At 34.7% G+C, this 66,082-nt stretch overlaps 4 protein-coding genes across 6 annotated transcripts in view; 3 read left to right on the top strand and 1 right to left on the bottom strand.

Annotated features, from left to right (window-relative positions):
• Window positions 1–16,046: 16,046 nt before the first annotated feature.
• Window positions 16,047–29,278, top strand: LOC130742797 (very-long-chain aldehyde decarbonylase CER1-like). Its single transcript, XM_057594893.1, has 9 exons — window positions 16,047–16,216; window positions 16,763–16,986; window positions 19,422–19,654; window positions 20,375–20,594; window positions 26,014–26,389; window positions 27,174–27,482; window positions 27,855–27,950; window positions 28,619–28,792; window positions 28,885–29,278. The coding sequence occupies exons 1-9, from the start codon at window positions 16,157–16,159 to the stop codon at window positions 29,065–29,067; spliced, it is 1,875 nt and encodes a 624-aa protein (XP_057450876.1). The 5' UTR covers window positions 16,047–16,156; the 3' UTR covers window positions 29,068–29,278.
• An 8,152-nt stretch (window positions 29,279–37,430) lies between these two features.
• LOC130749181 (very-long-chain aldehyde decarbonylase CER1-like) lies at window positions 37,431–45,762 on the top strand. 2 transcript variants are annotated; one of them, XM_057602494.1, is made up of 10 exons: window positions 37,431–37,608; window positions 37,760–37,983; window positions 38,374–38,606; window positions 39,996–40,215; window positions 43,259–43,634; window positions 43,735–43,846; window positions 44,100–44,296; window positions 44,577–44,675; window positions 44,921–45,094; window positions 45,321–45,762. In XM_057602494.1, exons 1-10 carry the CDS (start codon window positions 37,486–37,488, stop codon window positions 45,492–45,494), a joined length of 1,932 nt encoding a protein of 643 aa, XP_057458477.1. In that variant the 5' UTR covers window positions 37,431–37,485; the 3' UTR covers window positions 45,495–45,762. The 2 variants fall into 2 exon arrangements, with proteins under 2 accessions (XP_057458477.1, XP_057458476.1); XM_057602493.1 differs by having other exon boundaries at window positions 37,434–37,608; window positions 43,735–43,842; window positions 44,096–44,296; window positions 45,321–45,761.
• A 432-nt stretch (window positions 45,763–46,194) lies between these two features.
• On the bottom strand, window positions 46,195–57,933 carry LOC130748005 (uncharacterized). The gene is made up of 14 exons (XM_057601081.1): window positions 57,813–57,933; window positions 57,369–57,691; window positions 57,185–57,262; window positions 56,150–56,307; window positions 55,527–55,590; window positions 53,949–54,016; window positions 52,993–53,245; window positions 49,750–49,881; window positions 49,508–49,614; window positions 49,374–49,427; window positions 49,029–49,112; window positions 48,150–48,313; window positions 47,647–47,796; window positions 46,195–46,679 (listed from the first exon to the last, which is right to left on the bottom strand). Exons 2-13 carry the CDS (start codon window positions 57,649–57,651, stop codon window positions 47,649–47,651), a joined length of 1,593 nt encoding a protein of 530 aa, XP_057457064.1. The 5' UTR covers window positions 57,652–57,691; window positions 57,813–57,933; the 3' UTR covers window positions 46,195–46,679; window positions 47,647–47,648.
• A 2,955-nt stretch (window positions 57,934–60,888) lies between these two features.
• Window positions 60,889–66,082, top strand: part of LOC130749500 (UMP-CMP kinase 3-like) — a 5,832-nt gene continuing 638 nt past the window's right edge. Inside the window, exons 1-9 of one of the 2 annotated variants that reach the window (XR_009022938.1) lie at window positions 60,889–61,186; window positions 62,192–62,245; window positions 62,524–62,584; window positions 62,900–63,017; window positions 64,314–64,470; window positions 64,576–64,656; window positions 64,737–64,844; window positions 64,930–65,001; window positions 65,837–65,896. Coding sequence is in view for 1 of the 2 variants with exons in the window: in XM_057602866.1 (XP_057458849.1) it covers window positions 62,216–62,245; window positions 62,524–62,584; window positions 62,900–63,017; window positions 64,314–64,470; window positions 64,576–64,656; window positions 64,737–64,844; window positions 64,930–65,001; window positions 65,837–65,845 (636 nt within the window). In the remaining variant the exon portion in view is untranslated. The remainder of the gene's footprint in view (window positions 61,187–62,191; window positions 62,246–62,523; window positions 62,585–62,899; window positions 63,018–64,313; window positions 64,471–64,575; window positions 64,657–64,736; window positions 64,845–64,929; window positions 65,002–65,836; window positions 65,897–66,082) is intronic. The other variant, XM_057602866.1, reaches the window with a different exon arrangement.

Below are 66,082 nucleotides of genomic sequence, written 5' to 3'. Positions count from 1 at the left end.
GAATAGACTACAAATAACTCACTCTAATTTCTTTATCCCTCTCTTACGTTAATTTCAAACCAAACTGAGAGAAATGGGCTCCCTTGAAAGTTCAAACTTCAAACGTTCTCCTCTTTTTTGGGACAAAACCAGGTCTCGTCCCAATCGTTTGGGCTCAACTTGTACTTGGGCTTTGCCCCTATTATTATTTTTTCAAATCTTTTTATATGTGATATTTGAAAGTCGGCACGACAATAATATATGTAATTCCAAACGGCTTTTTTACACTATTATAGATGAGGTATGATAATTACGAAAGTTGTGCAATGTTTTTAAAGACTCGTATGTTAGGCATGATAATATAAGTTATATAATATATTATGGACTTATTCATAGTTTGGTGTTCACATTATATTTTCTATACTTATCCATTAATCAATTCTTATACATTAAAATGATGAATTATTTAATTTACCATATAGTGATGGATAAGACATGATAAGAGTATGATGTATAAACTACTTGAAAATATTTAATCAACTGTCGCCACCATCATCCTCCACCACCATCGTCACAGCCGCCGACACCACTTCCACCATCACTGCCGCTACAACCACCACTCACCGCTACCACCACTATGCTCCACCATCGTTGCTACCGTCACCGTTATTGCCACCACTACCACCGCCGTCACTATCACCCTCACCACATCTACAACCAACACCATCAGTGCTACTATCGTCACTTCATGTGAGTTAGACCCTATATAAATATTGATGAAGATAAGTGATAAACATAATATTGCACTTGGTATTAACATGTGACGACCATGTAATATATGAGGATCATTTTTTTTTTTTGATAGGCAAATGTTAGTAGTTAGTTGTTAGTAATTATAAATGCTCCTCCTCAGGGTTCAAACCCTGGACTTCCATCTCCAACACATATTTCTACCCTTAGCTCAACCAAGTGAGCTACCCCCCACCCAGTATATGAGGATCTTAATATTTAATCTTTTTAAAACCGTTGTTGTTTTATATTTTCAGTTATTCAAAATAATTGATGTTTTAAAAAATTAAGACTATTTATTATACTTTCTTTCATTTATATACTCATTTAATATGATATCTCACACCTTCTACTATATTTTCCAATGTTCTGAAAACCGGAACGGATCGTCCGGTTCAACCGGTTCGACCGGGAACCGGACCCCTCCCCGGTCTGGAACTCCTCTAAAACCGGCTGCACATCGAACCGTAATTGAACCGGTAAAACCGGACTTGAACAAGCCAAACCGGTAAAAACCGCGGGTTGGCCGGTTTTTTCCGGTCTGTTCATTCAAGCCAAAACGACGTCGTTTAGATGATGTTTAAAAAAAAAAACAAATCGTGAAACAGAGGAGAGAAACCACGTGAACGAGGTGATTGTTTTCCAATTTCCAGTTCTCCTTGAGCGCCGGCAAGCTCCTTCTCTGCGACGGTCGTAGCAGCGCCTCCACCCTGAGCCAGCAACCTTCAATCACACCAAATCTAGCACCACCAGAAACAGGGGACGGCGGCGGCCATGGAAGGAGCAACGAGCACAGAAGAGAAAAAAAAAGGGAACCTGAGTCACAGATCTGAAGAGGCAAGTATCACACGCAAAGAAAGGAAGAAGAAAGGAGCATGGAGGTAAAGAGAGGAAGAAGAAAAGAACATGGAGACAAAGAGAGGAAGAAGAAAGGAACAGTGGCTGTAGAAACGCAGAGAGAAGTTGAGACTTGAGAGGTTGTAGAGAGAGAAAATAACCCTAAACCCAATTTAAAGATATCATACTATCAAAAAAAAAATTAAAGATATCTTGTTATGATTGCTCTATTATGAATAAAGATATATATTTAAAATTAATAATTGAAATGTAAAATAATAAAAATATATTAGTTAGAAATATATGTTCTTGCGTTTTGTTTCTATAAAAAAATTATGGGAAAAAGTTTTTTGTGATTCCAAGGGCCAAAACTAATTCTAATGAAAAAGAAACTTGTCCACACTTGTTATAGACTGCCTTTATACTGATTAAATGCATGAAGAGATATAGATTTGCTTGAGTACCAAACAAATACAACTGAAATATATTGAAAAATAACATAGCAGTAGAATATTGAAAAATAACATAGAGATATCATACTTTTAAATAATTATTTTAAAGATGTATATTTAAAAAAATATTATTTAAATTAATACGGTTCGACCTCGGTTTAACCCCGGTTCGACCTTTAAACCTTAAACCAGTGCCTCGACCGGTTCGATGGCCGGTCCGGTTTTCAGAACATTGATATTTTCACTTATTACAATTTTACTAATTTCTTTCTTAAATATAACACAACTTTAAATAAATGTATTTTAGAAATTAAACTCATAAATTAATGAGTTATTGAACTATATACATAATCTTAAACAACAACATTTTAAGATGGAGGAGTATTAGAATACTCCGTTTCACATTAAAAACTACCAATACACTTTTTCAAAAACACACTCATTGCAATTGATTTATTTTTTTGAGAGGGGCAACACATTTTTCTCTTTTCCTAAAAAGTATGTTAATTTTTTGTTCCGTACTAGAACATAGAGAGGAAACGTAGTACCCAAAGTGTGAGGAAAGTGATGTGAATGCTTAGACCCAAGGTCATTGGGCATCCCCGCCCAATGTCAGGTCTCCTGGGCGTGGGACCCTGGGATCTCGCCCAGTCCATTTTTTTTAAAAAATAAATTGATAATAAATGTGTTTGAGTGTATCCATTTAAAAATGAGCATTGCTATATCGTCCTACACACTAAATAGAGAAAGAACAATTAAGTGTTTTTCACATTTTCAATATACCAAACTAACCAAAGACAATAACTTCTTAGTAATTCTTAGTAGGTGAATGAATAATTTTCCTTTAGAAATATCTTGCTAGCATTTGTGAATAATAATCAAATCAAATTAAAGTCTAGCACGCAATTGCATGTTAGTTCGCTTTCAATGTACAAGGTTTATGAAAAACAGGACGGTGGCTATTTAATTTTGGGTAAATAGTCACATTGGTCCCTGGATGTTCGCACCGACTTCAGAATCGTCCCTGGATGAATTTTATTAGGTTCGCGGTCCCCAGATGTGGCAAAAAATAATCATATTAGTCCCTGACGTTAAAATCCCCTAACGTCCGTTAACCCAATTAATAAAAGTCAACATTATCTTTCTAATTTTCTTTCACTTTGGTCCCTTTCTTCTTTCTTCTACCCTCTTCACCCCCTCCTTCCATCATTTTCACCAAAACCCACCCCCCATCAATGCATCATGCTTCAGAAACCCAAAACACCCACAATCTTCACCTCCTTCATCTTCATCTTGTTAAAATTAAAAACCTAAATTTCCTCAAATTAAAAACCTAAATTTCCTCAAATTAATCAATTAAAGATATTAATTAAAAATCAAATTAAAACTATTGATTTTAAAAAATCCTAAAACCCAGATATCTTCATCATCATCCATCATCGATTCTTTTCTGAGTATATCAGTGTTTTCTTTAACGGAAAAAACCCAGATATCTTCTCCATCTTCTCATCTTCCTCCCTCTCCCACCTTACCCACCCACTCCCCACCGCCACCCTTAACCTCAACCCCACCGCCACTGAAACCCAAACCACTCACAACCCACCGCCATCCTTAACCTCAACCCCACCGCCACCCTTTACCTCAAACCCGTCAATCTGAGTTTATGAGAGAAGAGGGTGAGAGAGAGAGAGGATCTGCGATTGGATCTGCAAACACCGTTTTCGCACCCCAGAACCCTAACCCCACCCCCACCTGCAACCGATTGCAAGAAAGGCACCGCCGTTTGCAAAGGATTTGGGTTCTAATCGCGATTTGGGTTCTCCTGCGATCTGGGTTATGGTTATCTTTCTCTCAAATCTCTATTTCTTTCTCTAGATTTTCGTTCTTTTGCTTGGGTTCCTCGGTGGGTTTTTTGTTTCGAAAGATAAAGAAGAAGATGGTGGGAGGGCGAGGTTATAGGTTGTATATCAGTGTTTTCTTTGACTGTTTGTATGGTATGTGGCTGCGTTTGTGGGTGTATCTGCAGCACTAGGGGGTGCTGGGTTTTGTTTGTTTTTATTCACTGGTTGTTGGGTTGGTGGTGCAAATTTCTGATTTAAGCACCTGTTCTATGTAATTTGTTTTAGGTTTTGTACTCTTGGGTGAAGCACCCATTGTGCTTTGATAATAATATCTTTTGGCTTTTCCAGAAAAAAAAAAATAGTGTCTCTCATTCCCCAAAGAGCAGTACCCAAATCCGGGTTTAGGGATTTGGACACAGATCTGAGATTTATCTTGGGTTTGTGTTAAATCTGGGAGAGAAGGTTTGAGCATGGTTGGTTGAAGAAGGAGAAGAAGAGTGTTGATGATGATGATATGAAAAAAAAGAAAAAAAAATGGGAATGGGTTGATGAAGAAGGGGAGGAGTTTTTGGTGAAGATGATGGAAGAAGGGGATGAAGATGAATAAAGAAAGAAGAAAGGGACCAAAGTGAAAGAAAATTAGAAAGATAATGTTGACTTTTATTAATTGGGTTAACGGACGTTAGGGGATTTTAACTTCAGGGACTAATATGACTATTTTTTGCCACATCTGGGGACCGCGAGCCTAATAAAATTCATCCAGGGACGATTCTGAAGTCGGTGCGAACATCCAGGGACCAATGTGACCATTTACCCATTTAATTTTGCTGTGGATACCAGATGTGTAGTACTTTTATTTACCTTCATGTCGAACGCTGCGCAGCACCAAGCATGCCAAGTCTTTTACGTGGCACAAGTGCAGTGGTACACCATTTTGTTTTTGTTTTTTGGTCAATGATGGAACATGATAGTTGAGTTGGCAACAACCTTTTCATGCAAATTTTCAATACAATGCTGGTTTTTAGATGTATAAGTACGAGGCCATGAGGCTTAGTTAGGTTGGGAAATAAATCTCTTGATTGATTTTGTTTTTTGGTTTATTAATTATGTAAAGTTTCTCAATTTAATAATTGATTTTTATGTTTCTAATAGTCTAAAAAATTAAAAATAGTGGTTAGATGATGATCACTTGACATTTTCAATTTCTTTTACAATTTAAAGGATCCATTTGCATTCGGTGATTGATTTTTCGTTCATTTTATTTTATTTTCAAGATGTGTTATATGTAATGCCTTAATTTTTGAGAGTCACAATGATAATTACCATATACATAACATAGACTCATATACATATAATAAAAAATCAGGTACAAATATCCAGAAAGAAACATTGATCAAAAGTAATAATAGTGCATATCAATTTCAAAGGAGGAGTATATCAAAATTATGAACCCTAAACAAAAGACTCATAATTCTGATAAACTCCTTGTGATCTCCACGCAGGGCATAACACACAACAGTATCAGGAACTACCTTATCCCTAACCCTGAAAGTATAGATGCATGCAGGTCAAACTAACATCCACTTCACCATAAGACGTTCTACCCTAAGAGACTCCACACCCCGCCAAATCCCCTTAATTAGCTGACCCTCATGCAGAAGCCACAACAACATCAATTGGAGCAACTCTCACATGATGGCGAAGAGCATCATGCACAACTGCCTCTCTACGAGCAAGTACATCATGGAAGAACTCCTCTGAAATCTCCTACGGATCCTCCTTTTCATAATCCCCCTCGTAGTCATCGCCATGCATGGTCGTAAAGTCCTCATCCATGTCCCTGAGGGTGCTCAACTCCGTAAGAATATCAACATAGGGGGAGATGATATCATAAAAAGTAACACAAGAAAGGGGGTTTGAATTGTGATCAAATAAAATTCGAGTTTTTCAAACGATTATAAGTTTATAGAACATTTTCGCAATCGTTTGATGCAGCGGATATAAAAGTAATATAATAAACGATAAACACACAACAATATATCCTAATTCACCCACAAATGATGAGGCTACGTCTAGTCCTTGGCTTAACAAAGATTTCCACTAAACAAGTATTAGATAGGACTTCTCCCAACTTCAAGTATTGTACAGGACTTCTCCTAAGATCTTTTTCAAGATCGTTTGGCACTATAAGTTTCTTTTCTCACAAGAGAGATAGTAGAAATTGCTAAGCACGAGAACTACAAAGCGTTTGAGAGAATTTTACTCTAGGATGGACTTTGTATTCTTGATCTAGAGAGAGTAGAAGATAAAGATTTGAATCTTTGGTGTCTCTCTTTGAAGCTGACGATATCTGAAAAGTTTGACTCTTAGGCTTTTATGGGAATTTCACTTCTTGCTTACTTTGACCGTTGAGATTGATTCAATAGAAGTTCGATCATTAGCTCTTGATCTTCTATGAGAAAGATCGTAGTCGTTGGAGCTTGTTCTTCACAAAGATTCTAGTTGTTGGATCAAATGGTGCTTTAGTGTACTTCTGTCAGGTGCATTAAATGCATGACACTGTATCATGAAGACTTTTTACCAAAAAGAGTAGTTTGATAGTTGGTAGGTAGCTTTGGTCTTGACTTCTCTCTGTTGAGGAGAAAATATGGCAGCTTGATTGTGACAATGTTGTACTTTGAGCTTTGGTCATTGAGCTTTGTTGAGCTTTGACCATTGAGCTTGGTCAGATCACGTGCTCTTCAACTCTTGAAACTTCTTCTCCAAGTCTGTCTGAAGACTTTTTGTGATAGAACGAAGACGCTCATTCTTCAGACGATCTTCTTCTGATAGACGATCTTGATTTTTCGTTTTGTATAAGATGTAGGGACTTGGACAACTCATCTTAAACATAGACGATAGATAAAAGTGTTCCCGAAATTTGAAAAAAATTAGAATACCACTTATGCCCTTAAAATTGTTATAGTACAAAACATGATTAACAATATGATTGAACGTTTGAACTTAACAGAGGAAGGGGAATAGAAAGGGGAAAATGGTGAATACTCTGGCTCGACCACGTGCAAGGGAGACACCGACACATATGTCGTGCTTGACGTGGAAGCTCTGAGGCTGTCCATGAATCTCTGGTGTGGTATGGGATAATGCAACACCCCTCTGTAGAAGGTTTGTTTGATCAGTTTTCATGCGCATGGGGTGCTCATACACTCACGCAGGCCCCTCCCCTCATCAAGAAACGTGAAGTCCTCCCCTAATTTGGAGCTCAATCCATAGAGATTTCCCACCATCTGGCAATTACTCACAAACAAAAACTCAATGTGTGGGTCAACTTCCAGAAGCAACACGGTCATAAGATATATAAAGGCATAAAAGCAATAGCTTAACATAACTTATCTCAATCATCTCATTTCAAATCACAAAACTTTCCTCATAACACAATATTCATGATTTTAGTCAAAATCATAAGTTAACCATAAGGTTAGTCTATTTGCTCGTGCACATGCAACTCTCTTTCTCATATCCAATATAGCGCCAACAAACCAATTGTTGGAGACGAGACTATCACCAAATCTCTAGTCGCACAACCTATGTTGTTACTAATGTTATGATAAAATTACATACTCTAGTTCGACACTCTTTGTAGTTGTGAACCCCGATGGTCGCTATGCATACATGTCATGCTATGTAGTCAGTCAAATAATCACACGTGAAAACGTCTTCATCACAAGTCTGAGTTCCTCCAAAAAGCAGGACCATCCACCTTTGAGTGTCTGCATTAAGTTGCGCTTTGCGCATGTATTCATCTCGTCAACCTTTTGCATTTTTTACAGTCGATATATTTAAAGCTCATAATATCATGTGAACAACAAAGATATATGATTAATCAACTCATCTCATGGCATCATCATGCTATTTAAGACAGTCATCATCATGTTATCTAATCATAACAAAACATGTATTCAATCTCGTCTCATCATATCATCAAGTCACAAAGCAAAATCCAAAAAATCAATCACATGCCATGAAAAACATATAATAAGGCAATCGAAGTGCCCTCATCGTCGTTGCTTTTCTCCCGCGCTCGTCTCGTCTCCGGTCTCAGGCCCGCTCGTCGTATCTTCACAAGTACACTTAACTTAATTACTATCTAAGTTAATTTACTAACTCATAGTCTTAGGCATACGCTAACAACTATGCACCACGCTCACGGAATAAAATACTTTCTTTGAAATACTGTTTTGGTCCCCTAAGGAAACACAATTCGCAACAGGTCCTAAAACTTTTAAGTAATACAGTTATGAGCCCTAGTAAAACACATATTTAAAACTAGATCCTTAAAATTTTAGTAAATCCTTCTTCAGTCCCCAAAAAATATCAAAATCATAAATAAATCCTCACATAGTTTGTATTCTCTGTTTGACCCTTCAATACTCAACCCTTCCATTTTCAAACCCCAAGTTTTCCCAAATTTAACTTTTTGTCCTCAAGCTTAATCTTACAATTTTGTCAACCAAAAACAAGTTTCAAATCAATTTTCCAATCCAAAATCACTTCCTACTCAGTTCTACTTTCTTTTTACCCAACCGATTTTTTTCTTACACAAACTCTTTTGCATACTCATATAATCACTTTTCTCACGCAACCACTTAAGCAAAAATTGAAAACCTCACTCCCAAAACCTAGGCATCAATTCGGCCATCACCCCATAAGACAAGTAATTTTTCTTTCTTCAAAATCAACCAGTACGTAAGCAAGAGATAGGCAAAACCATGAGGAAGAACTAGTTTTAAATTCAAAATCACTAATAGGCAAAACCCTTTTTTCCAAAACTCAACTTATTAGAAAACCAATTACATCAAGGGAAAGCTCAACTCACCCACAACAACTTTAACAAAAGCCTTATGCCAAAAACTAAAATCAAAATCACTTTTGAAACCCCAAAATAATAGTTTTTCAGGGCTTGAGGGTCGTGATTCTTGGCTTGATAGAGAAAGGAGATGGTGATGGCAGGTGTCGTTTACGTCTCTATTTTGTGGCCGCTCGGTTTCTATTTCTCTACTTCCTGTTGGTGGAGACAAGGGAGCCCATGGGCCGAGGAGCAAGACACCAAGAGATATCGACGCAACGTCTTAACCTAAAACCTTAAGGCATTAGGTTTATGGATCACATCTCTTATAAAGTCTCATCTCACCCAAACTTAACCAATGTGGGACTCCAACTCCGCACTTGAATTCTCAACAATCTCCCCCTCAAGTGCGAGTCACCTCCACATTATCATGGCCCCCCTCAGCGCGGAAGCATATCCACCCTTGTACCGCCGTTCGCTGCCTACGGAACTCGCCGCCTAGCCACACTGCTAGGAAGACTTTCGACACAAGGAGCTATTACCATGGCTACACCAACCATCGGATCTGATACCACTTGTTGGGGGAGACAGGGGAGCCCATGGCCGAGGAGCAAGACACCAAGAGATATCGATGCCACATCTTAACCCAAAACCTTAAGGCATTAGATTTATGGTTCACATCTCTTATAAAGTCTTCTCCTCACCCAAACTTAACCAATGTGGGACTCCAACTCCGCACTTGAATTTTCAACACTTCCAGATCCTCTCATTTTACCTTTCTAATGTGGTTGAGAATGAAGAATGACCAGGGAATGGATGAGGTTTTGTTTATGGAAAGTGTTGATGTTTCAGATTTGTTGGTTTTCATAGGTAGCTTCTAGGGCTTAGGCTTGACGATGGGTATGATATGAAGAAGATGATGATGATGAGGTGTGGAATAAGGTTGCAGTAAGAAAAATGGGGCTTAATCTTTGTATGGGTATATTTTTTGTTATTTTTATTTTAATTAATGAATTTATTTCTTAATAATTCAGTCATTTGATGTGAAATTGAAATTAAAAAGAAAAACGAAACAAAATTCAACTAGGCTTCATTAATTGACGTGACATTGCCTTGTAGGCTTACCGTGACATGTGGCCACAATGGTTAGTGCCATCACTCCGACATGAGTCATTTCCGACTATTTCTCTTATGTTTAGGGGCCTGTCTCGGCTTTAAATTTGGTGAGGGATGAAAACTAAGCATCTCTCAAAGTCCAGGGACGAAAAACATATTTAACAACTTTTTTTTTTTAAAGAATGTGTTTTGAATTTTTTCTTGATATGTAAGAGGAAGATTTTAGAGATAGTGAAATATTAATATGGAGACAAAGTTAATGAAAGTATAAAAAGTTATTTGTAAAGAGAAGAACTTTTGAATTGATAAACTTTTTAAAAAAGCGTAATTTATAAAAGTTACTTAAAAGAACCTACAAACATATTTCTACTAACTACTCCTTCTGTTTCAAAATACCTGTCTCTTTAGAATTTTAAGATAAGACTATAATACCATCATTATAGATTATATACAAAACACAAAACAAAAATCTAATTGATCACCAGTAAACAAGTAAACAACATTCGTACCATGGCCAGATGAATATCAAGGCTGCAAGAAGTATACGCAAGAATGCTAAATATGCCCCTATCCTTGATTATTCTATCAAGGCTATACCAAAACTAGCTAGAATCAACAAGAGAGTTAACATCAACTAGTGTATCCAAAAATACGATGATCAACAAAAAGAAAAAAAATGCCATTAATCCAAAAATTGACTATAGACTAACATGAGGTCTAGTTGATATAAAGGCTACCTAAATGCTACCTAATATTTGCTGGTGTGTACTTTTAAGTGGTCATAGGAAAATCTATATTGTTCAGAGAAAATGTAGCACAATTTATAATTAAAATCCACACACACCCCACAGCCTGTCAACACTTCATACCACCACTAATTTAACTGTAGAATTGGAAAAATGTGATTAATGCTCCCTTAAAATTGTAAAAGTGATAAATAAATAGGAATAAGAAAAAGATTAAAATAGTATCAGTTATATAGGAAGAGAGGAAATAATAAAAAACCTATCAGTAATGATTTATCCTCTTTCATCCTTCTACAAATTCTTATCCAGACTAAATGAAGAAGCAAGAAATAAATAAAAAGTTAATGTATTTGGTATCTTGAAACTCTACAAGCATTTAATTATTTCATCAATTAAATTTAATAGAATATTTAAATTTTTTAATAACATTAATTTAGAAAATTAGTTTTAAAAAAATATCATGTATTTTTTATTCAAATGAAAACTTGATATATTTTTCACTATTTATATCATATCATATCATTATAATGTCCATCTCAAACACAAGATATGATAAGAGTATATCTTGCTCTTAAGATATGATGTCTTTATCCAACTCTTTATCATATCATGTTCTTATCATATCCTAACCACCAAATGAGTTCTTAATATGTACGTAGATAGGTGACTCCTTATGTATATAGTTTTCATCGGAGTAAATTACACTCCACAACTACCTTCAACTTTTCTCATATGACACAAAACTTAATTCTTCTCTAAAATATACTTTCCACTCCATCCTCTTTAAACTTTTCCCACAGAAAATTAGAATTTGTCATAAAACGCTTGACCGATTAATAATGAAAAACGCAATTAGTGAAGGATTTTATATAGGGATGAATTTCTTCACAATATTGTCACTAATTTAAATCCTTTTATTGCTAATTTTAATTAAAATACTTGTTAAAATTTACATGTATTAGTGACGAATATTAGAGATGGAATAGAAATATGTTGCTAAAATAGATAGATTTAAATTAGTGATGATATTGAAAATAGAAAACATCCATCTGTAAAATCTGTCACTAATTGTATCATTTATCAGACATGGATTTTTGCGACAAATTCTAATATTCGGTCGCAAAATTTAAAATGAGTGGTGTGAAAGGTAGAGTTTAGAGAATAATTAATAAAAGTGATTGAGCATCGATCCTAATAAAGAGAAGATAATATTCTCTTGTAGGTTCTCAGAGTAATACATATTCTCCTATTTTCAAGAGAGAGCATAATTGTTCTCATTGTATTTAGAGAGAGAATCGATATATTTTTCACTTATGACGGTAGGGCGTCAGTGGCATGTTGGGGAGGTCGGACAGTAGAGGTTCACTCCTAGAAGAAGCACTGAGAATCTCTCCGAGGAGGATTGTCTACCAACTGGAGTTTTACTGACCCATGACGATTCGAACCCTCGAGTAATGGATATGTGAGAATTAAACTCGGCCGGAACCTGAAACCGGCTGTGCCAACCCAAGTTACTTCACCTTTAATTTTAGTTGTGTGATATTACCTGACATGATTATTCTGTTACTCCAACATGTTTGGGAGAGGAAGTTCTTTTTTTTCCTTTTAATTTATCTTTCCCATTGGCTGTTTTTGGCAACAGTACTAACACAAGGAAAAAACACCCAGTAATTGGTACTCAACAATCTATAATCTGATGAAAGATCAGCATCGCATGACTAGCTAAGTTTGGTCGCTCCAGTGAACAACAAAGATTGGCAATGAGATGTATAGTAATAAAAATTATCAAGACCCTGAAGAAAACTATAGTATATATATATATCTGAATACTAGCTGCACAGTTGTAATATTTCTCCAATCAGAAACTTGAATAATGCTTTAGGGAGCGAATATGTTTGGTGGGTTAGATGGAACCATGTCTTCAAATCGATCTGTTTAATTTAGTCTTATCTCTCCCAACTAAATGCCGGCCAATTCATTATACGGATATATCCTTCTTCCAAACTCTATTAAGTAAGTTAGGAAATATATGGTTCAAGATTCAAACACTGAAACTGGCCTAACACAAAACTGACACTTAGCGATGGTTGTAACTAAAAAAGACTCCCGGCGGTTGGCCAACCGCGGCTAAATTGAGTGTCGCGGACAACTCTACCGGCGGTTTGGGACCGCCACGCAAACTGACGTTAAATATTTAAAGGCAGCTTGAACCACCGCCAATAACACTGTTTTTTACACACTTAATCTTTTAATTTAACGATGGGTGGAACCGCCGCAAAGAATGTCGGAAATTTTGGGCGGTTACAACCGCCGCTAAAAGCCCTGCTTCAATACATAGAAAATCTATACTTTTAACCCATGCTCATGTTGAAGAGGTACTTAAGCTAATCAAATATAAATGACTATTTACATATAAAAACACTACCAAATTATAAAACAGAACTAAAAACACTTTCACTTAGCATAAAACTCCATTTAAGCACCACCACTTTGTGAAACGTTATTCAATATATGGTGGGCAAATTCAAACGTTTGAGTGCTTATTTCAGCTATTTATGCAGTATGTACCCTACTACTATCACTTGTTCAGCTTCATGCCTAATGGATTCAAACAATTGTGAAGATAAGTAACACGTACTTTACAAAACTGGGAAAAAGGCATTGCATATTTCCAGTTATAAATGTAGAAAGCTCATATTTAACCAAACTGATTAATGTATTGAAATCAAAGTATACTGAATAACAAGTTATACTTGAAAAACAGTTTTTAAAAACAGTTTTCAAAAACTGCAATCAAAGAAGACCCTTAACTCTACTTGGCATTATTTATCTTCATTACCGGAAGATTATCATAACTTCAACCTCAGGTTAAGGTCGAATCATACGGGTCAGATCAGACACATGGATGGTGATGATGAAATCAAAATGAACCCCGCAAAAGTGAGAGGAAAAGGACACCCATTATTACACTCAAAGATAACCTTTGGGAAATGAAGGGAAAATTGGGAAATTGAAAAGAGAGAAGAAAGTGTGACTTGTCTCCTCCTTCCTCGGGCCCTCTTTGGGATTTCTCTATGCTCTACTCTTAAATCTTAATTGATAATTTCTTCCATTTCTGCATTTGCTACTACTACCTTAGTGCTAGCCTTCCTCATTGTTCTTCACCTAAATTTCCTTTTACTGTGAGTCCCTTACAATTATGAGCTACTAACAAAAAAAACAAGGTGTAAGATACCATAATCATTCCATAATATAGAGTACTTGTAAGTTGTAACATGAAACACATGGCGTGTTCAGCTACCATTTGGAGACGGTGTTTTTTTTCATTAGCCTGAGCCTAAAATCTAACACCAAATTAGATACTAGTACCTCTAAATAAATTAAATGCGTCCGTTTTATGACTCCAACCCATAACAAGGGTTGGTGAGGCCATTAAATGACAATTACATATATGTAGTCAGCCAAACTTTAATTGTTGGACCCAATACAGACCCTATAAACATATTTGGCATATAGAACTCGATTTGGCTACGAACAAAAATAAATGCGCAAAAGTCAAAAGTTTTGCTTATTAAAAGGGTTTTGCCCAATATGTTAAGTAGTAGTACAAGATAACTTCCTACTTCTATTGAGTTGAAATACTTCTTGTACTTCATTCAATATATTTTATCCAGCTTATAAAAAAAAAACGTAGTACAAGGTACAAATATAACTAGAAAGTTTTTTTATTATGTAAAATATTGAATGAGTTAGAAAAATTATTAGTTAATTAAAAGAGATGATTCATCTAATCCCACTTTTTGCCCATCTCTTTTTCACTTCATTTTCTTTTATTTTTTCTTCTTTTTTCCTATCATATCATCCATCACAAAAAAATGTTTGACAGATACTCAATAGTCGTAAAAACCTAAATTGAGAAGAAAAAAAAGTGAAAAAATAGATATAATATATAATGTCATATAATAAGAAAAAAGGAAAATGATATGTATTGTATTGTTTGTATGTTTATATATGGGATTAATATTTCACTCACACATGAATATACTTACATATGTGGGATATAGCAAGGGAAGAGAGAAAATAGGAGATATGATGAATGATGTGATAAGAATTGAAGAGAGAGATGGGAACAGAGAATAAGTACAAATGAGATAAAAGAGAAAGGGAAGTCTGAATGTATCACTACTCAATTTGAACCTAAAAGTTGATGTAGATAAAGAAAAAAAAAACTAAAGGGATAATCTTTTGTCCTTGGAGGTTATTTGCATGCAATGTAAAATTATAGTTTGATTAAAACAGTCTTATTTAAAGTTGAGTTATATTAAACATGTGAATAACAATACTAGTTAATTAGTTTGTGAGAATTAAATTGTGACATACATGTATGGCTTATAAATGTTCTGTTGTTCATTTACATAACATGAGCTATTCATTTTTAGCACTTCTAAGTTCTTCCTATACTCATGGATTCTCTCTTTGCTTTTTTATAATGACTTGAACATCGAAGTGTCTCTGTAGGTACTTCCCATCTGCTCGAGGTCAACGCCACCACTATCTTAGACCAAGCCACGATTGAGCTCCTCCACCGAGCATGAAAGAAAAACAGTTCAGATTTCAAGAAGAACAATAAATGAGAAATGTAATATTAAATTGAAGTATATATACTCTCTCCGTTCCTAAATAACTGAAACTTTAAGGTTGTTGCACAAGTATTAAGAAATAACAATTAATGTTTTATTAAAATTATCATCTAACTTCCTATTATATCATTTATCTCTCTTATTAATTCTAACTTTTCAAAACTGGACAGTCATTGAATCAATGAAGACATTGATTCACGGTTCAATGGTTCAACCATGATTGAACCGATAGTAATTAATATATATTTTTAATATTAGCAATATTATAATTAATTTGTTAATTAACATTACAATAAATGATTTTTAAAGATTTTATTCAATTCTTTCTTTTTGAATTTTTAATATATGATCGGTTTGATAGTACTGATTTTGATCCGTTTTCACTTGTTTTGATCCAATTCGGCCAATTTTTGATCAATCTCATAAGTTATAAGATTAACGGTTTTTTTTAATGAACTGGTCACTGCATCAATTTTTTGATTCGACCGATTGAACCAGCTAGTCGAATTCAATTTCCAAAACTATAGAGGGAGTAGTAAAAAGCAATTATCACTTGTGGCTCTAGCTAGTGTCGGGATTTAAAAATGGAGTATGATTCATTCTCACTCTTATCATTTTCCATTTTATTTCCACTTTTACTTTCTATATTTATCTCTCTTTTATTTCATAACATCACATATTACATCTCTTACTTTCTCTTTCTTTATTATTAATTATTTCTTTAATCTCTCCACCCATTTTCATTTAAAAGGGAGTGTGAACATAATTTTTTCCTAAAAAGTGCATCCACAGGTCCAATGTAAAAGTGAGATCTATATATAACGCCCCTGCTATCCACCACCTCATAGCAGATTATCATAGCAACAAAGAAATCATTTTCAGAAATATATAGATCCAGCTGCCAAACTCAATGGCTTCAAGGCCCGGAATCCTCACTGATTGGCCATGGAAGCCACTTGGAAGTTTTAAGGTTATTGCCAACCATCTTCTCCTTAGTCCACTCTCTCTCTCTGAAAATATGTTATTTCTAGTTCATTCATATGCACCCACCAACACTCGTAGGTAAAGTTATAAATGGAAGTATCACATGAACATAAACTATATAGCTTCTCATTGTTGCTAAACGTACCTATATATGGAGAACGACTAGCTAGGGTATACAAAATGTTTTGCTTATGTCTCTTATTGCATATTATTATAACTTAAAAATGATTCCTTTTAAACTGAATTTGAATGTAAAGTACTGCCTGAGTAAAGAATACTTAAGCATGTGTATTTAAAATCCCATTGCTCTTCCAAGTGATTGAACAAACTCTCCCAACGAATATCTAAAGATAACACAACTCAACTTATAGAAAGAGTTTCGTTCACTTTTTATCGTAAATTACGTGTGGACGTCCATTTGCATCAGTGCAAAACTGATACCCGAACACACACGTCCTTATTGATGATGGGTTTCTATATTTATTTTTTTCATGTTGATGTACATATTTTCACTTATTGTATGATTTTGCAGTATATGATACTAGCTCCATGGGTAGTTCACAGTTCATATTCTGTGCTGGTGAAGGATAAGAGTGAAAGGGACATATCCACCTCACTCATATTCCCATTTTTGATATGGCGTATGCTTCACAACCAGATATGGATCACGTTCTCTCGTTACAGAACCGCCAAAGGAAATACCAGAATTGTGGACAAGGGAATCGAATTTGATCAAGTTGATAGAGAAAGAGACTGGTAATTAGTTATGTTTACGCATCACTCACAATATTATGCATGATGTCTCCTCGCATTTACTCTAGCTACCACAATATTTCAAAAGTCTCACCATCCTTTAATTGTTACTAATATTTTAACCTACCATTATTTTTAATTGTGCGGAAATCATGTCATCTACGCAATATACACACATATATAATTAGTTTCACTTTCTTTTCTTTTTCTACAGCTTGTAAACTGTGATCCAATTATTTATTATGAAATCTTTATTTTTTTAAAGGAAAAACAGAAATGATGTTAACTACATTTTTTCTCTTTGGGGAGTTAGCATTTACTTGGGGTTTGGAATAGGAAAACTTTCACATGTACTTTTTATTATCGTCCTTTCTCATAATCGACCAATAAGTACTTGCTTAACTAAATATGATAAATGTATGTCTGTCTGATAATTCATTTTACATAATTCTTATATATTATAATATTAAGAAACTTACTAGCTAGTTACTAACAATAAATTTATAAAATGATTTATCAACTTTTTTAAATTACCTTTATTTTATTTTCGATGAATTTTTCTTTTCAAGTTCGAAATTTTATCATCTCTTTCATATTAAATATTTCATTGAAATTGTAAACTGACTTATTTTCAGAAACAAAAAATTTCATTTTATTTTTGAAAGAGAATTTTTTTTTATAAGCCAAGACACATTGCATTCAAAACAGCACAAGGAGTGCTAACCCGAATACAATGAAAAAAGAACCATGGGATAAAAATATACATATATGCCCAAGCTGGAACCAGAAACTCATGGGATAAAAGAAAAGTATGGGATAAAAGTATTATTGAATAAAAGGAACCATGGGATAAAAACTCATGAGGAAATACAAACACAACACAAGGGGGCAAGAGAACAGTGAGTATATACTTAAAGAACAATAATATATATTTCTAAAATTTAGGTTTTATATAAGGAGACATCAAATATGTCTCGAGAGCGTCATATAATTACGAACATGGATGGGGTATAGTTTAAGTAGTTGTTTTAGATTTTTTTTTTTTTATAGGCAATGATATGTATAGATATTATTGAAACGAAGTACAAGGGGTACTTCAATCCCAATACTGGTTAGGATGGTCATGTAGAGCTATTTTCTTCTTTCATCTTTTCTTGTTCAAATCTTTTGCTTTGTATTATGGGTTGGAGTACCCCTTGTACTCCCTTATAATGCATTCTTATTTGGCTTTTCAAAAAAAAAAACAATACTAATGAAAACAGCAAGAGCAAAAAACGTTACAACGCTTAACCCACCGCCCACAAATGAACCCCCCCACCTTAAGGGGAGATCCTTTTAGATTTGAATTATAATTTTGCGTTTTTTTTTTAAAATTTTACTGCTCTTAGTTTATAAAGGCTAAATAAATTGTTAGAACTTTTTTTTGAGGTTAAATTGTTACAATTTTGATACTCTAAGACTATGATATTTTTAATTTAATTCCTGCATTGGTAAAAAGTTTGCTCCATCAGACAAAGTTTCTGGTTCCAGCTTGGGCATGTAAACTTTCCTTGCATGGAGAAACAATAGTATTTCAGATATTTTTTTTATGTTATAGTACGTATTAAATGTTACTTATTCGTTTCCGTATAGTTGGCAGCTGAAACGGTACAACTCCTATTCATGGCACTTACCTTTCATCGTTCTGGTTATCATTTAATTCATTTATGTTGAACTTAAAGTGTGAAATGACATCTCATGGCTAGGGCCCTAAGGAAAGTTATAAGTATAGGAATTAAATCTTTTTATAGAAAAACAACACATCATTAAAAATATTTAATTAATAGTAGATTTTATTTCGTCTTTAGTTCATTAAAAACACAAAAAAGGATAGTTATAAATCCACTTTCTATTTTCTACAAGTAATTGTTTATCATGGACCACGGAATTAATTTCCCCTACTAAAAAAAGCTTAGAAATTGATGTTATGTATTTTTCTATGTATAAAGTGAAATGAATATATGTCTTGATTGTGGCCATTACTACTTTTAATTCCTATCTGTACCACCATTAATTAGATTCTTTTCTCGTGTTCATGAACAGTGGTACCGTGTGCATTATCAGATACTCATAACCTTGGCCAAAATACACATAAAAGAGAATAAACGAAAATATAGATCTATAGTAGTATGTTATAAGAAAGTGCATTCCACTTAAATTTTCTAATCTTAATTTTAACTATAAAATTATTACTTTATTTTCACATTATTTCTTATTTTATGATTTGTGTAAAATAATGAAAATACCTTTAATTTTTTCATTCTTTATTATTTAATTTTTCAATTACAAGAAATAAAGGGAAAATACAAAAAAAAATTATAATTCAATTCACATTTGCAAATTTTATTTTTTTAAAAAATTAGTTATATTTTTATTTAATCTTTTGATTCATCATGCAGGGATGACCAAATATTGTTTAATGGGTTGCTGTATTACTTGGCATGTTATACCTTGCCCGGGGCGTCACGTCTTCCACTCTGGAGAACAGATGGGGTGTTAATAGCAATATTGCTTCATGCAGGCCCAGTGGAGTTTCTTTACTACTGGCTTCACAGAGCACTTCACCACCACTACCTCTACTCAAGATACCATTCTCACCACCATTCCTCCGTCGTGACAGAACCCATAACTTGTGAGTCATGCTTATGATAACATGTTTGAATCAACTTTTCTTCTTTCAAAATTAATTCTCATGTATTCAGAAGTTGTTCAGATAAGCTTCTCTCAAAAATTAATTGTGAATTTGTAAAATCAATTGTGACCATATAATTGATTTAGCTTAAAGAATTCAAAGCATGCTACCAACCTTGTCTGATTTGCATTTAACGAATGCTTGCAGTGTCAATGTCAGCTATAGACTCTTTTGAATGTGTTTGGTCCTTTGCTTTCTTCACGCACTGCTATATTTTTCATTTTATCATTACATGAAACGTTACTGCCTCTCAGAGGGGAGGACCACCTGACTGCTGGTGGAAATTTGTTCAGACATTGAAAGAGAAATTTGACTTCACTCAGAACATAACACGTTACAAAATAATTATAGGCTCATCTTCCAGCCGGTCACCCATGAATCATAAGTTTACAATAGCATTCAATACATGTTATTTACAATACGCGTGTTAAACAAAGAAACTTTTCTAATTTGTGAATTATATTTTCTTAATCTACGACCCTCGACAAAACCCCACTTTATAATTAGACACATTGAAGTATATGAAAGAAATACATCCATATATAACATTTCGGCTATAAGTAATCTAATATGTTCCACTTTTGTTTCATATGATAATTGTAATTTTAAAATTTTCAGAACTTGTTTTTGCCTAATAACCGTATTGTGTTGTTGGTGCAGCTGTGATTCATCCATTCGCGGAACACATATCATATTTCCTTCTATTCGCAATACCCTTGTTAACCCTTGTGTTCACAAGAACAAGCTCTGTGGCGGCCATGGTTGGATATGTCACCTACATTGATGTTATGAACAATATGGGTCACTGCAATTTTGAGATTGTTCCAAAATGGCTCTTTGATGTCTTTCCCCCACTCAAGTATCTCATGTACACTCCATCGTAAGTGTTTATTTATATAATGTCACTTGCATCCATATAGTTTTATTATGTATGCATTTAAAATTCAGGTATATATAATAAAATAATATATTCAGCTTTCTTTATTTTCCTTTAATAGTGAAATTTCTATAATTTCAAAAGCAAATATCTGCATTATATCATATTATTCGTATCACTAATTGTTAGAGATAAATAAAGAAAATATCCTAAATTATGCCTATTTATCTCTAACACTAATGACTAATGTGTGAATGTTTTGACTCATATTAAATATAGAACTAATATTTAGCCCGTAGCAGTTTTTTATTTTAATTTTTTTTTCAAACTTATTTTAAATTATTATTGATGCTATGTGAATGTTCAAGTCGAGTCAACATGTGTAACACCCCAATTTCTCAACTGAGGAGTCACATTAGTAACCTAACAAAGTCTAAGGACCAATCTGCAATCCCTAAAAACCAAGGGAATTTTTTTTCTGTAAAACAACTAAACACTTCGGCTAAAAGGTTGGAAACATACCATAACTTTATTTAGATAACTTGTTTCCCGATATACAGTAATAATAGTTTACAATACCATAAGTAAGGTTCAGAATGAACATGCGCACTTTAACAGTGGCGGAAGCAAGACTTTAATAACAGAGTTCTCATAAAGTAAAAGAGACTCCAACATAATCCACAAGAAGAGAAGCAAAGCTGCTTCTCATACCTCTACTCCACCGCTTACAACTCGATCTCCAACTCGAGTAGCTATGCCTCGGCGGAAGGATCTCCATCGCCTAATAGCGTTAAGCGCCCAAACAACAAGTAGCAAATAGAAAGGGTTAACTCCATGCAATTACCATGTATAAAAGAGAAAAATCATGCTGTTCGAATTTAATTACCTGGCATGGTAAATAACTAGCAACATAACTCAACTCATATATCAACAACTTAAACATAAATCGGACTCAGATAATAATAACCTCAACAATGTAACATCAAATCAGATATCAATAAACCAATACGAAAATCCAACAACATAGGGTCAGGTGTTAGTTCCCTATAATGCAACTATATGCTGCTAACAAAATGGATCGATCAATATCGTCTCTCAAGACGGGACAATGATAGGACACATCTCCTCATCGCCACTTATAACGTCATACATGACGGGACAATCATAGGACACACCTCCTAATCGCCACTTAACGTCACATAAGACGGGACAATCATAGGACACACCTCCTGATCGCCACTTAACATCTCGCAAGATGGGACAATGATAGGACACACCTCCTCATCGCCACTTGACTCAAGCCCTATATGCCAAGTCAGACAATAACAAAGCCCACCCAAGGACCAATCCAAAGTAACCACATGTTCCATCCACTAGGAAGCAGTAACGACAGAAACCAGTAAACGGCCGAAGCCTCTCAGAAAACATTTTCCAAATTCAGCATAATAATCATAATCATCTGCCAATCAATATAAACATCTTCATCTCAAACACAGGCAGTGCGATAAAAGCATGCAAGACTCAAAGACGCTCTAAAACCGAGTTACCCTTACCTTCGTGAGTAGAAGTTGGGCATGGAAATTGCGAACCTAGAACAAAGAAAACACAATCATCAACACAAGCTTCACTAGGAGCAACACGATCTACTAATACTAATCGAAATCGTAAAGAAAGCCTCTAAAGCTTCAGAGTTCCTATTTAGGCACAAATTGACAACGGAGACTTCGTTCGCTAAAACGAGCATAACTCGAGCTACAGAACTCAGAATGACACGAAACCGGCACCAAAATTTCGACAATTGAAAGAGCTACGCAATGGCTCAGGTCATAGAGACCCAAAAATTATTTTTGGACACGGTACCCAAGCAATTAGGTTTCGGGCACTATGGAAAATAGGGTTTTCGAACTTTTTCTTCGATCTAAATCAATTCACAAGGTATTTTTAGGGTAAAACTAAGGCAAAGAAATTGTCGGAACAATTTTCGGACAATCGGGTCGAAATACGACTATCCAGGGGCATTTTGGTCCAAAATAAAGGCTCAAAACTTCAAAGTTATCAGTTCGGAAAACAAATTTGACAGCATTGATCCTCATGACATCCGTGACAACAAATCCTAAAGGCACGAAGTCAGATTACAGCTTTTCGACAATAAAGTTTCGAAATGTGCGACTAATGGGGTTTTGAATCAATTTTTCAGATCTTAGACAACTGAATCGCAATCGGCGATTACTGACAGAGGTTTTAGACTCATGGGAACATAAGGAACATAATCCAACCAAGAAATCAAGGAAATCGGACAATTTTAGAAAAAGCTCAAAACTGTGAGCACAGAAACGACTTCAGAAACGCAACAGAAACAGTAAACAGAGGTAGGATTCATGCTAGTTACCTCAATACCTAGAAGTAGGGACGAACTGCACGAAGATTGGTCAAGTTTTCGCAAAAATTTCTCCTCTCCTCCTCTCTCCTTGCTCGCGGCCTTGAATGGGTGAGAATGAAGAGATTTTGCTTTTTCGAGCTATTTATAGGCAGGTGAAATCGCGGGAAAATGAAAATTTCGCGATTCCGATTTTTGCAGCACGTCCACCGAGGAATTCTAAGAGAGATTCTGGCGTCAGAATTCCAGAACTCAAAACAATTATCTATGATTTGGGAAAAACGATATCTAAAATCCCAAAGGCGGTGTAAGTTAATCTGTCCCGTTAAACTACTTTTTGCTGTGATGCTCAGACGACAAAACTTCCTTCTGAAGAAAGATTGGAAATGTCGAAACAAATCTGGCAATGCGGACGGAAACTTCGTTAGAAGTCCCGAATAGAAAAAGTCTTCATCCATCGCTCGAATCTAGGGTTTCGAAGCAAGGAAATTAGCGTCGTCGGACTTCCGAAAAGTGAATACTATCGTGCGTACAGTCCAGAGTTCCGAAATGAAACGCTGGTCGAAGGAAAAATAAAGAAAAACTTTAAATTTTCCAAGGATTCGAAATCTCACTTAAAACGTTGCTCTAAAGCGAAATTAGCCTATTCTGGACACGCTTGCCATAAGGCGGGTGTGCAGACGACTCGCTCTAATTCCTAAAATGACTACGCAACATTCCTCAAGAAATTCCTGAACTTTCTTCTTCATTAATCTTTCTCAAATATCAAACTCCTGTCACGCTTACACTGATTCTACGCGTGAGTCGGAAATTAGCTTGTTCTGAAAATCCAGGTCTTACAACATGAGTTGGCGCAACTAATTTAAGGTTCCGGGTTTAACTCTCACCTCCTCATAGGTTGAGGGTTTGAATCCCTCTGGGTCAGTAAAATCCCAGTTGATGGACAACCCTCATCGGGGAGATCCCCTGATGCTCCTTCCAAGAGTGAGCCCCTACTAGTCTCCTCAACATGCAACTGACGTCCTACCCAATAATTTAGAGGTGTTTTTTCTCTGTTCTACCATTTTCGGATAAAAATAAATAAAATTATCACAGACGTAAGTGATATTTTTTCTAGAGACCTAGCCATGATTGTTGAGACTTGAGAGTCCAATTAATACAACCTTCAATCCCTAACTGCCAGCTGCTTTATGTTGGTGAAAAGGCATACTACGTACATATTCAACTATTCAACAAATCAATGCCAATGAATGCTATAAAAAATGCAAAAAAAACAGATAAAAGTTGGTAAAATTAAGTTTGTATTGTAAAAAGTAGTTGTATTTATAACATTAAATGTTGCATCTTTATATTTTGATCCCTTAACTAATACCCTTATCACATTCAGTCATTCACTAGAAGAACTCTTGATTTTTGCTAATGAATTTGAAATTTAATATTTTTTTCATCTCACTTTCATTCACTTCTCATCACATCACACATCATATATCCTATTTCATTCTCTTCTATTCTATTCAAGTCTCTCACTAGATGTGGCTTAATTGAGTGGTGAAGCAAACTTTACCATTTTAGTTTATTAATTTAAAAAATAAAATAATATCAATTATTTTTCATACATTCTGATTTGTACAAGTTTTGTACAATGTTTTTTTGGAAGCAAAACTTTATTGATAAGGAGAGGTAACCAAGAGCAAGAAGGTAGCTCAAAGAAACAGAACAAGATGCAGCACCAAAGTTCCACACAAAGGACCACATAGACAGCAAAAAGAAAAATTGCGAAGATGCATAACATAAAGCATTACAAGGGGTAGAAATTGAGAATAATAATGGGGGCAAAGCATTCAAGAGAGTGCAGCCTTCAAACAATTCCCCTCCATTATAGAAAGCCATGAGCCAAGCTTCAGTAGACCAATCAGCTTGGATACCAAACAGTAGGAACTAGCAAATAACACAGCTTCATGATCACAGCATAATGAGCAAATACCAGTGCAGTGAAACACTACCATTGGCAGAGGAGCTGAAACGAAAACATGCAGTAAAATATATATAGTCATAGAGTAAGGAAAATTCAGTTCAGCTTCTCCCAGATTGGTTCAATTCTATCGCACCCTGACTTTGCTAATTCATCGGCCTCACCATTTGCTTCTCTAAGTGTATGAGTCACTCCCACGCAAGCAACTTCCTTCATAATCCAATCGATAGCATTCAGATCATTTATAAGCGCTAAAGGTCTATTGGATTTGCAACGGACCCAACCCACCGCAAGTGTGGAATCACTTTCAACCAGAACTTGAGAGAACCCAAATTCTTTGGAAAAAATCAGCGCCAGAAGAATGGCTTTTACTTCAGCTTGGTAAGCCCAAGAAACCCCCAAAGGTTTAGAAAACCTGCCCAATACAGCGCCCTCCGCGTTTCTCAGAATTCCACCGGCACCGCTAATGCCGGGGGATCCTCTAGCAGAACCATCAACATTAAATTTGAGAATATTAGCCTCCGGAGGGCACCAAGCACAGTTTCTTATCTTACTCACTTTCCCCAAAGTGTTAATGTTTTCAAAATTTTGAGAGAAATCAACAATAGAGTAGGGACAACCTTTCCACCATGCTTTTGTCCACGACATAACCCTTAACAAGTGCAGGTCCCACACATGCTCATAAACAAATTCCTTTTGGTTAAAAACCAAATCATTACAGGCTAGCCAAATTGACCAGACCACAGCACATGGCACAAGTTCCCACAGCACACGATCAGATTTAGCACGAAGGGAAGGCCATTCCTTGAACAAGTCACCAACAGAACCCGGAACACACCATTGAACCCCATCTCTAGCCAAGATAGAAGTCCAGAATCTCCAAGGTTTAGCACACCACAACATTAGGTGATGGACAGATTCGAGAGCCATCCCACATAGATCGCAATAGCCAACATTAGTTTTGTACAATGTTACTGCATAATTATTAATCTCTGGAATCAATTAGTTATAAGTTTTAATATTAAGCAACTAACTAACATCTGACATACATACATGTTTCTAATATGTAACAGGTTTCACTCTTTGCACCACACTCAGTTCAGGACAAACTACTCCCTTTTCATGCCATTTTATGACTACATCTATGGCACCATGGACAAGGCTTCAGATGAGCTGCATGAGTCAGCATTGAAACGAAAGGAAGAAACCCCAGATGTTGTGCACCTAACCCACCTCACTACGCCAGAATCCATCTATCATTTAAGGCTTGGGTTTGCTTACCTTGCCTCCAAGCCTTACATGTCCAAATGGTACCTTTGGTTGATGTGGCCTGTCACAGTTTGGTCCATGGTCCTCACATGGGTCTATGGTCGCACTTTCATTGTGGAGAGGAACCGTTTTGGTAAACTCATGCTGCAAACTTGGGCAATCCCAAAGTATAGTTCCCAAGTAAGTATCTACATCTTCATACTCTCCATAACTAAATTATATGTAGTTATTTATTTTGCAAATTTGATAGGCAAATGTTTGTTCAGTTTTCAATTCAAAATAATATTTAGTACATCGTAAATTGGAATCAAGATTTTCAATACATATTCACCTAACGGAATGCACTTATTAAATTGAGTGAATGCATGTGCTTTCAAATACACCCAATGAAAATCCAAATAGAGACATTTGTCGAAAACTATATATTATAATTGAAAAAGAAAATGCATATCTTAACCATTTTTTAATAAATTAAAAACCCTAGTGAGTATTGCATCAAGTGAATAATGAAAATGTGAGGTAGATACCCAATAAGTGTAGACATGATGTGACAGCTTACATAAAGATAAAGATCAAAAGGAAAAAAGGAACTTTTTACATGCCATGTATAGGGTTGTGCTTGCCTTTTTTTGTTAATCACAAAAATTCAAATTTCAAAATTCATTATTTTCTATCATGACATGATATTTATTACACTATGCAATCGCTTGTGAAAGAGGGCAGCAACAGGGAGAGCATGCAAAAAAAAAAATTCAAAGGAAAATGGGATGTAATGAGGTGGCAATACTGATTGGGTGTCTAGAAATCAGAAATTGTAAATAAATGTCTACATAACTAAGCTCAACAGTAGATTTCGCCATGATTTATTTTGTATTGTTAAATTAAGGGATTAATGAATTTAATAGAATTAAGTGCCCTAGCTAATTTTTATTATGATCTATTGATCAACTGCTCTTTTTTTTAGTTCTTTCTACAATGGCAGAAAGTTCCTATTAACAGAATGATTGAGGAAGCAATACTTGATGCTGATAGAAAAGGCATAAAAGTACTGAGCCTTGGTCTCTTGAATCAAGGGGAGGAGCTTAACATCTATGGAGGGCTATATGTTAGAAGGTATCCAAAGCTCAATGTTAAGATTGTTGATGGTAGCAGCCTTGCAGCTGCTGTTGTCCTTAATAGCATTCCTAAAGGCACAACTCAAGTATTACTAAGGGGAAAACTCACCAAGGTTGCCTATGGTATTGCCTTTACATTGTGCCAACAAGGAGTTCAGGTCAGATTCTTTGTATACATTGATCTTGGGCTGTCTAGCATCCACCACCTGAAGTCCTGAACCACTGCAACAAATTTCTGCGAATTAGCTGCGAGAATAGAAAATTCGCAGCTAATTTCCGGGCAACTATATTTTTGTCATTTTATTAAGTTACACATCTTATTTGACATGATTACAAATTCTATCTTTACAAGTTACAAGCAGTATACCTGTACACCACCCGACCACTCGGACAGTAGTGGTGGTGGTGGTGGTGGTGGTGGATGATGATGATAGACAAAGCCTTAATTTCTTAGCAGATATTCATGGACGCCAAGAAGGCTTATATTAAACTCTGCTCTATGTTACTTCACATATTTGACTAAATTTCAGGTCGCTACAATGCATGAGGATGATTATGTAAAGCTCAAAAAGTCATTCAATAGCCCTGAAACTAATTTGGTCCTTGCTAAGAGTTACAATCAGACGGTAATATTAGTACACACAACAGATTTTTTTCCCTGTTTCATTCTGAGAATTTACTCCCCAGAAACAATTTAAGTTGAAATGTCAAGACACTTTCGTAGTAATTTTTGCATGTCTAGAATGATTATAAATGTTAGGAAAAACAAGTCAGAGACAAACATGATAGGAACACGATCACAACACAAAAATGAAAAATGAAAAACTCTTAAAACCGTACAGAAAACACAATCATCATCCACACCGACAAGAGTATAAAAGAAAGTAGAAATTCATATACAAGCTTCAAGTGTTTCTAACTAATGCATCTAAAAACAAAAGATTTCGTGACCTCCCACTTCCTTTACTTACCTAGGTAATGTAAGACTTTTCTAATATGTACCGCCATCTTCCTTTAGCATGCTAGGCGACGTGAGACTTATTCTACCATTACAATCAACCCGATCAATAAAAAAATTCATGATACTTAATAATAATAATTATTATTATTATTATTATAGAAAAAGAACAGTACTATGGTTAAAATTATTTCAATTTTACCTTCAAACTTTTTATTGATTGTGTTCATAAAAGTATTATTCTGATCATGCAAGAGTTGCTTATTGTTTCCCATGTGAATTCTAGTGATTCTTCTTTAATTACGAGTTTTGGGTATGTTATTGAATTCTTGGCAGATTTGGTTAGTGGGAGACGGATTGACAGAAGAGGAACAGGTGAATGCACCCAAAGGAACAATATTTATTCCATACTCCCAATTCCCACCAAAGAAATACCGCAAGGACTGCTCCTACCATTGCACTCCAGCAATGCAAATTCCTAGTTCTGTTGAAAATATCCATTCTTGTGAGGTTTGTTCAGATCATCATTTCGCTTTGTGGAGTTTTTTAATAAATTCCCTAAATGATGGAATCTCAACCCATAATACATTAATTAATTGTAGGACTGGTTGCCAAGGAGGGTAATGAGTGCATGGCGCATAGCTGGGATAGTGCACTCTTTGGAAGGATGGACTGAACACGAGTGCGGCTACACAATGCATAACATAGACAAAGTTTGGAAATCAACTCTTCAACATGGGTTCAAACCTCTCACTGTGCCAGTCCAAGAAATTGCGCATTACTAGTGTATAGTGGGGAAAAATGAGCTTGGCTACATTGTTCTAGCTATCAAGAAAATATTAATCCCCTAGTTATGGTTATCATTTCCTAAAATAAGTATGTAAGGTACTGAACTTTTGTATGCCTGCAGATGCTATCTATGCGTGTATATCCAACATGTTTTTTCTACTTTGTATTTTATAGTCCATACTTATTTATATTTAAAAGGTTATGCAAGAGACGTGTATTAGCCTCAATTTTAAAAGATTGCCAGAAATTGCTTTCTTACAAAGTTTCCCTTGACACATACTATGATACTAAAAAACCAAATAAAAACAAAGCAGAAACAATACTTGATTCCAAATCCTCAAGTATTGGTAAAACATGCGAGATTTTTCTTTCCTAATGAAATATTGTTCTAATTTTCACTAGCTTATCTCAGTATTTAAAAGAAAAATGAAAAATGATAGAGTTAATATGCAAAAGCTACCAGCTACTCATCTGTGCAATGCTCTGATGATGGGGTCTCTTATCCAGCTGCCTTTCAAAAAGTTGGGTTGTAATCAGCTATACCAGTAAGTGAGGTTCAGAAGAGGCTGGTAGATTTTGTGTTTACATTGCTAATTTTAATTTAATGTCGATTTTATTTAAATTTAAAATTAGACATGTTTAGTTTGTGGGTCAGTTTTTGTAATCACGGTAAGTTAAAGACCATGAATGTCTAGTGAGAAGTTATTAGGAGTTAAGGTAGTTGTTTTTATGTCTATATATTAGTGTTTAGTCAAGTAAATGTAAGTTTATGAAGATAGAGAATTGTTGTACGTGACTCTTGCATAAACAATTCTTTCAATGTATCAGTTCTGAAACCCTTTGCAGCAACATTATTTTCTCTTTTCCCTGCAACCTTGTCATCTTTTCATACACCAATAAAAACCAACAGAGAGCCTCCAAGTATCACTACAACAAAATGGAAGTTAGTGCTAGTCGCCTCGTTTTTTGTTTGATGACTAAAGGCGGTTTAACCCGCCGCTAGTCTACTCTTGTATTTTTATTTAATGATTAAAGGCAGTTTTAAACACCGCTAGTCCCATTCTCACTCTTAAACTAATTTTTATATATATATATATATATGATTTATATAATATCTTTCTTTGTAACCAGCAGTTCCCAATTTTATCTGAAGTAAATGGTAAAAACACTTACTAGTCATCATTTGAATTAACATAAGCATGCTTCATATTCATTGATCAGAGAATAAAGTAAAAAAAAATCATCACACTAATAAAGAATTAAAAGGGCCTCAAAAAGATATACCTTGTCAGTTAGAACTCTCCACTCTGCAAAATGACCACATATAGGAGTCATGACGAGCTTTTCATAAGGACATTGCAGACTAGTAATCTGCCAATAATTTGAGCTTGAGAATGATGAACCTTCTAAGCTCTGGCCCAACAAACTCTGCCAAATAACCTTTTGGAACATCATGTGGTCCTTGAGGGCTTGGCCAGCTATCATCATCAGAATCGCATTACACAAAATTGGTTAACCTTTTCTTAATCATTGGTGATATGCCTCAATGATTCACACCTGAATGTTCATCAGAACCTTTTGTCACAGTCTGCCACTTCTGAAATATTTCCATTAATCTTGCATTTTCCTTATTCCAATCAATTTGGACCCTCCCGCATCCCCCAACTTGGAATATCTCCAGCATCCTCCATTGATTGATAACAGTTACATGTATCTCAGGATTAAATTCAGTAGGTCCTGAAATTGTAGTTTTGTTTTTTCTAGCTAAACTAATGTCTACAGATCAGTAGTTTGGCTCTAATACACACAATTATTATCCAACACTTTAAGCCCAACAGATCAATAGTTTGGCACTAAACCAGCTAGTTCAGTCCTAGTTTACCTTGGTTTTCAGCTTTCACTACAACAAAACTGGTGTTTAGCGGTGGACATTTTGCGGCGGTTACGTAAAAACCGCCGCAAAATGTAAACTTGAGGCACTTTTTCAGGCGATTATGCAAGCCGCCGCAATTTTCGAACAATTTTGCGGCGGTTTGTGTCAACTAGTGGCGGTATTTTAGACATTTGCGGCGGTTATTTCAGAGGCGGTTCAACCAGGCCCCGCAGAATGATTAAATCAGGAAAACCTAAAATAAACCCACCTCACCTGAACCCACCACAGAAGCAATTTCAGATCGCGTTTTTTCATCTCAGGAAATACCCACCATCGCGATTCTTCTCAACATCGTGATTCTTCACTCCTCTCTCAGCATCGCGATTCTTCTCAGCATCGTGATTCTTCACCTCTCTTAGCCTCGTAATTCTTCACTCCTCTCTCAGCGATGGCGAACACCTCAGAAGCAAAGCTCACGTAAATGACGTTCCAGATTGAAGCTCAGTCATTGATTGAAGGTAAGCACTTCGTTTCATCTCGCGAATTGATCAGGAATTAGGGATTTTAGGTTTTAGATTTCAGGTTTTTGATTTGGATCTGTTTGTTTTGGTTAGGAATTAGGGATTTTAGGTTTCAGATTTCCACATTCTCATCAAAACTGGTGTTTGTGCTCTCGGTTCTCACTCAGATTCTCATCCTGGGTTTCAGTTTCTTCTCCTTGTAGCTTTGATTGAAGGTAAGCACCTAGTTCTCAGTTTCAATTTCTTCTCAGATGTGCAATTTCAATTTGGATGGTTGAATGCGATGTTATGTTTCTAGAAAAATCTGGTGTTTATGATTAAGCTGTGAATTATAGAGGATTATGATGATAAATTTTTGTTCTCTCATTGTTTTTTCATAGCTTTAGTTAGTATAAAACTCTGGTGTATGGTTGGAATCCTTGACAGAGGATCATAGGGTCAATTCAAATTAAATATTGGGTTGCTGTTTTCGGAACCATAGTGACATTACTGTTCAATGTTCATGCTACTCCATTGAAAGTAATATAGCAGAATCTTCACAGCTAATTAGCAGAATCTTCATAGTTAGTAATATATACAGTAAAGAAACAATACAAACAAGGGAGCACTTATGGCTTAATTAAATCCAATCAATGAGATAGTCATCACTGCTAATTAGTATTAATTAGCAGTTGACTATTGGCTACCTATTTCAAGTTCACAAAATCAGTACTAATCTCCCTTAAATGAATCTCTTTTATGATAATATGGTTATCAATCTTTGTACTTGGTCCTTTCATATATAATTAATGGCTTCTGCAAGAAACCTTCTAGGCACAAATGTATTTGGCACATGTTAGTATCTAAACCCGTAGGAGTGTTAACAAACTTTGCATTCAACAAACCTACTTCCCTGAAAATGTATTTTTGGCATACTTTCTCTACAAAATGTGGTAAGCATGGAAGAAATGTTAGTATGTTACTACTAAAAACCAACAAGAATGGGCAAAGGGAATCTAAAGAATTTTACCATTGGAACCTCAATAAGTGTATGGTTGGAATCCTTGCAGAAATCTTCCACTCCATCATAGCTCAACCAGCGGTCTCTTTGGCCCCAACATATTGTGGTTTGAACTTTCCAGCGGTCTCTTTGGCCCCAACATAGCTGGATATCTTTTTGTTAAGTGATGCTTTGCTTTTTGTTGGGTACTGGATATCTTTTTGTTAAGGAAAATGAATTTTCTTAGTTATTTTAGTGACATTTGGTTGGTTGCTGCTCACATATATTATGAATGCAAACCTTTTTTTTAATCTGTCTATTAGTATCATAGTGCTATTTTAACTTTTGCCTAAAGTAATGTATATCATACTGCAGAATTGGAATTTGTATATACTGACATTGGATTGATATTTCTCCCTTATTCTAATTTCATGGGCAAGATGTGGACCATGAGTCTATGCTTATTTAGAATGAGACAATGCATTGACCAAAAATAGAAATCCTAAAGACAAGTCATATATACATATTATTTCACTTGATTGTATTTTGCATTTCTGGTTTTGATATATAGACCCCAAACACTTTTTACGATTAATGCATAATTTTCATTTTCCCATAGTCCATGTCTTATCCGATTTAACATATCAAATAAAAGGTTAATCTATAGGAAGCTCCTATCAATTTATTGTCCAAATTTGTCTCTACCATGCAGTTTTATGATGATGATGATTGATGAACATTCTATTTACAAGTTACTCCTAAAGCGGTAATCTAATGCACAACTGTACGAATTTTATGCGACAAGTGTAATGCATTGTGTTTTTACCATTTTGCAGACGATGAGAGAGGAGTGGATGGCTTGCCAACTGAAGGTGTAGAAATTACACATTTTAATCTGGTAATTTTATTACCTTCATTGACACAATGTGTTTTTGTATTTTTTTGTTTCTTTTCAATAGGTTTTGATTTTAATATAACAATAGGTGTAGATGTATATTTTGTTCATTTGTCCTATCCTATGTTTAAAACATAGAACTTGGAAGATTGATAAAGGAACCTTTGGCCTATTACAATCCTCAGAGAGCTATGGATTGTGCACTAATTTGTAGTCCTTTTGTTGCAGGAAGGTGCTCGCTACATGATTTACACACCATCAGATCCACTTCTTTTTGTCGCTTTGAAGGTAAGCTGGTACAAGCTTCATAGAGAAACTACTATACTGCGGAACAGTGGCAGCATTCCATATACTTGAGACCCTTTACTCTCTTATACCAGTGTGAATATAGTGTCAAAGATCATTTACTGAGTTTGTAATTGCCATAGTAAAATACATAATGGTATTTAATTAGGTCGTTTACTCTGCAGGATGAGAACGGGATATTGCAAATTGCTGATGATGTAAGTAGGCTATCACCAACGACAAAAGGATCGGGATCTGACTCCTCTGTGAGCTAGATCTGCACGGAGTCTATAGAGTTTTTCCAACGAGTCCTCCCCCTTGGCGGTACGGGGATTGTCCAGAGCCCCGGCAGATGTGGTCACCATCATAGGTACTCAAGATATTTTAAAAATCACTGTAGAACTTTGCAGCAGTTAGAAACCGCCGCAAAACAGAGGCAGAATGAGTTACCTACTCTGCGACACTTTTAAGCGCCGCTATATTCTGCGGCGGTTATTCCAATGCTTGGATATAAGCGCCGCAGAACGGCCCCCGACGCTCGTAACTGCGGCGCTCAAGGAAACGCCTCATTATACATTTTGCGACGGTTTTAACCGCCGCAAAATGCTTCCAGAAACACCGCAAAATTCCTTTTTTTTGTAGTGTTTCTTCATGTACCAAGTGCTAACCAAATCGGACAATCGGCCAGTTCACCAGTTTTCTAGTCAAATTAACTAGTCCACTCAGTTTCTCAGTCTAATGAAACACAAATCAACCAAGTTTATGGGTACTAGCTAAAAATTGGATAAAGATTTTTAATCTTACACATAGAGTTTCCTCTCGTATAAGGAAGTAATTACCTCAAGATGTTAACAAAATTATTTCTACATCAACCAACACTTCATTTTCTCATCAAAAGCGCATCTTAGAACATTAAAATCAAATCGGATTCAAACTTTTCACTGTTGGGGAGAGTCACGGCGAGGACCCATGGTGCAAGGCTGAGGGGAGACACCAAGGAGATCCTGGACACCACATCTTAACCTAAAACCTTAAGGCATTAGGTTTATGGGTCCATCTCCTTATAAACTCTCCCTCTTACCTTGACTTCTCTGATGTGGGACTTGACTCTAACACTTGATTCCAACATTCACAACCACAAAAGTGGAATTGAAGTAGAGGAAGAATTGGAAGGTCAAAGTTAGGGTTAAAGTTGGGGGTTGCTGCTTGCTCCTTCTTTCCAAATTCGACGAGCGACGATGACCACGGAAATGCGACGACGTAAACGGCGGCGACGGCGGAAATTCGAGCGGCAGGGCGGTAGCGCGACGGGTGCGTGCTCGTTGGTGGCCGAGAAATCTAACCCCAAGCTGGACACTACCCGCGTAATTGAAAATAATAGACACCCGCGTGATTTGAATTTGAACCCTAACTTTATAAATTCTGATATTTGTCCCACCTCCATTACAAAAAGGGAATTTTTATTGCCACCTCATCACATCTAATTATGCAATTTTAAAGTCGCGAAAATTTTAAAATACTCTTAACTAGAAAAATACTCACCTCAATTTCCCATCACTTGCGCAATAACACACTTTAAAGTGGGAACATACCGCACTTCAAAGTCACTTGCGGAAGAGAGAGACTGGAAACCAACCACTTGCTTCATTTTGTTAAAACCAGAGGAACAAATGGCAGAAATAAGTGAAGGAAAACCGGAATCATTATATTCATTAAAAACTATTTGAAATCTATTCCCTCTACTCGTGGATCCAATTCCCCGCCCAAATTCGCTCATTTCACTGTCTTTTTTTACCGTCAGGAAAAATGGGTTCATGTCGATCGAATTGAGTTTTTTCTCACCCCTAATTAAGATAAACCATGGAGCCCCCAACACAATTGAGTTTTGGTACGTACAATCCAACGCTATTGAAATAATGGCAGTTAGTTGTTAGTTGTTGAGCTTTTAGTGAAAGTTACTTATTTAGCTTTATCATGGCTCCAGTTATAAACTGTTCGTTATAACAAAAATGGAAAACTTCCATTCAACATTCATTGTATCAATGTATATATTCATGTACTGTCAATTCCATTGATGCATGACAGAGAGTTTATTCTTCCATTTCATTTCTCTGTTATGGTTTCAATGGACGTGGAGTGGTGTCCCACGGTGTAGGCTCTTATTTGGTGGTCCTCGGATAAATTTTTATAACAAAGTAACGAACAGTGCTAGATCTGTTTAATTTTCAGAATTCATTTTGGCGATAATTCATTCATGTACTGATGTCCTTCGGTGTCACTACCACTCACCACAAAGTGGGAAGTACTGGAAGTTTGAGAAATATAAAAATATCTCTACTGCTTATCTGTGCACTCAGGCACACCTATCAAGATCATAAATATGGCGAATCTCTTCTTTCTCATCAGTTATAAATCCATCTCTAATATCTAATTAATTTGAGTCAGGTAAAACAACTATAGTATAGTGTTATTCTTTTTATCAAGTATTTAACGCAAGTGTTCAAGATGCTGCGGTCAGTTCTTGGTGGCCGGCCATCAGGCCAAGGATATAGTGGCTGTGATGCATATGTAGTGAACAAACGTCTTCAATCAGAGGCTGCCATGGAACAAGCTGTGAACTACCTCGAATCAGCCACGGAAAGCACCATGGTTTTGATCTGGGTTTTAGATCCAAATTGAGGTTCCTCTTCCTCTGTCATATGGGTTTCAAATTCAGATTGAGGATCCAGAACGTGTCTCTTCACTTATGTTTCCTCTTCCTTCCTTCAACTTCAAAGTTCAAATCAAATAAATCGTTGATGAGGGATTTGGGAAAATATGGAACCAAGGGATTTAATCAGTGTTGATGAGGTTTTGAGAAATTAGAACCCAGGGATTTTTTCTGTCAAATTGTTGATTAGGTTTTTTCTCAGATTCAGTTAGTTTTTTTTTTATTAGATTAGAATTTTTTTAATGATATGAGTTGGATTTAAAAAAAAGGAATAATAATTAATTATATTTAAAATAAAAGAAAAAAGCCACTGGAAAAGCTCTGAGTGAGATAAAAAATAAGCCACATCAGACCAAGACACACTTTGGACCCAATTAGATTAAAAAAAATAATTTAAGGACCTAATTTGATGCGAAAATTTTACAAGGATCAGATTTGATTCCCTTTGCAATTTCAGGGATCAAAAGAGTATTTAAGCCTTTTTTTTATAATTTATTTACACTTTATTTTCTTCATTTTTCTCTATTGTTTCTATCAAATCATATCATTCATTTTTCTTTCCCCATTCTTATATTTGTTTAAAGGTGTAGAAATGGAAGGTGTGAGCAAATTTTACTTGGGAATAAAACCGAGTGAAATTGTACCTTCTTTTTCCTTTGGTATATAACTTATGTATTACTCCTTCCACAAAGATTTTTGTTTAAGATTGTGACACAAAGACTAAGATGACAATCATTGATAGTATAATGTTATTATAATACGTACCATTATTTATTTAATTTTACTAATACTATGTACAACAATTAAATTCTACTTTGATAGAAAAGAATGTAGTTTTTTTTTTTGAAATTGAAGAATATACGTAGTTAATAGAGAAGAGTTGTAGTTGGTTGATATGAGAGGTAATAAGTTAGAGAAAATTTATTAAATAAGGGTATAGGTGGAAAAAAAAATAGCAAAAAATACATTAGCTTTCTAAAACAACAAATATTTTGGAATATTGAAAGAAGGTCCAAAACAACCATCTTTCTTAAACAGACTATTTTAATTTTATTCGACTGGAGAAAGATATTCCTTTTGAGCAAAACTGTGGTGCTAAAAAGACAAAGTAGTAATTAATATGATCCTTATAAATAGAGTTATCTGGTTCTATGATCATGTACAATAATCTTGGGCTCTTTAATTTCTCTTACCCTTTCTTCATTGGTGTAAAGATGGCGTCCAAACCTGGCATTCTTACTAACTGGCCATGGCACCCTCTCGGCAGTTTCAAGGTTTCATAGATTTACATCAACTTTCGTTGCTAATTTATCTTTTTAATTATATTTTAGTTTTTTTAATAAAATTTTACACAAGTTAATGACTGCAACAATAGAGAAAATAATGCAGATGATTAATTTATGTTCTCTTCTATATGGATTGCAGTGGGTGATTGTTACACCATGGGTTGCACATAGCATCTACTCTTTCATAGTGAAAGATTCAAGTGAGAAAGACCTTGGTTACTTCCTCATCTTCCCATACATGATGGTGCGGATGCTACATGATCAAATTTGGATCACTCTTTCTCGCTATAGAACTGCCAAAGGGAACAACAGAATCGTTGACAAGGGAATTGAGTTTGAACAAGTTGATCGAGAAAGCAATTGGTCAGTGCTAATGAATTATCTTTTTCATGATTTATATGGTTCCATCAAATTAAAATAATTTCCATTTAATCATGGAGCTTATTTTGAAGCTACTAAGATTGAATGGTCAAATAATTAGTAAGTGTTGGACGATAGCAGAGATATTCCTGCTTGATCATGTAAAATTTCTGTCAAGTTAGTAAGTTTCTATAAAAACTAACTTGACCAACGTTTTATGTGACGATGTGAACTAACTTAACCGATATAAATTTTACCCAGTTAGAGATTGCATGAGGTATTTTCTGAGTCGATGAACGAAATTGTTAGCGCCCAACACTTTCAGAAACCAATAACTATTCAATCTTCTTTTCATTTTTCTCTCCGGCTTATGAATACATGATACTTTTGCAGGGATGACCAGATCTTGTTCAATGCGATCATATTTTATATGGGTATCATGTATGTTCCAGAGGCTTCCCAGTTACCTTTGTGGAAAACCGACGGTGTGGTTATGACAGTTCTGCTTCATGCGGGACCAGTGGAGTTTCTTTATTACTGGCTACACAGAGCACTTCACCACCACTTTCTCTACTCAAGATACCATTCTCACCACCATTCTTCCATTGTTACCGAACCGATTACGTGTAAGCTTTTCTTTTTCCTTTGAGTGCATGAATACACAATTTTGTCCCTAAAAATATAAGTGTCCAGTAAGTTAATCTCTAGAATAAGAAAATACTTTAATGATTTTTAATTGTGACAAATGTTAGTTAATTATGAACTAACTTGATTGATATTTTATCTGTCCAATATATTGAGGACTAATTTGATCGATAATTTACACTATTATGAACCGCGATAGGTATTTCCTTCTTCTAAACACTAATTTGTTGACAATTACACTTTTGAAGAGGGAATTGAGCATTCACTCCTTTTCTTTTATTGTATTTCATATTTTCTTTTTAAAGAAAAATATATAAGAGTGTTCCTTAGAATAAATTAAATAGACTAGACATCAATCCAAAAGATTTTGTTCTGTAGAAGAATGATAAATGTTAGTTAAATTCCGTATGCATTTAAGGAAATACTCGTTTAGTTCTTTGAACTCGTTCCTTATTTAGTGAAATCCAATAATTAAACATGTGGTTAAAAAGGATATATGAAAAAGAAAGAAACTAAGAAAAGATTTCATCACTAAAAAAAACTAAGAAAAGATTTAATGTTTGTATACTGTCGCTGCTGTAAATTTTTTTTACACTAACATCCAATAAATAGTCCTCAAATCAGAAAAAAAAATAGTATTTAAATTAATTGCAATAAAAAACATAAATACTTAATAATACGTGACATTCATTTATTGGACTTATTTGTAAAAATATTTTACATTACCAATGCACAACCATTAAACTAGAAAAAAATAATGTTTAATTAACCCCTTAATTTAATTACAATAATAATACCCTTCAAATAAAAGATTTTGTTGCAAGTTGCTAAATTGTTATTACCGTTAAACTGCGAAATGACTAATACATATATCTTGTGTCATGGACCACTGAAAAACAAAATGCATATCCTATCTAAGGAGCCACGTGGCTTTAATTTTTTGAAAGAAACGTTCCAAAAAACGTAGTACAACCCCGAAATATAAAAAATAAATTGCCCCTTTTTTTGGGAGAAATAAATACTACATACTAAATTCTAATAATAATATATACAGTGTATAACATAATCAATATTTTTTTGAAAGAGAAAAATATTATTTAACTAAAGGAAACTCATGAGGAAATACAAACACTAACACAAGGGGCAAGACAACAGTGAGTATATACTTAAAGAACTATAATAAATATTTCTAAAATTAAAATTTAGGTTTTATATAAGGAGACATCAAATATGTCTCGAGAGGCGAGAGCGTCATATAATTGCGAACATGGATATATTTAAGGTAGCTGGCAAGTTTTTTTTTTTGTCATTTTATATATATATATATATTTTTTTTTTATTTTAACTTATTGGGTTGTTGTATTTGGCAGCTGTGATCCATCCATTTGCAGAACACATAGCCTACTTTTTGCTATTTGCGATTCCATTATACACAACAGTGATTACCAAAACTGCATCGATAGCATCTTTTGCTGGTTATGTGGCATACATTGATTTCATGAACAATTTGGGTCACTGTAATTTCGAGTTCATTCCAAAGGCTGTCTTCTCCATCTTTCCCTTCCTAAAGTACATTATGTATACGCCAACGTAAGTTTTCTAACTCTTAACTCCTCTATCAAATTTTAGCTATTAAATCATTATTTATGTTTGATAAAATGTTCAATCCCTTGCATTTAATTTCTTTATTACAATAGCAACGTAAATATTAAAATTAAAAATCTTCATGATATAACTTTACTAGAATTATAATTTACATGCAAAATTTACTATCTAAAATGTAGCTTTTCTTCGATAGCACTCGGCTAGGCTTACCACTTTGGTAGAAGTCACTATATATAATAAAGTCATGTACACATGTAGATGTTTAAGTCTCGACAGCCCAATAAAGATGAAAATGGTTGGTGGATGACTGTTGATTTAAAGTTTGCACATTGATGGTTGATAGTACGTATTTGTCTCACTCGTAATAGATTTTTTTTTTCATCAAAAAATAACCTACATCTTTAGGGATTGATTTTTATATTTTTTTTCTTTCCTAATTTATATGTCATTTAGCTCTAACCACTTAATTTATTTTTTGAGAACACTCATTTAACTATTCAAAAAATTGATTTTTTGGTTTTGTCTAACGTGCACACCTTGTTTGGTTTTGTTTAGCGTCCACACATTCCCAATACATGGGATGAAAAGAATTGTTGCCTAAAATTGTTGCAGATGTTGCCGCACACATTTATGGGTCTTCCTTTAATATTTGCACTAGTCCAAACTTTTGAAATATAATGTGTGCTTTAAAGTTAATCATTAATACTCGCTCGCTACAGCTCTTTTTGTCATCTATTAATATAAGTCACTTTTACTTAATTTTCTATAATTAAGAAAAGTGATTAGAATTAATAATTAGTAACGATAAATTAGTATCTTCTTTCCTAAATTACTCTTATTTAAAAAGTATATCAATTCAATTAATCACTTCTACTACTTCTTTTTCCATATTAATGTTGCACTGTCTTTAAAACCTCATTCCACCAATAAAAAAAAGTTTTGAAAGTGTTTTTGGAGTAGATATAAATGATAGTAGCCTTAAAAAAGAATGAAAAATATTGGATAGTAGGAATAAGAGTAAACATGAAGAAAAAAGTTAATGTTCCATAGATATTATAAAAAGTGTCTTATATTTTAGAACAAAATAAAAGGAGTAATTTATAAGACATTTATTTAATTTTCTAGAATTAAGAAAAGTATTAATAGTAATACATTTGTATCATTTAGACAACCCCTCCTAGATTATTTATAAATTTCTCTTTCTAACTTAATTTTTTTAAAAATTACATTCTATCTTTCATATTAAATATAAGAGTAAATATGAAAAAAAGTAATTAATGTATAAATAACTTATATTTTAAGCTCTATACACATTGTACCAAAAAATACTTCTATTTTAGGATAAAAACTGAAAAATGTGACTTATAATATTAATTGAAGCATTCCTTTTTAAACGATTAATTGAAGCATAGTGATTGGACAGCATAGCATAGAGCATTAAATTATATATAACCAACATCACCGCTAAATAAATGGGGTTATCTAAATAACTCATGATAAAGTTTGGGTTAAATAACACATCATCCAAGCACATTGGAGATAAGAGAGTTGGAATTTTTATATTTTATTTATTAATTTATTTCCAACTCATTTATCTCCAATGTGATTGGATGGTGGGGTATTTAACCCAAACTTTATCATGGGTCATTTAGACACCCCTAAATAAATAGGTTTGCATCTCTTAAACATTGGATTCTTTCCACATTATACCAATTGTCGTCGGGTATATGTCAACGTAAAGTGTTGCTCAAATTCTTTTGTTTAGCTTTTATTTGAACAGTATGTTTAGCTTATTGGTACAGCGATTGCATTCAATTAGATCCTATATATACTAATCAAAATGGCTGATTGTGCCATTTATTGTAACGTCATACTCCTTTCGCCCCTATAAGTCATTTTTTCTATAAAAAAAATTTCTTAAATATAACTATTTTTTAATATTTATGAAAATTAAATATTTTTTTAAAATTTACCATCATATTTTTATAAAGAGATGATGAAAATTTTAAATATTAACTTGGAGAAAGAGAAATTTATAAGAAATTAAAAAAAAATCAGAAAATTAATAATTTTTTTACAAATTTATAGCTGGTAATTGCTTTTGTTAATCTAAGTGAACTATGTAAGTAACTTATATATAGGAACGAAATTACTTACATAGTTCACTTAGATTAACAAAAGCAATAATTTCTATATACTCTCTTTGTTCATTTTTATAAGAACCAAATCACTATTTAACGTCTCATATGAAATGTAGTTAAAGTAATTGGTAGTTATTAAATTTGTTATAAATTTATATTAACCTTCCAAAATTACCTCAATTTACTTTTCTTACTTTTTTCAAAGTACTTTTCTTAATTTTTTTTTGAAAAGACTTTTCTTAATTTTTTTGTGAAAAATAATTAATGCATCATTAAGCTAAGATTAAGTTGGTTCATAATATTTTTATTAAACTCTCCATAAATATTATTTTTTATCATAATTTTTTTAAGTATACACTGATTTAACCAGTTTTTCAGTGATATATAGTTCGACCAATAATCCATTAAACCGGTACCATGATCGAGTTGATTGTCGTTCTAGTTTAGTACACGTTTCTTAATCTTAAATCACATTAGATATATTTGACATTAAAATTAAATATATTTTAAATAAATTATTGTATAATAGCGAAACATATTATTCTCATGTAACCAAAATTAATAATCTCTCCGTTCTTTATTGTAAATATAAGTCTATTTCTCAACTGCACAAATTTGTGATTTGACTTCAATTGCAGAATCGATCCTTCGCTTTGACCAGACCGCCCCAGGGTTCGGTTTCTGGTTCAATTAGGTGAACTAATCAGGCCGGTCCGGTTTTAATTAATAACTATGTTATGAATGAATTGATAGTGATATAGTTTAGCAGTCTACGTTTTTATTCATCTACTTTGAGGTGCTGTAACTAATTTGATAATATTAACAAAATTTTGATTCTAATTTTACTTAGAGGGCGGGATTAACTAATTAATTTTGGTTTGAGACAGGTTCCACTCTCTGCATCATACTCAGTTTCGGACAAACTACTCACTCTTCATGCCCATTTATGATTACATTTATGGCACTGTGGACAAGACTACAGACACCTTATATGAAACATCTTTGAAGAGAGATGAAGCTTCACCTGATGTGGTACATCTAACACACCTCACAACCCCTGAGTCTATCTATCATCTAAGATTGGGATTTTCTTCATTAGCCTCCAAACCACAAACTTCTACATGGTACTTCTACTTAATGTGGCCAATCACTTTCTGGTCTGTTCTTGTGACTTGGTTTTATGGTCGAACATTTGTGCTTGAGAGGAACGCTTTCAAAATGCTTAATTTGCAATCATGGGTTATACCAAGATTCCATGTACAAGTAAGACATGGATAATAATACTATTTTTCATCTATGAGGAGAAAAGATAATAATCCATGTGAATAATAATAATAAAGTTTCCATTTTTACACTTTTGCAGTATCTATTCGAATGGCAAAGAGAAAAATTAAACAAATTTGTACAAGAAGCTATACTTGAGGCAGAGTTGAGGAAAGTTAAGGTTTTAAGTCTAGGCCTTTCAAACCAGGCAAGTCTATGGTTTTCGCTATATTTTACAGTCAATTCTACGATGAACCATGTTAAAAAAAAATTCACCCGAGAAACATGTTTTTACGACTAATATTTAGTATATGTTATTTACAATATATATGCTCTTTATATGCTAAAATTAATTTGCAGATAAACTTTTTTAACTTGTGAACTAGAGATTTCATGATCCATTGTAGAAAAAGTCTTATTATTAACAGATGATGAGGGCATGTATATGTTATGAGTTGCAGGGAGACTTGCTCAATAAATATGGTGAGCTTTACATGAAAAGCTATCCCCAGCTAAAGATAAAGATTGTGGATGGCAGCAGTTTAGCTGTGGCTATTGTTTTGAACAATATTCCGAAAGATGCAAGCCAAGTGCTTTTTTGTGGTAAACTTAATAAGGTTTCATATGCCATTGCGAATGCTTTGTGTGAAAGGGGCACTAAGGTATGTGTTATTTTTTTCTTTTTCTGAATTTCTTCATCAAAAGGCAATTGTGAAATCTTCTTTCTTCACCCAGGATATGTTCTTTCTTTAGTTCTTTATTAGCCAATTATAGCTAGACCTAGCTATCTTAGTGAAGGATTTATTGAGCATTGATATTATCACAAAGTTTTTTTTTATAAATGTTTGATAAAACTTAATTTAGGTCAGGATTGCGAATTTGCGACCTCCTAAGAAGTTTAATTTTTCTATATTTTCACAATAAATGGAAATCCTTTTTCAGATTACAACATTGTACAAGGATGATTATGACAATCTTCAATTGAGGCTCCCCACTGAGTTCAGAGAGAGTTTGGTTTTCCCGGAATCCTCTACTACAAAGGTAAATCCTTTTTCAACCAAATATGTGGTATACTGATAGATTTCTTATAACTTATTGAGTTTAATTTGTAATCATGTATAAGAGATATTGTAACTAATCACATAGTTAATCTGTGGTTTTACAAAAACTAATTTAAGTTACAAATTTTATTAGACATAGTTACAAGTCACTACAAAAAACATGTGGAATATTAGTGCATATCCAATTAGATATTATCAAAATCAATGGTTCATTTGGATTTGCAGATATGGCTAGTAGGAGATCAACTTAACGAGGCAGAGCAACAAAAGGCCCCAAAAGGATCATTGTTCATACCATTTTCCCAATTCCCTCCAAAGAAACTGCGAAAGGACTGCTTCTACCTTAGCACACCAGCCATGGTGACTCCCCCTTCATTAGTGAATGTGCACTCTTGTGAGGTCAGAGGATCATACATTTTCATTTTCATATTAATCCTTGAATATTGAAGTTTGTGTTTAAGGTTCTGCATAAAATTTTATCTCCTAAATTAGTTCCTTAATATGTATACTATTAATCAAATACGTAGATACCAAACAATACGGACACCTCATACATACGTCATATTTTTATGTACTTTATGCTAAAATTTCATAAATAAAGCTAACTTATTTCAATGTACTACAGAACTGGCTGCCAAGAAGAGTGATGAGTGCATGGCGTATAGCTGGAATACTTCATGCCTTGGAAGATTGGAATATTAATGAATGTGGGGATGTCATGTTTAGCATTGAGAAAGTATGGCAAGCAAGTCTTTACCATGGATTTAGGCCATTGAAGACTAACTTTCCCCTTGCTTGAATTCTAAGTCAATTCGCATCTTTTGAATCAGAATATGAAATATCACAGTGAATAAGAAATGTGCACAATATATTTCGTGTAATATTTCCAGGTTATAATATTTAGTTTTAGGCTTTGTCTAATGTACACAACTACGAATGGTGTACATTCATATACATTATATTTATAATGTAATGATGTCCAATTGAGTTTATAATTAATAACTTGAGTTTGTAAACTTAAAAACTAGAATTTTATATAATCATTCCCGACTACAATTCTAAGTCAATTGTCATCTTTTGAAATAGAATATGAAACATCACTTTGAATAAGAAATGTAGACTACTTTGAATGGTGTGCATATACAATATATAGCATGTACAAGACTAGGGATGGTAGTGGGTCTTAGATCCATTATGCACGTGCAAAAAAATATCTATCATGGCTAGGTAAAAATCCGTATATGTGTGTACAGATTTGAACATGGGTGAAAATCCGTAGAGGAAAATGGAGAAGAAGACTGGCACAGATGATAAATTGAGAAGCATTGATTACACAAATATCACAAACATATGTAAAAAGATGTATAAAACGAAAAAACTGTGAAACAGAAACAACAGTGTTGATCCAAAATGTCCAGAAGACTTGAAAGTTGAAACCTTCAAATTTAAGGCACCAACAAAACAAGGAAACAATTTATATAATCTTGAAGATTTAATAATTGAAACGAACACATCCACACAATCAAGTGAAAAAAATATTATAATTAAATGAAGACAAAATCAAGAACTAGATGAATTATGGGACATTGGGACATAAATCACCCCAGCAACAAAGGCTAAAGAAGAAAAACAAGAAGCAAACAAATACAGATTTGGATTTCCTGCGGTCAAGGAAATCTTAAATTCACACCGTAAATATATTTGAGTCATTCGATCGACATCACGCGGCTCAAATTGAGTTTATCTAAGCTGTCTGATCTTAATGAAAGCTATGGATCATCTGATCTTGGATTGAACGGCTAAAATTACTTGAATATGTGAATTTAGGATTGCGCCGATTGCAAGGAACCAAAATCCAAAGTAACACTGAACTTGAAGATCTCTCGGGAATTTCAGAGTTGATAAATGGTCTAAAATGTATCATTCTGGCATTTCACCGGCAGCAATGTTTGATTGCACCCATTTTAGCTTCAGTTTAATTAAACTGCAGACAACAGCAAAAATCAATATCAAAATCAGTTAATAGGAGTAATTAATCAAGCTGGTCAACAAGTGATAAACAAATAATAATAAAATGTACGAAATCTGTAGACTTGGAATAGTGCAATAGGAAGACAGCTGCAATGATCTGGGAAAGAATTGAATGATTTGCCAATAAGCATGGCAAACATCCCCAAATTCAGGTCTCGTGGATTCACTTTAAAGCCAACGTGTCAAAATCCTGCTTCTCTGATCCACGTTAAACTCAATGTGTCAAATTCTACATTCTCTGTTACTGCCTTGAGATATGTGAAATCACGTTTGCACTGATTTAAAGCCAAAACAAACATGCACAAAAGTTTAAGAAAACTTTTCTACTTTTATTTAATACCACCACTAATGATTTCAAAATATCACCTTGTTTTCATTTGGTTTCCTATTTTCAAATATTTGTTTTCTGTTTTCAAATCGCTTTCCCATTGTCTTTATAAATCTTTCAAAATAGGAAACAAAAAAAACAATATAGCAATTTTTAAACTATCATTGGAGATAGAAAATAAAAACACAAAGTGTTCTCAAACCAAGAAGACCCTAAGCTTCCATCCAACCATTGCTCCTGCTGCTATTATGCTGCCTCGGGCAGCTCTAGGGTAGGGAATGTGCCTTGATTTCAGGTAAAATGCTAATTGAACAGGAAACTGATGCTGTTGGGAGCAGTTTTTATTAAAGGAATTGCAGTGCAATGGTTATGGTCCTTTGCATCAAATGTATTCCTTAATTAACAAGTATGAGAGAACATTCGATTGTGCATTTTTGATTCAGCACACTAAACTAGTCTTGAACAAGGAACAGAGGTGACCATGAAAGGGGTCTTTGAATTCAGGACCTTGCCCCTCTGCCATCCCATAATCAATGCTAATTACAATACAAAGTTCACGATGGAGTTCATTTGAATAAAAGATTTATAATACCTTCAATTTTGCACCCACAAAGGATCCAGAGAGAAAAGTTTCTCACTTCTTGTGCTAGAAGCAGAAGTTCTAGGTGGTGGAGCATGTACAGTAATTGGAAGAACCCATTCAGTTCTTTCTCTTCCCTCAATCAGAAGAGGATGCTCATACCTGTGGTTCAGAAACCATGTAACTTTAAATGGAAAATGCATGTGAGAGTTCTACTAAACCTAAGAAGGTAATAATACTTGTACACTCAGCGTAAAATTAAAAAAAAAAAACTAATAATAAGGTACCAGCCAAAAGCATAAGTGCATGTATGTTATTGATAGTCTCTAAGGATGAAAAAATTCAAAAATCTTAAAAGTAAAAATTAGTTGGATAGAAAAAAGATTATGTAGGGTGATGCCGAAGATGACATTTGTGGGGAATTTGGAATGTAGAATCAATTGCTATCGTTTAAGAACAAACAAAATGTGCCGGGGGGAGGGGGAATATGAGAAGAGGTCACGGGGTAAACTCACTTAGACCAATCCACATGCTTTGGAGTTGTGAAAAATTCAAAGCGGAGAACCCATTGGACAGATACATGCGGAGTGGAGAAGGACATTGGACCATCCATGGGGACAGAAAAAAGAAAGCTTGTCTGCACCAAATCTGCAACAACCTCATGATGATCACTCTGAACCTAAAAGCACAATGGAGAACATAATTTTCAGAATCAGAGACCAATGTTATATTGAAATATATACATTCTCATAAATTTTTACAAGTTAGTTGCTTTTTCTTCGACATTGTATAATGAAGGACAGGACATAGGCAGATAAAATTGGCCTTTGAATAATCTAGGCATTTTGCTCAATCAAAAGGAACAAGTAAACCAAATCAACATTATTAATACCTAGTAACTGGCTAACTGTATTGTGAAAATTGAACTAAAAAATGGAGAATGAATTCTCTCCCAGGGTTTTTCCCCTTCAGAAAGGATTTCTCCTTTTAATCTTACAAACTAGCAATGATACAAAAATGACCCCCTCTCCTCTCTCCTTCTCCTAACTATTTATGGACCTCGCTTACTACTAACTAACTACAAAATATCCCCTAATTATCATTAAATCTCCGAGCTAATTTTCCCTTCTTTTAAATCCTAACGATGCCACCCCCCTTAAATCCAACCTTGTCATCAAGGTTGTATTCTGATAAAATTTTGCATGTTTCATAGCACTTGAAAACGATATTCTCTGCTACAGGATCCCATTGTGGGCAAGCACACAGGGTGAAATTGCTATTGGCTCAATCTAATTAAAAAGATACAATGTTTTATCTCTGTTTTTGCAACATGTACAATAAGATATACAAACTCAAACGCTTGAGCAGAGAGAGCTAAAAGCAATAGCAAAGACCTTTGTGATTGTAGGCGAGTTTCTTCTAGAAGGATGGATAAATCGCCGATTTATAGTTTCTGAAGTCTCCAAAGTTACTGAGATCTGTAAAATAACAATTGCAATAACAAATTCACTTCAAGTGCATCAATCCCAATAAATAAGTTGCTAGTGATTAACTTTACACTCCAGGCCTCATAAGATGAATGCTATTGACACGTTTCCACTCTTTAGAAAGTCAACTTAATTGTCTCGTAGATAGATCAATTTTTAAAGTCACATTTTATAGAATGGACCAATAACTAAAATTAAGTTAAAAAATGTCTGAATTGTTAGCATTTCACTAGCTGATAAAAGGGCAGTCACCTCGAGGCATCTCCGAGCTCCTTCTTCGTGAAAGAAAGTAAGAGTCCCCCCTATCTGTAACAGGAAAGTTGCTATAGTGAATAGGTTTTTAACTTGAGTACAACATTTCTCAAACTCTACAAGATTGTCCTTACCACATCACTGAAGTAATGAGTAGAGTCAGAATTTTTAGGGGAAAATTTAAGCAAAACTTGATCATCAAGTCTGATGTTATAAGACTTTCCTCTAATGAAGCCTTCTGCTGCAGAAAATGTTTATAGAAAATTAAGTAATGCAGAATCTTTAAATAAAAAAGAAGTAAGAATTGAAGCACAAAATGCAAATGTATCCAAAGCAGACAAAACAATTGTAGAAGTGAAGAAAATGCATAACTTACATGATAAAGACTCAGCTCCAGCTTCAGGTGAAGAGGATACTCCTGCATCATCATCTGCAGAAAATGGCTTTCTGAACTGCTGCTGATCACTTGGGGATACTATGCCAAATGACTTCTGGGTTGATAAGACATCTGTTCACTAAATGAATTATTGTTTGGCAAGCAGGTCCTTGGATTTAAAGCAATAGCATAAGATGACTATCGTCATCATCCAATTATCCCAAAAGCTTAAGCTATTAGGCAAAGGACACATTAATGGTTTTATATTATATTTCTAACACGCCCCTCGTGAAAGAGTTCACATGGGCTTGAAGCGTGAAAAATGCACAGGCTCAGCTGCCATGTGATGAAATTTAACTTCTTTTTATTAGAATAACGGAGGCAACAAGGATCGAACTTTACAGAGGCTCTGATACCATGTCATGAACCAATTATCGCAAAAGCTTAAGCTATTAGGGAAAGAACACATGATTGATTTTATATTATATGTTGAATATCTGTTAAGATTTAGTTTATTATTAGTCTTATCTCATAGAGATATAGTTAAGATTTGTTTATCTATTTTAGATTAGTATCTATTTAAATAGAGATGATATCTATTTAATTAGAGATAGGTTTAGATAGATTTAGTTTCTTTTTATCTCTTTGTTAGTCTATATATATTGTAGTTTTCAGTCAAGTATTAATCAATGAAATACAAGTATTATTTTATCAAATTCAAGTTGGTATCAGAGCTAGTTTGGATCCCTCCGCTGTGAGGGGGCTCCTCCCCCGTGAGCCCCCTCATGGTGACTTTCCAAATCTCTTTGGATTTATTTTTCTTACTTTGCTTCCGCTTGTTAGTTCTAGCCGTTTTCTTACGGCCTCGTTTCTTTATGATTATGGCTCCCTTTCTCTTGGAACCCTAGTAATGTTCAACCACTATCAAATCAACAGTCGGTCCGCTGTGCCGCCTTCCCAGCCATCGTTCGTGATGCCGCTTCCACAGAAAGGTTCGCCATGCTCTCTTGATTCTGTTCCAGCGGTCGGTTTCTCCATATCTGCCCTTCTTGCGTGTCGTTTGTGGTCGTGACTCATGTTAAAGTGTCTGAACCATGCTACTGTGCAATTCTGTTACTGTGGTTTTTGCTTCTTTGGGTTTCGTTTGCAAGTTGTTGATGGAGCAGTGGTTTGGTGGACAGTAGTTATCACTTTTGGTTACTCTTGGTAGTCTAAACTAGGACTTAAAACTACAATTGGTGTAGTTGTGGCAAGACACATGGTGCCCTCACGCTTGTTCTCTTTCCTTTTTGCCCACATGTTCTCCAGATTCTTAGGCATAAGAATTTCAGTTCCCGGTTTTTGGCGGTTCTTGGCCAGAACCGGTCTTCCTCTCCTCCCTATTCCATTCCAGAAGTCCATTGGTCCAGATTGGCAGCAAGGAAGTATGCTCTTATTACTCAAAAACTTGTTTCAACGCTAAATTTAAGGATCTCAAGATTCAGAACATGGTTGGCTCTAGTTTCTTGTTTTTTTGATGGCACAGTGTGGTTTTGGAGTTGGAAAAGATTTTTGCTCTCTATTAAAGTGGAGAATTGGTTTTGCATTGTGTGGTTTGTTGGTGTATAAATTTTGGACTATTATTGGGAATATCTCTCTCCGGCAGCAGCGACTTCTCAAGTTAATTATATTTGTTACAAGCTATGCATATGACATATATGCTCTAGCTTAAGGGGAGGATCTGGATATTGTTAAATCTTAATTATAATTGTTACAAGCTATGCATATGACATATATGCTATAGCTTGAGGGGAAGTGTTGGATATTGCTAAATATCCTAATAGAGACCACAGTCAACCACCACCGACAATCGTTATCCTTGTTGCTGGTTTGGTGGAGGTTGTATTCAAGAAGTGTCAGGTTGAATCTAATTGTATTGTTCCGCTGCTTTGTTCTCGCTGGTCCTCTTTGTGTATCAGCCAGGTTTGGTTTTAAGGATCCTCTGTTTTGACGTGTGTTGTGCCGTCACAGTTGTGATCATCCGGTCGTCTTCTCCTGGTTTGGTTTGTGGGTTTGCTGTTTTGACCCTGTTTGGACGTTTCCCTGCCATCTCTCATTGTTGGCCAAGTTTGGTTTGGTTTGGTTTGGTTTGGTTTAGTTTGGTTTGGTTTGGTTTGGTTTGGTTTAGAGTTTTAACTCTGTTTTGACGCTCAGGTTCCGCATTGGTTTTTGAGACTTGAGTTGTTGTTTGCGTCTCATTGTTCGAGATGCTCTTATTATATTGATCTTGGCTGACTCTATGCAATTTGGTTTTGTTTGGTTTTGAAGGTGACAGTGTCACCTTCGTTTGTTTTGTCTCGATTGTTTGGTTTTCTGGTTTTAGGGCTTCAGCTGCGAGTTGCGCTGGCCCACTCTCTAATGTTTGAGAGTTGTCTGTGTCAAAGTTGACACCATTGTTTGTCTTAGAAGCCATCAATCGATCGACTTCAAGTATGTTTTCTTTCTGTGTGGTTGTTGTTGGTGAGTTGTTGCTTCAGCCTTGTTTTGTTTTCGGGCGTATTGTTGCTGGTTTTTCGCCCTTGTTTGCTGGCTCAGCTACCCTACGACACTTCAGAAGAATTGGTTTTTGTCTTGCATCAATTTCAGCCAGATCAAGTATGAGAAGTTGTCTTTTGCCTGCCCATGGATTTAGCAGAAGTTCGAAAGATTATTCAATTTGGAGTATGAGAAGTTGTCTTTCGCCGGCCCATGGATTTACTAGAAGTTCGAAAAGTTATTCAATTCAGAGATTCGCCAAGACCGTCAGTCCGTCATTATTAAGGGATATCTAATAAAATAATTTTCTTCTTGGGTTACATTTGTTACAAGCTTAAAGCTAAGTAAGCTTTAGCTTGAGGGGGAGTGTTGAATATCTGTTAAGATTTAGTTTATTATTAGTCTTATCTCATAGAGATATAGTTAAGATTTGTTTATCTATTTTAGATTAGTATCTATTTAAATAGAGATGATATCTATTTAATTAGAGATAGGTTTAGATAGATTTAGTTTCTTTTTATCTCTTTGTTAGTCTATATATATTGTAGTTTTCAGTCAAGTATTAATCAATGAAATACAAGTATTATTTTATCAAATTCAAGTATATTATATTTCTAACAACTACTATAAAACAGACTAATAAACCAACTTGACACTTCAGAACTAATATTATCTCAGGAAAAATGAGAAGTTTCATACATAAACAAACATAGGTACAGTTTAACTTACCAGCACCAGGATCAGATACAGCAACAGACAGTCGAGGAAGTGCCATATTTGAAGATAAACTTGTTCGATGAATTTCCAAAGCAGAAGCACCCCTGACCAATGATCTTGCAGAAGACGATCGCAATGACAGAGAACTTCCAAAGCCTCGGTGTAGATTTTCTTTTGAGGGGTTATATGAAGAAACAGATGAGATATCATCCCTTGAGCTGTCATATCCCTCCTCAATACCATCATAAAAATCATTTGCTCTAACCTGTAAAGAAATGATTTTATCTACATCAACGGTCCAAGGAAAAGGAAAGCATACAGTAAGTATAAGTTACTTCTTAAAAGCACATGACAAATGATGGATTATAACTGCAACCAGAAATGAGAGAAATACATAATGCCCAGGACAGAATTTCAAATATAGTGTAGAACAGTTTCTAATCAAAATTCAAGATCTAATCTTGATTTAGTCAGCAATTTCTTTTAAATTCACTGGTTAGAAGAGAAAGTAATTCATTTGCCCAAAGATAAATTTTCTCTTTGACCTCCTCATTGAAAATTGAAAAGAATAATAAAAGTCAAAAATGTCAATTCTTTCTCTATTAATAATATAGAAATTAAATTTAGAGATGCATTCATAGTGCTAAAATAAAGAAACTAGAACTGATAGTAATGTGGATTTATAGCCCAAATTCAGTTCCCTAGCTACTCACTACAACTTGATACTTTCTGTGTATTCCACTCACACGAACATGTCTTTTCTTTTTTTTTTTTTACTTTTCCAACAAAAAATCCATCCACATCCAGTTTAAAGTGTAAATTTTGAAGTGATTTCATATGTAGCAGACACAAAAGTCTTACAATTAAGAATAAAAAAGGCCATTTTTAACAATAGGTGGCAAACAAATTTAGGCTAAACCACAGATAAGTTTAGTTTTACCCAATAAAAAATATCACCAATAGCATACCCAATCAGCATCTCCATCCATCTCTTTCCAAAATATATCCGGTTGTACAGTAGTTAAGGGAACAATATCTGAAAACAAATAAACAAGTGGATAAATTATAATAATACAGATTAAGAAGACTAAATTTTCTGAAGCTACATAAAAGAAAAAATATATAGGTGAAAAAGAACAAGAAACCTATTATAGACAACAGCAATCAATGTTTATGAAAAATGGGTAAATCATCCAATGATATGGCGCTCTATCAAAGCTTGCAATCAATTTTATTCATTTTCCTCCAATCAATAATCACCAAGAAAAATCAATTTGGTTTTATGATGGGGAGGTCAGCCATGGAAGCTATAAACATGCTATGCTGACTGATGGACACATATCAAGAGTCAGTACAATTTACACACAGTTTTTAATGATTTGGAAAAGGCATGCAATAGCATTGCTAGAAATGTTTACTAGAAGAGTCCAGAATTGAAAGGAATTTGTATTGCTTACATTTGAGCAATCAAAGATATGTACGAAGAGGTTACGGCTTGTAACAGAACACAAAATGGGCCTCAAAAGACTTTTCTATATATATAGTTCTGCACCAAAGGTCAACGTTATTAACTGTCCTTCTAACAATTGATGCAATAGAAGCTTTCCATTGATTGTGTAAATAAGCAACAGTGGAACAAATTCCACGATCTAAGATGTCCAGCCCTTGGTGTGAGGGTGTGTTAAGGTCCCACATTGACTAAAGATATAGCCAAATAAGTTCATATATAGGGTAGAGCATTACTCACCCTTAAGCTAGCTTTTGGGGTAGAGTTAGGCCTAATCCAAATTCTAATGGTCTCCTACCAAACTTACATCGGATATACTTTGTTTTATTTCTACTTAGATGAAAGTTATGTGCTTCCAATGCTTGTCTCCACAACTTTGATTTTTTATTTATTTCTTCTCTTCACTCTCCAGCTAGGATTATATCATCCATATAAAGCATGCACTCTGGCATAGGCTCTTGGATCAGTAGTGGAATAGTGATGAGACAGGTCACGAAGGAGGGTTTAGTTTATAAGATATAGAAACAGGAAAAAGAAATACAAAGAATATAATTATATTGATGTAATATATTGGTTACCCTCACTTATGCTAATGGCAGACTCCTAATCCTAGTCAAATAGGGAAACTAATAAAGAATCCTAATCCTAATTAAAGAATGAAACAAATTAATCGAAATAAAGAAACCTATCCTGAGGAATAATCTAAATTACTGAAATTAATTTGAGATATGATCAAGATATTATAAGATATATTTTCATATTCTAACATATACAACTACCAAAAGTTGTATTTGTTCCACATGAACATTAAGAAATCAAAAGAATCCTTTTCATCAACTAAAGTAATTTTTATTTTTTTAATAGAAGGAAATCATAGCTTTTACGGATGAACATCTTCAAATTCACTTCTTTACAAAATTAATATATTTATTTATAACTATAAAAAATTAAGCATGTCATTATAGTGAAGTCAGAAACTATTACAATAGGTTTTACAACAGACAACTAAGTAAAAATGGAATTTAGCAACTAAACTAACCTTCATCAGTTGGAAAGCCGCTGCTTTTCTGGTTTATCCATACTTGTAATGGAATACGAACATCCTGCAAAAGTGAAAGTTAACAATGTTAATAATCTAAAAATATGCATATCATGCTGATGGGACTTATTCTATTTAATTATATGATTTACACAAATTCCAATGGTCTTAAACAGATAAGCAACAACTAGGGTCTGTTGGCCACACTTACATTTTCGTGTTGTTTTACAATGTAAAAAGGATATGAACATTGAGGGAGAAAAAGGACCATCAACTAGAAATAGTATAAAGATGTAACCTTTACTGAACATCACAGCTAGATCCTATTTGAACCCATTCTACTGAAAACTTTAAGTTGATATAAGGCACATAAATTATCTTTCATATTACAGCTCTAATCCACTAGTAGAGAATAAAGACACATAAATTATCTTTTATATTCCGGCTCTAATCCACTCGTAGAAGTTTTCATGCTATGTAATAAACCAACTTTTCCAAAAGCTTAAGTTCTTATATAAAGGCACATGATGGTTTCCATATGATATCTCCGGAAAACTCAGCATAAAAGAACATGATCACAAATACATGTCGTGTGAATCACAGAAAGTCTTCGCAAAACCAACCAAATCAGTAACATCATTTGAAGTCTCTGCGTGAGATTGTCCATTTTCTAGTATTAGCCACCCTCCTGTTACTGCACTTTTAACATAGTACAAATAGCGAATGTTTGAACCCTTGTAAGATGGTGGAATAATGCTAGGCAGCAGCGTTCGCACCACATCTGTAAACATTCAACATAATCAATCTTCTTAAACTAATAAAGTAACTGCTGAAGCGTAATATGTTCAAATACAATCTCAAGAATGACATGTATACTGGCAATTTGCAACAATTGCATTTGTAGTCTTGCAGTCTTTTCGAGAATAAAATTAGAATGAATGTTAAAACACCCGAGAATAAATAGAGAGGATTGATTATTCAACTCTATCATAAAAAATTCAGGATCAACTAGCGCACTTGTCCAACTTTAATTCATTTAGGCATTAGTATTTGCTCCACTTTTGCTTATTTAGGCAATCAATGGAAAGCTTCTTTCGCATCAGTTTTAGAAGGACAGTTAATAATATGAGCAAGGCCCTAAAAGCCATAATCTGAAGTAAAAGCCCACAAAGTCCAAATACAAGGTGAGAGAACATTAGGACACCACAAACAGAGAAAAATTTGACAGCTTTATTTTTTTCTGCAGATATTAAGGTATGTAGACTTGCAGTTTTGAGGGAAAAAAGTATCAGATGTTGTTATGTCCAATGACCCATTAAAACCAACTTCTTGTCTCAAGAAAGGAATGGGGAGTAAGTTTGAATACAACATATTTACAAATTTGTTATTGCAAAGGCTTAACTCTAATAACTAAAACAAAGAGGGAGAAATCAGCATGTGCACTAACCAAAAAGTGAAGCAAAAACTTTCTGCATTACATGCCCCTATAAAGGCATGTTGAACAGTTTCTACAACATCTAGACATGTCTAATCGAAAATAACCATTTAAGTACACCCACTATCTGAACAATGAAACAAGCATGCCCATTCCATGAAGAAGAAATATAAAAGCTAACAGTAAAAGAGGGTCCAACAAAAAAGCAGAATTCTTGGCTTACATGATTTGCTGGTGCCAGCATTCACAATCTGATTTGCAACTAGGATTGGACAAGAGCAGTCCAAAAAAACATGTTCACCTGCAATAAAAAATGAAAATTTCAAATAAAAAAAAAACAAAATTTTCATCTGGGTATTACAAATTAAAGCAAAACAATAACTGGAACTCTCTCTGAACCAACCAACCTCTCCTTTGTTTTGAACCAGGCAAAGGCTTCTGTGTTGCAAACCACTGAGTATCCAATTTCTCAATCCCTTTGATCTCAAAACTGAGTCTTTCCATCAAAAACGAATACCCATTTGAGGGATTTGAGATCTGGATGGTGACAACAACTGGATCACCAGGTCTATAAACTTGTTTATCCGTTTCAAGCTTCAGTGTAGGAACGAGTGGTTCACCCTTTGACGAATTGTTATCCACCAAACGGGAATCCCCACCTCCGAAAAACGATAACCTTCCCTGTAGCATTGCCCTTTGGGTTCCGAATTTGAAGCTCTGTGTGGATTTCCTGTAACGGAAATCAATGGGTAAGAAGAACAAGCGATGATGAAGAAGAAGAAGAAGGAATTGCAATGCGAAATTGGGGTTTGGTGATACTGAATTTGAAGGAATTGGAAGAAGAGTGTTACCAGCAATGATGATGATCAGAGTTGTGAGGGTGTTCTTCTCAAACGGGATCTGATCTGAGTGACAGAAGCTACAATGTGGAATATTCAATAAATTCTAAATTAAAGAAAAAATAAAAAAGGTATTTGGGGTTTTATTTATTTGCTTTTTCTTCCTCTAACTCAGCAATTATTTTTAATATATACCTTTATAGCATATATTACTAGGAAAACCCCTTTGAAAAAACTTAATGAAGGAAAAATAGGAGTTATGGGTACATAGAAATTAAGAAAAGTGGAGTTATGAGTAACTTTCAAAAGTTTGTATAACTTTAAGTATAAAATTAATTTTATTAACTACATTTCTTGAGTTGTATGAAGTATTTACTTAATTCTTTTAACTATATTTTGTATGTCTATAAATGTTAGCGTAAATATTAACAAAATCTCGCATTGTTGATAAATAACTTGCTCTAATAAGCATATCCACTCACCTCTCATGTTATCGAGAGTTAGCTCAAGTGGTAAGAGTTAGGGAACATAAGGGTTGGGGAGGGAAAGGTCCAGAGTTTGAACCCTGGAAGGGAAATTTGAATGGATTTTCTAACTTACTAACAACTAACCACTAACATTTGCCTATAAAGAAAAAAAAACTCACCTCTCATTACCAAAAATTATGTCAATCCTCTCCCGCATCCCTCCCAAGTGAAAGGAGGTCCCTTGAAACCCAAATCAGAAAGGAAGGCCGGAAGAGTCCAAACAGTCTCTGAAGGCACACATAGAAATAATATTTGAGGAAGCTTCACCCACCTTCTTAGACACAATAAGATATGCATTTAAATATTCTGGAACCACCCAGGGTTTGCTCACTTGGTTCAAAATATTAATAAGGTGATTTCATATATCATTATGAAACATAACATTTAGATTACCATGAACAAAAGTAGCCAAGAAACTAGGAGCCCCCACGAAAAAATTCTAGCATGCACAATTTGTTCATAAGACTACAAAATGTCAATAGAGCCAAACTGACTATTCCACAAAATCTAAATTCCTCTAGTTGAACCTCTTGCTTCAACAATTAACGATTTATCCAAACCCCATAGTCTTCGCAACGAAAGGAACTTTATATTCCCATTCACTCTAGTCTCACAAAGAACAAGACAACTAGCATAATGTCATTGCACAAGATCCTTAAGAAGAAGAGGAACCCCTCTAGTAGCATCCCTTCTTATTTTCCAACTTAGGATGTTAAACATTAAAAGGGTTGATAAGGTGCATGGACCTCTTAAGAGCTTTTCCGGAACTTGGGAGATATACTTTCTCCTTTGTCTCCAGGACAACCCTTCTCTTCATCCTGATGCTTGCCTTTCGCAGGCTTAGGGGAGACATCCTTGTTATTGGTCGAACCTTTACTCTTTGAAGTTGACTGGTTTTTATTCTTTGTCTGCTTCTTAACATCCAACACTGACTTTGTGAGGGTTGCGTGAGGACCCACATGACACTTGAGGATCATTCTGATTATTCACATCTTCATTGGATCTGTTAACCAATACCAGCGGGTTGGAGGTTGGGAAATCAACTTGAGTTGTCACGCACTCACGCCTGCAACTAGTAGAAGAACAGTTCTAGATGCATTCCTCTCCTTCGAGCCAATAATTATGCTATTATGACTTTCCACACGACATAAATGCATTTATCATGCCCTCCTTTATTTTCGTTTTCGGCCTCACTAATTACTCGTGCATCATTGCAGGGAATATTTCCCTTAATTCCCTAATTTGCATTCAAGTTTCTTAAAAGCTCATTATTTGCATTAACTCTCAGGTTCTCTTCCACCACTTCCAATGCGGAAAATCCGAAACCACCCTCTGGCGGCTTGTTCGCACGAGTTCTGACATCTTTATGGCCCCCTTTACCTCCGGTACGTCATTGATTCAAACAAGCTATCATCCAAGGCCCAAACTGGTTGCTTGTGCCTTCAGTGAAACTCATGTTCTCTGTCAACGAAACAACCTTCTTCGGCTAGACCTGGACTTATGCTCTTTAGGGATAAGTCTCCATTATGTCACTGAAACGCCCACAATTGAAGCAGATGAGATTCAGACCTTCATGCTCGATATTGTAATCCTTATCATTAATGGAGAATTTCGACACTAGAGTCTTGCGCAAGTTGATCTCTACACACAATCGAGCGAATTTGGCTCTGACAATTGTCATACCTACCAGAATATTACCTGACCTAACCTTGAGAGTATGATCAACAACCTTCACGAACCTCCATGCAACCTCCCCTTGTTGGTGCAGGATATCCTCATCATAATACTCGATAAGGAAGCGAGGAACACAAATCCACACCGCCACATGGGTAAGCTACACATGATAACCCACGAGCCTCCTGAGAAGACATGTGAGTAATCCTCCATATTCTGGAATCCTATTAGGAAGTATTCGAAGTCCAGATCAATCACCTCAAACTCCCCCGACAGTCGCCACAGATTTTGAGATTTTACCCAATACATTTGCAAAGCAACTTGACAATAACAGAGTTCCTCCGAGGCTTTCAAATCTCCTTGCATTCCTCCCACGAGATCTCAATCACTGGATAAAGCGGGTTATACTCTTTCCTAGGTTGCACCCTTTCGTGTTCCTCCTCATCAAACCACATAACCCTTTTCTTCAAAGGCAAACTCAAAGCCTTCTGGAGGGACCTCATCTTCTTCCGTATCCTCTCCACCATTGACCACACCAGACATAGATCCTTGCAGGAAACCATCCCTACCTCAATGACTGTGACATCACTATCATGTGCTCCTTCCTCCTTTTCGCCCTGAACTCGTCGTTGCCCTGCCTCCACTCCCCTCCACCTTCCTCATCGCCTTTGAAACCCGGAATCACCGGCAAAACTCATTCTAAATTGATCACTTTGCTTCCTAACGTAAAAACTGCCTTTTATGAAGATAAAATAATCTCTAAATATAAATAAGAATAAAATCAAACCAAATATACATTAAAGGATCCAAGTAGGTATTATTGGTATTATTGGATTTTGACCCATTGTTTAATACAAAGAATATTATTGCCTGCCACCTCTGGTTGTCTGTCCCCCTTTTTCCTTTCCTTTCCCTCCCTTGTTGGTGAATCATCCTCGCTCCCAAGTGATCCCCGCGAGAAAACCGTTCATTCATCGTAGCCGTTACAATCACGCAAACAAGCACCACCACCATCATCATCAACATCTTAACTTTCCCATTTTGCCCCTACCGACCCTTCATCAACCGTTCAAACCTTCTTCCATCTCCCTTAAATACCCACCACATCTCACAACTCTCAAACAAACACTCAGATTCATCTCTCTCTCTCTCTCTCTCTCTTCTCTCTCTCTCTCTCTCTCTAAGGTACGTTCTCTCTGAATCTCCTTCAATTTCCGTTTTCGCTTCCATTTTCGCTGAGATCTGAACTCTATGATCTACGATCTGTGCTGTTTTTCCTCGATTACTCTACCATTGTTAGATTCGTTTAGGAAATTATGAATTTAGCGCCATATTTAGTAGTTGTTTTGATTGATTAGGCGATTCGTGATCTCACTTTCAGTTTTCAATAATTTTTTGTGATTTCTGAATTTGTTGATGTACTGTTGATGGAATAATTGTTCTTACGTGGTTGCTGCGGCATTGAGATCGCAATTGCTTGCTGCATTAACAGCATTTGACAGCAATTTAAGACTGATTCTAGATTTTAAGTTAGCTTGATGTGCATTTTGTTGGAATTTTTGTGCTTCGAGCTTCGTTACGTTAGATCTAAGTTTTGATGCATGTTTCGTGTATTGCCGCGCTGAATGAATGAGTGTTACGTGTCGCGTTGCCTTGATCTGAATGAAGGTTGTGAATTAGCTGATATCCTTTCCATTTTGGTGAACAGATCCAGAAAACCAGGATTTAAATAGTAGTATATGTGTATGTATGAGGCCAAATCCATGTTATCTTCTATTTTGGTAGCCGAATTGTACGCGTGTTTTTAGGAGTTGTCTAAATGACGCTATACAAAGTTTGAGTTAATTCGTCTTAGGTGAGCTAATGATATTTAAGATAAGTGAGCTAGAAATTTCATGCTTCGCCTAGGGTCATTTAGACAACCTCGTGATTTTCCGCATCAAGTGTGATTTTGTAATAAATATATCAAGTTATAAAATGGTATCCTTTCCAAGTGCGTGCTTGCTTTGGCATTAATGAAATCGCAGTTTTTCCGTGTGGTGTTTTACCTTATTAATATGAAGATCTTCTGGGATTTCAATGAGTGGTGTGTGATTGAATGAGTCACATATGTGATATATGTACTTGATTTGTGACTAAATAACTTCTCTTTGACTCATAACTCATCATTGTATAATGTTTTATTTGCAGATAAACACCATTTAATTGCTACTCATGGGAACTGTTGTTGAAGCTGCAAACAAGGTAATATTCATTGTTATCTTTACACATGAACTTGCTTCCGGCATTTTCGCATTTTGTCGGTTTCTTTTCAAGATCTGATTAAAGTGGACATTTTCCATGATTCTTTTATAGGGTTAGTGAATTTGAAGTTTTGAACTTTGAAAATATATTTTCCCTTGATTGGGCAATATGCTCTACATACAGCTTTTGTATAAATTGGATATGTGCCAACAAAATATGTTGTATTTTTAATGCAGTGTAAATTTCAACTGATTTTTTTATTCTTCATTTGATTGTAGGATGCTGCAAATGGAAATGGGAGCATCCTAAACAAAAATCTCACAGTTGTTTTTGTGTTAGGTGAGCAATGATTGATTGCAAACGGAAATTTTGAGAGAAATAGAATACTTCTGAGCTTTTTTATGATACCCGTTTTCTAGTAAATTCCTTTTAATGTAATAAGTCACAACCCGGGAACTTGTATTTTATTAATTTTATCAATTTACCATTACTAATTTAACTTAGGTTTAGCTTTTGGGTTAAAGGCCTATGCACCGACAGTGTTTACCATACGACGCATTTCATTTTCTTTTTATGTTCTTTTTCCTTTTACTGGAATTTATAGTGGATTTTTTTCTGACTTCTAACTTGATTATTGATCTGATATCGAAACAGGTGGGCCAGGCAGCGGAAAGGGTACTCAATGTTCGAACATTGTCAAACATTTTGGGTATACTCACCTCAGTGCTGGGGATCTTCTGCGAGCAGAAATTAAATCCGGTTCTGAAAATGGGTACATATTATATGCTTCAGAAATTAAATCTTGTACTGACTGTTTACAGTCTCTTCTGTCTTTACTAAAACAAATAAGTGGCTAGTTTTATAGGTAATGCACTCCCATCTTATTATTATAGAAGTTTGATCCATATTTATAGCAAAACCTTTCATAAACCCTACATGTATAATTGTAGGATTCACTTATCTGAGTAGTTCGCGTGAGAAATGCAATTGAAAATTGTGGGTAGAAAACAGTTTCCAATTGTACTGTCTATCTTGTAGTATGCTACTCCCTTTTGAGCCTTTTTCTTTTAAATCTGGTTAGAAGGGTTTTTGAGTAATAGTCAATGTCTATTGCCTTTCTAGGTGGACATGTGCTGTTGTTCTTTCATGCAATTGTTCTTGCTTATTTAATTGCAATGATGATTGAATCTAGATTTCCAAAAATTCAATTTCATTGAAGATTTTTCCTTTGTTTGAGAAGAAGGATTGATTGTTATGTGCTTTGTTTGAACTATTTTTGTGTGCATCTGGTTAGAGACTAATGTGTAATGTGCTAGAGTTATTGGCTGGAATGTTGTGTTAGCATTTAGTGGATATGTGTAGGTTTCATCTGATGGTGTTTCTTCTTTCTTTGATAATACCCTATTTTTCCTTTTTTTTTTTAATTTTAATTTCTGTGTTGGACTTCCTGTTCGCCTTATGCAATTCTCTTTCTTATAATGACTTTGTCTGTTATAAACTTCAAGAAATAAATAAATAAAATGAAAAAGGGATACAAGTGTGAAAATTTGAGGAAATCTTTAGTTTGATCTCCCTTTTCTTTTCTTTCTTTTTTCTGAAAGACGAAAACCAATAGTAGTTAGAATACTTGATTCTTTTATTTCAACTTCGTCTGGTTGTGTCAGTAATACTATAATACTATAATTATTACATTTTCTTTTGTCCAAATTGATTGACGTACATGTGTCTTTACATTTCACGTTTTGCTTTGACTTCATTTGATTGTATTTCAGGGGAAAATTGCATGGGGTTTCTCTTTTACATAATTAAATAGGGATGCAGATTATCCCATAATGTTGATGCTAAATCATCTATTCATGTCAATGTTCTGGGAAATATCTGATTCAATCTAATTTTCTTTCACATTGCGTACCAAATTCCAGTTGTAATTGGTAGAAATTATGTGTACTTATAGTAGGTTTAGGTTTCTCTTGTGCTTATTTTTCCAACTTCAACTGCTGAGCACTGACGTTAGTTGATGTCTTGAAATTAATTTGTCCATAACACATTTATTTCTGACGTTTGACAGTACAATGATTCAGAATATGATTAAAGAAGGAAAAATTGTTCCATCTGAGGTAACAATTAAGCTGCTGCAGCGAGCAATGCTGGAAAATGGCAATGACAAATTTCTTATTGATGGTTTTCCTCGCAATGAGGAAAACCGTGCAGCGTTTGAGAAAGTGGTAAATTTCTATTGACATGAAAGTGGAACACTTTCATTTCTAGTTGTTTCGACTTTCCAGTTTTGATAATTGCACTAACTTCTAATGTCTAAAATGCATTTTCAGACAGGAATAGAGCCAACGTTTGTCCTTTTTTTTGATTGCCCTGAGGAAGAGATGGAGAGGCGACTTCTTGGCCGGAACCAGGTTGAGCTCTCTATTTCTTTTTAAAAAAAATAGTATTTCCTTATGCTTTTGGTTCTCAATACTTTTTTTCAATTATGAAGGGTAGAGAAGATGACAACATTGAAACAATAAGGAAGCGGTTTAATGTTTTCTTGGAATCTAGTCTCCCTGTGATTAATTATTATGATGCAAAGCTAAAAGTTCGCAAGGTAATAGTTGTACTTTTACCATCTTTTTGCAAGTTTCTTGATTGCCTCTTATACTGAAGACATAGCATAATTATTTATTTCTTAGATTGATGCTGCAAGGCCTGTTGAGGAGGTATTTGAGTCAGTCAAAGCTATTTTTAGTCCAAAAAATGAGAAGGTAAATCACTATGTTCGCTTCATGTTAAAACTTTATATGTGCAAGTTCCATTTTGTATCGAAGAGAAAATATAGAAATCATTGTTACTAATTACGAATGTATTTATCAATTGTAAATTGTAATAACAGTATACAATAATTTAACTAGTGAGTAACTCGGTGACTTGATATTGTAAATATATAATAAATATTTATAAAGATTACAATGGACTTTTTTTATCTTTTATCAAATTTTGTTTGTTTTATGGATGGGATTCACCTTTTTATAAATAACATAAATATATGAATATGATTAAAAAATTAACTGGCAAACCAGAATAGACAACCAGTTTGATGTTCGTAGATATCATTATTAATACACATAAGGAAAATTATTTTGGAAATTTCTGTTAATTATAACTCAATTTTGGGCACAAATTCCAATAAAAATAAACAGCTCAAGTTTAATACAAATTCAAATAAAAATTTACAACTCAGGTTTAATACAAATTCAAATTCAAATAAAATTTTGCATTTCTCGTATTCCTGCTGTTTTTACCTTCATTGCTTTTTTAAGTCTACAATGGTGAGAATGAGGTTTGATTCTATATAACCTTGTGTAAATTACACAACCTCTCACGATAGTTAAATCATCATGACCTCTTTTTGCACCAATGCTCCTTTTTTGAACGAGAACCTCCTGAGAAGAGTAAAGGCCTGGCACCTTAAATTATAGATGGCCGAATTTTCACAAGAGACATGATATATTATAGCTATCGAACATGAAACATCTGTTATGTTGTGAGCATGCCATTTCTTATCTTCCAGGAATTGATGTTTTCTTATGGTATTTGCAGGCTGACTGAGTATGTTCACCCTTGATTTCATGCTGGAAACTTAGAGGTAAAAGTTACATCGTGAGTGATATAAAGGCCCATATATTCTCTTTATTTATTTTATCATATGATGCATTTTACTGTATTTTGGTCACGAATATAGCTAGTGGGGCATAAGAAATTCGTTCTGATTAAAATGTTATTTGGCCTCTAGATAACCTTCTAAATGGCATGGCATCAATCCTCCTAGATATACACTTTTAGCTA

This window comes from Lotus japonicus, chromosome 3 (assembly GCF_012489685.1).
Source record: "Lotus japonicus ecotype B-129 chromosome 3, LjGifu_v1.2".
NCBI lineage: Eukaryota > Viridiplantae > Streptophyta > Magnoliopsida > Fabales > Fabaceae > Lotus > Lotus japonicus.
Note: the sequence above shows the minus strand (reverse complement) of the source record. Positions and strands in the feature narration are given on the sequence as shown.

What these genes read in the sequence shown, in the direction of transcription:
- LOC130748005 (XM_057601081.1), bottom strand. Translation starts at nt 57,651, where the DNA reads ATGCTACAGGGAAGGTTATCGTTTTTCGGAGGTGGGGATTCCCGTTTG. An exon ending in TGGAGCTGAGTCTTTATCAT is followed by an intron (nt 49,615 to 49,749) that starts GTAAGTTATGCA and finishes CATTTTCTGCAG; the next exon opens with CAGAAGGCTTCATTAGAGGA. An exon ending in AAGCATGTGGATTGGTCTAA is followed by an intron (nt 47,797 to 48,149) that starts GTGAGTTTACCC and finishes TCTGAACCACAG; the next exon opens with GTATGAGCATCCTCTTCTGA.
- LOC130749181 (XM_057602494.1), top strand. Translation starts at nt 37,486, where the DNA reads ATGATCATGTACAATAATCTTGGGCTCTTTAATTTCTCTTACCCTTTC. An exon ending in AGGCCTTTCAAACCAGGCAA is followed by an intron (nt 43,847 to 44,099) that starts GTCTATGGTTTT and finishes AGTTGCAGGGAG; the next exon opens with ACTTGCTCAATAAATATGGT. An exon ending in CGGAATCCTCTACTACAAAG is followed by an intron (nt 44,676 to 44,920) that starts GTAAATCCTTTT and finishes TTGGATTTGCAG; the next exon opens with ATATGGCTAGTAGGAGATCA.
- LOC130742797 (XM_057594893.1), top strand. Translation starts at nt 16,157, where the DNA reads ATGGCTTCAAGGCCCGGAATCCTCACTGATTGGCCATGGAAGCCACTT. An exon ending in AGCCACTTGGAAGTTTTAAG is followed by an intron (nt 16,217 to 16,762) that starts GTTATTGCCAAC and finishes ATGATTTTGCAG; the next exon opens with TATATGATACTAGCTCCATG. An exon ending in CGTGACAGAACCCATAACTT is followed by an intron (nt 19,655 to 20,374) that starts GTGAGTCATGCT and finishes TTGTTGGTGCAG; the next exon opens with CTGTGATTCATCCATTCGCG.